Source organism: Oncorhynchus nerka, linkage group LG15 (assembly GCF_034236695.1).
Source record: "Oncorhynchus nerka isolate Pitt River linkage group LG15, Oner_Uvic_2.0, whole genome shotgun sequence".
Classification (NCBI taxonomy): Eukaryota; Metazoa; Chordata; class Actinopteri; order Salmoniformes; family Salmonidae; genus Oncorhynchus; species Oncorhynchus nerka.
This window is the reverse complement of record NC_088410.1, coordinates 4,224,627-4,296,715: the sequence shown is the minus strand read 5'-3', so window position 1 is coordinate 4,296,715 and position 72,089 is coordinate 4,224,627. Positions and strand designations below refer to the sequence as shown.

Below are 72,089 nucleotides of genomic sequence, written 5' to 3'. Positions count from 1 at the left end.
ACAATACATTCACAACAGATTTCACAACACAGGCCCCTAATCCACTACCACATATCTACAGTGCTAAATCCATGTGTACGTGTGTGTACAGTGCTTATGTTATTCTGTGTGTGTATGCATGTGTCTTGTGTTTGTGTTGCTTCACAGCCCCTGTTGTTCCATAATATGTATTGGTACCCCCTGGTACCCCCTGTATATAGCCTCCACATTGACTCTGTACTGGTACCCCATGTATATAGCCTCCACGTTGACTCTGTACCGGTACCCCCTGTATATAGCATCCACATTGACTCTGTACTGGTACCCCCTGTATATAGCCTCCACATTGACTCTGTACTGGTACCACACTCAGTTCACAAGATGGTGTTTTCCTTTTTTATCCCTTACTGAGGATCACCCCGCCCAGGGGGATGTCCCTTAACTTTAATACCATATAAGGTCATAATTAATAGTTGCTAATACAAAGATGTTTCTGCTTGGCGGAGTTCAGTTTATTGTTATTTGAGGTTAGTTTCCCAATCCTTCTTCCTCTTATTGCTGTCATGTGCTAGGCAGAAGTGAGACAGGAACATAGTTTAAACAGGAACTGAAAGTATAGTTCCAACACACAGACCCCTGACTTTTGTACAGTTGACCTCTTCATGCACTTACAAAGTGTCTACCACTGATTCTTCAAAGGAAGTGATTCCCAAACCTTCCATAACAAAGCCATCACCTACAGAGATATGAACCTAGAGAAGAGCCCCCTAAGCAAGCTGGTCCTGGGGCTCTGTTCACAAACACAAACAGACCCCACAGAGCACCAGGACAGCAACACAATTAGACCCAATCAAACCATGAGAAACAAAAAGATAATTACTTGAAATATTGGAAAGAATTAACAAAAAACTGAGAACTAGAATGCTATTTGGTCCTAAACAAAGAGTACACAGTGGCAGAATACGTGACCACTGTGACTGACACAAAATTAAGGAAAGCTTTGACTATGTACAGACTCAGTGAGCATAGCCTTGCTATTAAGAAAGGCCGCCGAAGGCAGACCTGGCTTTCAAGAGAAGACAGGCTATGTGCACACTGCCCAAAAAATGAGGTGGAAACTGAGCTGCAGCTCCTAACCTCGTGCCAAATGTATGACCATATTAGAGACACATATTTCCCTCAGATTACACAGACCCACAAAGAATTTGAAAAACAAATCCAATTTTGAAAAACTTGCATATCTATTGGGTGAAATACCAGTGTGCATCACAGCAGCAAGATGTGTGACCTGTTGCCACAAGGAAAGGACAACCAGTGAAGAACAAACACCATTGTAAATACAATCCATATCTATTGGGTGAAATACCAGTGTGCATCACAGCAGCAAGATGTGTGACCTGTTGCCAGGACAACCAGTGAAGAACAAACATCGTTGTAAATACCACCTGTTTATGTTTATTTATTTTCCCTTTTGCACTTTAACTATTTGCACATCATTACAACACTGAATATAGACATAATATGACATTTGAAATGTCTTTATTCTTTTGGGAGTGTAATTTGTTGATGTTCATTTGTTATTGTTTATTTCACTTTTGTTTATCTACTTCACTTGCTTTGGCAATATGTTTCTCATGCCAATAAAGCCCCTTAAATTTAAATTGAGATGGTCAAATAGAGAGGGAGAGAAAAGGTCAAAGAGAGAAGGAGAGAGAGGGAGAGAGAAATTAAAATTAAATAAAACCAATCGTTGAAATTGTTTTAACTTGCAGTCAGAAAATAAAATAAAACATTCCCTCAACTGCGTTTCCCACTCCAGTCAGCAGAGGGCGCTGTGAGTCTTTCAGGCCAGTCTGCCAGAATGTGACGTGGTCGTGAACTGGACTCTTCTTTAAACAACAACAGCTAGTCGGTCGTCACTAGTTACCACAGTCACAAAGTCATAATTGTGGCTAAACCTCGCCCAATTCTCAATTCTCCAACTTCTCTTATTAAATTCAGATTTTTAAACCTAACATAATGCCTAACCTTAAATGAAGACAAAAAAAATGTAATGTTTGTTTTCATATATTGTTTTTACGATAGCCTATGTCGATTTTGTGGCTGTAGTAACTAGTGACAAGCCAACTAGTCAGCCATGTTCTTTTATAGTTACATGATAATGGTCAGCCACCTCGGTAGCTTGCTAGCTGAAACATTGAAGCTCTTTAGACTCGTTCATGTATATTATCCACAGTGTTTTAAACTCACTTCTGTCGTCTAGCTAGTTATCCCATTTGATTTCATATTGACATTGTTGTTATTAGTCAGCTAGCTGGCTGGTTTAGTTCACTAGCCTAGATAGCTAACTGTTAGCTAACATCTCCGACCATGAGTTCACTGAGCTACTCTCCTCCTGATAAAGAAGAGGAGGTCTGCTGGACGGAGAAAGGGGGTCTGTGGCTGAACGTTGTTGTGAAAGAAGAAGAGGAAGAGGAGGATGTCACAGTAACAAAAGTAGAGGATGAGGATGTTGCAGTGAAAGAAGAAGAGGACGAGAAAGAGGAGGATTCCGATTTTGGAGAGGAGGGAGAGATAACTGGTATATTGGAAGAAGAGGAGGAGGAGGATCTGATTAACCCCAGTAAGTAATTTACTGTCTTAAAACAGAAGCAAAATGCAGTTGTTGAACTAAAGGGCAAAGTCACACGGTAAAGGAGTCCCACTATCAAATCGGCCATTTTTTCTTGTTGTTGTTGTTGTTATTACAATCAGGGCCAAGTCTTGGTCTTTGGTGTCAGAAGTGATCGGACCTCGCATCCACGACAGTGCGTGTGCTTGGTCAGTGAGCGCGTTCCTGTAAGACGTAGAGCCGCAAGCTAGCGCGAGGAGGACGACGCGCTCTTTCAAAGGAGGGAGTAGTGTAACGTTGCTGCCTTTCGAAGGGGGGGTCACAATTTGACAACTGAAAAAGGGGGAAGGGAGAAAATGTTGAATTGCACAGCCATCTAACCCTACACCATCACCCAAAACCCATCTAACCCTACACCATCACCCAAAATCCATCTAACCCTACACCATCCCCCAAAACCCATCTACACCATCCCCCAAAACCCATCACCCAATCCCAATAAATTAACCTTTTTATTTATGTATTATTTATTTAACCTTTATTTAACAAGTCAGTTAAGAACAAGTTATTATTTACAATGACTGCCACAATTGTGCGCCGCCCTATGGTACTCTCGATCACGGCTGGTTGTGATACAACCTGGAATCGACCCAGGGTCTGTAGGGACACCTCTAGCACTGAGATTCAGTGTCTTAGACCGCTGCACCACTTGGGAGCCAACCCATACCACTACTTTGGCCCTATAGGATCCTACACCAGGCCATCCCACTACTTTGGCCCTAAAGGATCCTACACCACCCCACTACTTTGGCCCTATAGGATCCTACACCAGGCCACTACCACTACTTTGGCCCTATAATATCCTACACCATCCCATCCCACTACTTTGGCCCTATAGGATCCTACACCATCCCACTACTTTGGCCCTATAGGATCCTACACCATCCCACTACTTTGGCCCTATAGGGTCCTACACCATCCCACTACCACTACTTTGGCCCTATAGGATCCTACACCAACCCATACCACTACTTTGGCCCTAAAGGATCCTACACCATCCCACTACTTTGGCCCTATAGGATCCTACACCAGCCCATCCCACTACTTTGGCCCTATAGGATCCTACACCAGCCCATCCCACTACTTTGGCCCTATAGGATCCTACACCATCCCACTACTTTGGCCCTATAGGATCCTACACCATCCCATCCCACTACTTTGGCCCTATAGGATCCTACACCAGCCCATCCCACTACTTTGGTCCTATAGGATCCTACACCATCCCACTACTTTAACCCTAAAGGATCCAACACCATCCCATCCCACTACTTTGGTCCTATAGGATCCTACACCATCCCACTACTTTAACCCTAAAGGATCCTACACCATCCCACTACTTTAACCCTAAAGGATCCTACACCATCCCACTACTTTAACCCTAAAGGATCCAACACCATCCCACTACTTTAACCCTATAGGATCCTACACCATCCCACTACTTTAACCCTAAAGGATCCTACACCATCCCACTACTTTAACCCTAAAGGATCCTACACCATCCCACTACTTTAACCCTAAAGGATCCAACACCATCCCATACCACTACTTTAACCCTAAAGGATCCTACACCAGCCCACTACTTTAACCCTAAAGGATCCAACACCATCCCATACCACTACTTTAACCCTAAAGGATCCTACACCAGCCCACTACTTTAACCCTAAAGGATCCTACACCATCCCACTACTTTAACCCTAAAGGATCCAACACCATCCCATACCACTACTTTAACCCAATAGGATCCTACAACATCCCATCCCACTACTTTAACCCTAAAGGATCCTACACCATCCCACTACTTTAACCTTATAGGGTCCTACACCATCCCACTACTTTAACCCTAAAGGATCCAACACCATCCCATCCCACTACTTTAACCCTAAAGGATCCTACACCATCCCACTACTTTAACCCTAAAGGATCCTACACCATCCCACTACTTTAACCCTAAAGGATCCTACACCATCCCACTACTTTAACCCTAAAGGATCCTACACCATCCCACTACTTTAACCCTAAAGGATCCTACACCATCCCACTACTTTAACCCTAAAGGATCCTACACCATCCCACTACTTTAACCCTAAAGGATCCTACACCATCCCACTACTTTAACCCTAAAGGATCCAACACCATCCCACTACTCTGGCCCTATAAAGGATCCTACACCATCCCACTACTTTAACCCTAAAGGATCCAACACCATCCCACTACTTTAACCCTAAAGGATCCTACACCATCCCACTACTTTAACCCTAAAGGATCCAACACCATCCCACTACTTTAACCCTAAATGATCCTACACCATCCCACTACTTTAACCCTAAAGGATCCTACACCATCCCATCCCACTACTTTAACCCTATAGGATCCTACACCAGCCCATACCACTACTTTAACCCCAAAGGATCCAACACCATCCCACTACTTTAACCCTGAAGGATCCTACACCATCCCACTACTTTAACCATAAAGGATCCTACACCATCCCACTACTTTAACCCTAAAGGATCCTACACCATCCCACTACTTTAACCCTAAAGGATCCAACACCACCCCACTACTTTAACCCTAAAGGATCCAACACCATCCCACTACTTTGGCCCTATAGGATCCTACACCATCCCACTACTTTAACCCTAAAGGATCCTACACCATCCCATCCCACTACTTTAACCCTATAGGATCCTACACCAGCCCATACCACTACTTTAACCCTAAAGGATCCAACACCATCCCACTACTTTAACCCTGAAGGATCCTACACCATCCCACTACTTTAACCATAAAGGATCCTACACCATCCCACTATTTTAACCCTAAAGGATCCAACACCATCCCACTACTTTAACCCTAAAGGATCCTACACCATACCACTACTTTAACCCTAAAGGATCCAACACCATCCCATACCACTACTTTAACCCTAAAGGATCCTACACCATCCCACTGCTTTAACCCTAAAGGTTCCAACACCATCCCACTACTTTAACCCTAAAGGATCCTACACCATCCCACTACTTTAACCCTAAAGGATCCAACACCATCCCACTACTTTAACCCTATAGGATCCTACACCATCCCACTACTTTAACCCTAAAGGATCCTACACCATCCCACTACTTTAACCCTAAAGGATCCTACACCATCCCACTACTTTAACCCTAAAGGATCCAACACCATCCCATACCACTACTTTAACCCTAAAGGATCCTACACCAGCCCACTACTTTAACCCTAAAGGATCCTACACCATCCCACTACTTTAACCCTAAAGGATCCTACACCATCCCACTACTTTAACCCTAAAGGATCCAACACCATCCCACTACTTTGGCCCTAAAGGATCCTACACCATCCCACTACTTTAACCCCATAGGATCCTACACCATCCCATCCCACTACTTTAACCCTATAGGATCCTACACCAGCCCATACCACTACTTTAACCCTAAAGGATCCTACACCATCCCACTACTTTAACCCTAAAGGATCCAACACCATCCCACTACTTTAACCCTAAAGGATCCAACACCATCCCACTACTTTAACCCTATAGGATCCTACACCATCTCACTACTTTAACCCTAAAGGATCCTACACCATCCCACTACTCTGGCCCTATAAAGGATCCTACACCATCCCACTACTTTAACCCTAAAGGATCCAACACCATCCCACTACTTTAACCCTATAGGATCCTACACCATCCCACTACTTTAACCCTAAAGGATCCTACACCATCCCACTACTTTAACCCTAAAGGATCCTACACCATCCCACTACTTTAACCCTAAAGGATCCAACACCATCCCATACCACTACTTTAACCCTAAAGGATCCTACACCAGCCCACTACTTTAACCCTAAAGGATCCAACACCATCCCATACCACTACTTTAACCCAATAGGATCCTACACCATCCCATCCCACTACTTTAACCCTAAAGGATCCTACACCATCCCACTACTTTAACCCTAAAGGATCCAACACCATCCCACTACTCTGGCCCTATAAAGGATCCTACACCATCCCACTACTTTAACCCTAAAGGATCCAACACCATCCCACTACTTTAACCCTAAAGGATCCTACACCATCCCACTACTTTAACCCTAAAGGATCCTACACCATCCCACTACTTTAACCCTAAAGTATCCTACACCATCCCACTACTTTAACCTTATAGGGTCCTACACCATCCCACTACTTTAACCCTAAAGGATCCAACACCATCCCATCCCACTACTTTAACCCTAAAGGATCCTACACCATCCCACTACTTTAACCCTAAAGGATCCTACACCATCCCACTACTTTAACCCTAAAGGATCCTACACCATCCCATCCCACTACTTTAACCCTAAAGGATCCAACACCATCCCACTACTTTAACCCTAAAGGATCCTACACCATCCCATCCCACTACTTTAACCCTAAAGGATCCTACACCATCCCATCCCACTACTTTAACCCTAAAGGATCCTACACCATCTCACTACTTTAACCCTAAAGGATCCTACACCATCCCACTACTTTAACCCTAAAGGATCCTACACCATCCCACTACTTTAACCCTAAAGGATCCTACACCATCCCACTACTTTAACCCTAAAGGATCCAACACCATCCCACTACTCTGGCCCTATAAAGGATCCTACACCATCCCACTACTTTAACCCTAAAGGATCCAACACCATCCCACTACTTTAACCTAAAGGATCCTACACCATCCCACTACTTTAACCCTAAAGGATCCAACACCATCCCACTACTTTAACCCTAAATGATCCTACACCATCCCACTACTTTAACCCTAAAGGATCCTACACCATCCCATCCCACTACTTTAACCCTATAGGATCCTACACCAGCCCATACCACTACTTTAACCCCAAAGGATCCAACACCATCCCACTACTTTAACCCTGAAGGATCCTACACCATCCCACTACTTTAACCATAAAGGATCCTACACCATCCCACTACTTTAACCCTAAAGGATCCTACACCATCCCACTACTTTAACCCTAAAGGATCCAACACCACCCCACTACTTTAACCCTAAAGGATCCAACACCATCCCACTACTTTGGCCCTATAGGATCCTACACCATCCCACTACTTTAACCCTAAAGGATCCTACACCATCCCATCCCACTACTTTAACCCTATAGGATCCTACACCAGCCCATACCACTACTTTAACCCTAAAGGATCCAACACCATCCCACTACTTTAACCCTGAAGGATCCTACACCATCCCACTACTTTAACCATAAAGGATCCTACACCATCCCACTATTTTAACCCTAAAGGATCCAACACCATCCCACTACTTTAACCCTAAAGGATCCTACACCATACCACTACTTTAACCCTAAAGGATCCAACACCATCCCATACCACTACTTTAACCCTAAAGGATCCTACACCATCCCACTGCTTTAACCCTAAAGGTTCCAACACCATCCCACTACTTTAACCCTAAAGGATCCTACACCATCCCACTACTTTAACCCTAAAGGATCCAACACCATCCCACTACTTTAACCCTATAGGATCCTACACCATCCCACTACTTTAACCCTAAAGGATCCTACACCATCCCACTACTTTAACCCTAAAGGATCCTACACCATCCCACTACTTTAACCCTAAAGGATCCAACACCATCCCATACCACTACTTTAACCCTAAAGGATCCTACACCAGCCCACTACTTTAACCCTAAAGGATCCTACACCATCCCACTACTTTAACCCTAAAGGATCCTACACCATCCCACTACTTTAACCCTAAAGGATCCTACACCATCCCACTACTTTGGCCCTAAAGGATCCTACACCATCCCACTACTTTATAGGATCCTACACCATCCCATCCCACTACTTTAACCCTAAAGGATCCTACACCAGCCCATACCACTACTTTAACCCTAAAGGATCCTACACCATCCCACTACTTTAACCCTAAAGGATCCAACACCATCCCACTACTTTAACCCTAAAGGATCCAACACCATCCCACTACTTTAACCTATAGGATCCTACACCATCTCACTACTTTAACCCTAAAGGATCTACACCACACTGGCCCTATAAAGGATCCTACACCATCCCACTACTTTAACCCTAAAGGATCCAACACCATCCCACTACTTTAACCCTATAGGATCCTACACCATCCCACTACTTTAACCCTAAAGGATCCTACACCATCCCACTACTTTAACCCTAAAGGATCCTACACCATCCCACTACTTTAACCCTAAAGGATCCAACACCATCCCATACCACTACTTTAACCCTAAAGGATCCTACACCAGCCCACTACTTTAACCCTAAAGGATCCAACACCATCCCATACCACTACTTTAACCCAATAGGATCCTACACCATCCCATCCCACTACTTTAACCCTAAAGGATCCTACACCATCCCACTACTTTAACCCTAAAGGATCCAACACCATCCCACTACTCTGGCCCTATAAAGGATCCTACACCATCCCACTACTTTAACCCTAAAGGATCCAACACCATCCCACTACTTTAACCCTAAAGGATCCTACACCATCCCACTACTTTAACCCTAAAGGATCCTACACCATCCCACTACTTTAACCCTAAAGTATCCTACACCATCCCACTACTTTAACCTTATAGGGTCCTACACCATCCCACTACTTTAACCCTAAAGGATCCAACACCATCCCATCCCACTACTTTAACCCTAAAGGATCCTACACCATCCCACTACTTTAACCCTAAAGGATCCTACACCATCCCACTACTTTAACCCTAAAGGATCCTACACCATCCCATCCCACTACTTTAACCCTAAAGGATCCAACACCATCCCACTACTTTAACCCTAAAGGATCCTACACCATCCCATCCCACTACTTTAACCCTAAAGGATCCTACACCATCCCATCCCACTACTTTAACCCTAAAGGATCCTACACCATCTCACTACCTAAAGGATCCAACACCATCCCACTACTTTAACCCTAAAGGATCCTACACCATCCCACTACTTTAACCTAAAGGATCCTACACCATCCCACTACTTTAACCCTAAAGGATCCAACACCATCCCCACTTTAACCCTACTTTAACCCTAAAGGATCCTACACACCATCTCACTACGTTAACCCTAAAGGATCCATCACCATCCCACTACTTTAACCCTAAAGGATCCTACACCATCCCACTACTTTAACCCTAAAGGATCCAACACCATCCCACTACTTTAACCCTAAAGGATCCTACACCATCCCACTACTTTAACCTAAAGGATCCTACACCATCCCACTACTTTAACCCTAAAGGATCCTACACCAACACCATCCCACTACTTTAACCCCATCCCACTACTTTAACCCTAAAGGATCCTACACCATCCCACTACTTTAACCCTAAAGGATCCTACACCACCCCACTACTTTAACCCTAAAGGATCCTACACCACCCCACTACTTTAACCCTAAAGGATCCTACACCATCCCACTACTTTAACCCTAAAGGATCCTACACCATCCCACTACTTTAACCTAAAGGATCCTACACCATCCCACTACTTTAACCCTAAAGGATCCTACACCATCCCATCCCACTACTTTAACCCTAAAGGATCCAACACCATCCCACTACTTTAACCCTAAAGGATCCTACACCATCCCATCCCACTACTTTAACCCTAAAGGATCCTACACCATCCCATCCCACTACTTTAACCCTAAAGGATCCTACACCATCTCACTACTTTAACCCTAAAGGATCCAACACCATCCCACTACTTTAACCCTAAAGGATCCTACACCATCCCACTACTTTAACCCTAAAGGATCCTACACCATCCCACTACTTTAACCCTAAAGGATCCAACACCATCCCACTACTTTAACCCTAAAGGATCCAACACCAACCCACTACTTTAACCCTATAGGATCCTACACCATCTCACTACGTTAACCCTAAAGGATCCATCACCATCCCACTACTTTAACCCTAAAGGATCCTACACCATCCCACTACTTTAACCCTGAAGGATCCTACACCATCCCACTACTTTAACCCTAAAGGATCCTACACCATCCCACTACTTTAACCCTAAAGGATCCAACACCAACCCACTACTTTAACCCTAAAGGATCCAACACCAACCCACTACTTTAACCCTAAAGGATCCTACACCAGCCCATCTACCTGGGAGGATGGAACCCCGTCTCTCCAAACAATAAATAAAGTTTAGGGAAAAGAGCATCTTTCAGCTGTCCTTTTGCATTTATTTATGGAAAGAAGAATGGATTGCCCGGACGTCAAGTGAATGTCTCAATCTGACTTGAGAGTACTGACTGACTTAAACACGGTGTTCTCAGGTATATTGCTACAATCAATTGAAATTGATGTGGTCCTACTCTTTCTAAGTCAAATGAAAACGCTACCAGTTCGCTAAATTACTCCTGCGTAAGTCCATTGTCATTATTACATTCACACTGTTTTCTATCACCAGGTTCTTAAATGTTGTGAAAACGGGTTCATCATATTGATCACAAATACCTCGGTTTACAGCCTGGTCTCACAGACTAGACGTAACATAGTAAAAATACATTCGGGACACTTATTAAATACTGAACAAAAATATAAAGGTAACTTGCAAGAATTTCACCGATTTTACTGACGGCCACACCCGGACGATGTTGGGCCAATTGTGCGTCGCCCTACAGTTCATATAAAAAAATCAGTCAATTGAAATAAATTCATTAGGCCATAATCTAGGGATTTCACTTGACTGGGCAGGCGTGCAGCCAATCAGAATACGTTTTCCCCCCACAAAATGTCTTTATTACAGACAGAAAAAGTTCAGTTTCATCGGGTGGCTGGTCTCAGACGAATGTGGAGGTCCTGGGCTGGTGTGATTACATGTGGTCTGTGGTTTCATCAGTTGTCTGGGTGGCTGGTCTCAGACGAATGTGGAGGTCCTGGGTCTGTGGTTGTGAAGCATGGTGGAAATTCTACCAAATTCGCTAAAATGACGTTGGAAGCGGCTTATGGTAGAGAAATTAACATTAGATTCTCTGGCAACAGCTCTGGTGGGCATACAGTATATATTTAACCAGTTATTCATATCAATGTATTTTGGTTTTATTCTTTTTTTGTCATTTAGCAGACGCTCTTATGCATTTACAGGAGCACCATCTGGGACCATTCAACAGTCTAGATTTACCAGGTTATTACTAAATAAACTGTTCACCATCTGGGACCATTCAACAGTCTAGATTTACCAGGTTATTACTTCTAAATAAACTGTTCACCATCTGGGACCATTCAACAGTCTAGATTTACCAGGTTATTACTTCTAAATAAACTGGTCACCATCTGGGACCATTCAACAGCCTAGATTTACCAGGTTTGTACTTCTAACCAAAAACACTATTTGGGGTTCTCAAAATGCTTACAATTGTTGTTTTGATTATTGCTTGAACAGTCTATAAGATAATTGTTAGCAAAATACCTGTTTTGGATGCAGCACTTGTTAGCTTGAATGCTAAATACTCACTATCAGGCTGATGGAAAAGCTAGCCACAGAGCATTTTACTGGTTAGTATTTTTTTTAAGTCTAAAGCGGTTTATTTGAGACGATGGCACAAACGTTATATTAAGCAGGTGATTCAAACAAGCCTTACAATTATAATCCAAAAGTAGTGTGAACTGCACTCATAAGCAACCTGTTAATGGAGGCTGTTTTTTCTGTCAACCTATGAGAACTGGGTGGAACGGTAGCATCCCAACCAGCCAATGGCAAGTGAAAGTACAGGGTGCCAAATTCAAAACAACAAGAATCTCATAATTAAAATTCCTCAAGCATTTTCCTCAAGTATTTACACCATTTTAAAGATAAAATTCTCGTTAATCCAGCCACAGTGTGTGATTTCAAAAAGGCTTTACAGCGAAAGCACCACCAAGTCACAGAAAAACACAGCCAAAGCAGAAATATAGATCAAATGAATCACTAACCTTTGATGATCTTCATCAGATGACACTCATAGGACTTCATGTTACACAATACATGTATGTTTTGCTCGATAAAGTACATATTTATATCCAAAAATCTTATTTTACATTGGCGTGTTATGTTCAGTATTTCCAAAACATGCGACGATTTTGCAGAGAGCCACATCAATTCACAGAAATACTCATTGCCAAGTCAAAAAAACACAGCCATTTTCCAGCCAAAGATACATGTATGTTTTGTTCGATAATGTGCATATTTATATCCAAACATCTCAGTTTACATTGGCGCGTTAAGTGCAGTAATGTTTTGATTCCAAAACATCCGGTGATTTTTGCAGAAATACTCATAATAAACATTGATAAAAGATACAACTGTTATACATGGAACTTTAGATAAACTTCTCCTTAATGGAACCACTGTGTCAGATTTTTTTTTACTTTACGGAAAAAGCATACCATGCAATAATCTGAGTACGGCGCTCAGAGACTAAAACAGCCAAGCAGATATCTGCCATGTTGTGCAGTCAACATTAGTCAGAAATAGCATTATAAATATTCACTTACGTTTGATGATCTTCATCAGAATGCACTCCCAGGAATCCCAGTTCCACAATAAATGTTTGGTTTGTTTGATAAAGTTCATAATTTATGTCCAAATACCCCCTTTTGTTAGGGCGTTTGGTAAACAAATCCAAACGCGTGTGCAAGTCCACCCGAAAGGTCGGACAAAAAGTTCAAAAAGTTCTGTTACAGTCCGTAGAAAGATGTCAAACGATGTATAGAATCAATCAATCTTTAGGATGTTTTTAACATCCATCTTCAATAATGTTCCAACCGGAGAATTCTTTTGTCTGTAGAAAAGCAATGGAACGCGAGGTAACTCTCACATGACCGCGCGTCATGAGCCCAAGGTACTCTGCCAGACACCTGACTCATTCCCCTCTCATTCAGCCCCCCTTCACAGTAGAAGCCTCAAACAAGGTTCTAAAGACTGTTGACATCTAGTGGAAGCCTTAGGAAGTGCAAGATGACCAATATCCCACTGTATCTTCAATAGGGGCTGAGTTGGAAAACCTACAAGCCTCAGATTTCCCACTTCCTGGTTGAATTTTTCTTAGGTTTTCGCCTGCCATATGAGTTCTGTTATACTCACAGACATCTTTCAAACGGTTTTAGTTACTTCAGAGTGTTTTCTAGCCCAAATATACAAATTATATGCATATTCTAGCTTTTATGTCTGAGTAGCAGGCAGTTTACTCTGGGCACCTTATTCTTCCAAGCTACTCAATACTGCCCCCCATGTCACCAAGAAGTTAAAGTGAGTTTCCTTGAGTAGCACACCCGATCTTGCTCTAAAAGTCTGTGGTAATATTCAGAATACATTGTGAAAAAACTACAATCTCGCCAATTTCTTTGCTATACGCAGATATACTACATCCATAACTAAAGGTTTCTGCATTCTCAGGGAGGAGTTTCTGCAACCAAATTGCGTGCGCATTGCACTCGTGCTGAAAGTTTAGCAAACACAGAAAGGGGCCAATATTGATGAAGTGGTCTGCTACACTGCTTTGAGTTTCTGTAATAATAATAATAATATTTTTTAGCCTAGAATCATGAATGTTACTTCTGAAGTGAGAGGAAAAATAAGACAGTATTACTGTTGTTGAACCGACTGTCATATATTTTTATATTATATATTTATATAATATAATATATTTATATTATATAATATATTTTCATTACAGATGTAAATTGTTGTACTTACAACAAGGGGCATCACCTTTCAGCTAAAATAAACAGTGGCCCTTTAATCATCTGTCTGACTTTGTTGTTCACACAGGAGAGAGACGTGACTATTGTGGATCCTCTGGGGAGCCTCAACAACAGCATGATGCTGACGAGGCAGAGGAGAGTCTCTCCACATCAGAACACCTCAAGAAACACCAGCGGAAACCCACAGGGAAGAAACTTCACCACTGCTCTGACTGTGGGAAGAGTTATTCCAGATCAGATTCACTAAAAGTACACCAGAGAATTCACACTGGAGAGACATCTCACTGCTGCTCTGACTGTGGGAAGAGGTTTACCTCTTCAGCAGACCTTAAAAGACATCAGAGAATCCATACAGGAGAGAAACCTTATAGCTGTGATCAATGTGGAAAGAGTTTTAATGTTCCAAGCAGCCTAAAAACACACCAGAGAACACACACAGGGGAGAAACCTTATAGCTGCGCTGACTGTGGGAAGAGTTTCTCAAAATTATATACATTACAATCACACCAGAGAATTCACACTGGAGAGAAACTTTATAGCTGCTCTGACTGTGGGAAGAGTTTTTCAAAATTATATACATTACAATTACACCAGAGAATTCACACTGAGAGAAACTTTTTAGCTGTGATCAATGTGGGAAAAGGTTTACTCACTCAAGCTGCCTGAAGGTACATCAGAGAACACACACAGGAGAGAAACCTTATAGCTGTGATCAGTGTGAGAAGAAATTTGTTACATCTAGCAGTCTGACTATACACCGGAGATCTCACACAGGAGAGAAACCTTATAGCTGTGATCAATGTGTGAAAAGTTTTACTTCATCTAGCCATCTGACTATTCACCAGCGGACACACAAGAGAGAAACCTCATAGCTGTAATCAAAGTGGGAAGAGTTTTATCCAAACATCCTGATATAACACCAGAGAACACACACAGGAGAGAATTCTTATAGCTGTGATCAATGTGGAAAGAGATATGCTGGTAAAGTTTTGAAAATACATACATGAAGTTGTTTCATGATATCAATAAAATGTCACAATGTTTTTAACATTGTAGTAGGAGTATTTTAATGATGTCACAATGTAAAATGTTATAACATTGTAGTAGGAGTATTTTAATGATGTCACAATGTAGAATGTTTTAACATTGTAGTAGGAGTATTTTAATGATGTCACAATGTAGAATCGTAAACGTTTGACCCCCTGTTCTATTGATTTCAGCGTGATATAGATATTAGCCTCGGGATGAATCCAGGCCTCATCAGGGGAAATAATGAGTACTATTTATTTGATTAACAAAAAAGTGATTAACAAGAAAAAAGAGTTGTTACACTTGGCGCCCCATTTGAATGAGAATGCAGCACTTCAAAATGTAGCTAGCTGTTTTCTGCAGGTTGTCCTCTAACCAGTGGAGGTAAAAGATATCTCCCATTTCCATGTGTTTTTTTTTTTTTAGTTGTGTTAGATTCAACAGCACATACAACCTGATTTTCCCCTAATAGATGTATTGCCAGTTGTCAAAACAACAGCGTAATTAATATACTTACTTACTGACTTTATTGTCCCCATGGGGAAATTTACACATTTAAAGTGGCGTTTAAATACAAAACAAGATTGACAATACAACTTTCATAACAGTTACGTACCTATAATAATAGTAAGAAATACAACTTTTTTTTTTAAGAAGAAGAAAAGACTAGCCTGCTGGCCTGACAGGGTCAATGGGAACATTCGCCCGAGCTATTTAGGAGGGATATCACACCTGGCATAAATTATTGTCTCGTTCTGTTTTTCCTGCTGAGGCCCTATACCTGCGCCCAGAGGGGAGTAATTCAAAGTCTTGGGGTGGCTTGGGTCTAAAATAAAATGATGATATGATTTTATGATTACTACTGTGGAACAGGTTTGTGTTTCTACATAGTTATTGATTTGACTTTTCAATATCACAAACTGATTTTACATATTGGTTATTGATTTGACTTTTCAATATCACAAACTGTTTCTACATATTGGTTATTGATTTGACTTTTCACTATCACAAACTGTTTCTACATATTGGTTATTGATTTGACTTTTCAATATCACAAACTGTTTCTACATATTGGTTATTGATTTGACTTTTCACTATCACAAAACATAGTTATTATTTGAACTGTTTTCATATTGGTTATTGATTTGACTTTTTCACAAAAAAATTATTTGAACAAGTTAGAACTGTTCTGATTTAAAAAATAGCACAAAAAAAAAATGTACATTTTTTTTTTTTAAATTAGGACTATGCCCGATGGACTATGCCCGATGGATATCTAATTATTATTATTTAATTTTTTTAAGTGACAGTTTAAAATACATTATTGTCAATACATTTTAAAAGGGGTTCGGTTTGATATTTCAAAATATTTACATTTAGTCATCAGAATTATTTGACAATTTTTCGGTACAATTATATTGTTTACTAACTTATATTTTGGGTTTGATATTACATCCTATTCTGACTATTTTAATCCATGGCTTTTCCTTAGAATGATCATTAGTCTTTCAGTTTTTTTTGTTATTCTTTAGTTTTTTTTATCATATGTTGTGTAGTAAATATTAATTTAATTTTTTTTTTTTTCCTGTGAAGCAAAATTTCTGAAATGTGAAATGTGTTTATATAAATAAAGCTTGATTTGATTTGAACTTATTGCAAAAAAACAAATGAACCCAATGACTGACCAATCAACACTCTTGCAAAAACCAACAAAAAAAATACGTGTTTGAGGCGTCACTACAGACACCCTGGTTCGAATCTAGGCTGTATCACAACAGGCCGTGATAGTGAGTCCCACAATGGGCCCAGCGTCGTCCAGGTTGTTGTTGGCAGTCTTTGTAAATAATCATTTGTTCTTAACTGACTTGCCTAGTTCAATAAAGGTTCAATTGAAAAAATGAAATGTTTTTAAAAAAAATGAAAAATAGTATCAATTCAGTATATCTTACACTATGTCAAAATAGTGCATACTGTGTAAATTGTATCACTTTTCAACCAATCCAGTACATTTTTGTTGAAAATTTAGAAATTGTAGTGTAATATACACTGCTCAAAAAAATAAAGGGAACACTTAAACAACACAAAGACCTCCCTCTGCCCCCAGCTGTGCCCTCGGTACTACACTGCTCAAAAAAATAAAGGGAACACTTAAACAACACAAAGACCTCCCTCTGCCCCCAGCTGTGCCCTCGGTACTACACTGCTCAAAAAAATAAAGGGAACACTTAAACAACACAATGTAACTCCAAGTCAATCACACTTCTGTGAAATCCAACTGTCCACTTAGGAAGCAACACTGATTGACAATACATTTCACATGCTGTTGTGCAAATGGAATAGACAACAGGTGGAAATTATAGGCAATTAGCAAGACACCCCCAATAAAGGAGTGGTTCTGCAGGTGGTGACCACAGACCACTTCTCGGTTCCTATGCTTCCTGGCTGATGTTTTGGTCACTTTTGAATGCTGGCGGTGCTTTCACTCTAGTGGTAGCATGAAACGGAGTCTACAACCCACACAAGTGGCTCAGGTAGTGCAGCTCATCCAGGATGGCACATTAATGCGAGCTGTGGCAAGAAGGTTTGCTGTGTCTGTCTGCTGTGTCTGTCAGTCAGCTCCAGAGCATGGAGGCGCTACCAGGAGACGGGCCAGTACATCAGGAGACGTGGAGGCCGTAGGAGGGCAACAACCCAGCAGCAGGACCGCTACCTCCGCCTTTGTGCAAGGAGGAGCAAGAGGAGCACTGCCAGAGCCCTGCAAAATGACCTCCAGCAGGCCACAAATGTGCATGTGTCTGCTCAAACGGTCAGAAACAGACTCTCTAAGGGTGGTATGAGGGCCTGACGTCCACAGGTGGGGGTTGTGCTTACAGAGAACACCAAGATTGGCAAATTCGCCACTGGCGCCCTGTGCTGGGTTCCTCCTAATGCAAGACAATGCTAGACCTCATGTGGCTGGAGTGTGTCAGAAGTTCCTGCAAGAGGAAGGCATTGATGCTATGGACTGGCCCGCCCGTTCCCCAGACCTGAATTCAATTGAGCACATCTGGGACATCATGTCTCGCTCCATCCACCAACGCCACGTTGCACCACAGACTGTCCAGGAGTTGGCGGATGCTTTAGTCCAGGTCTGGGAAGAGATCCCTCAGGAGACCATCCGCCACCTCATCAGGAGCATGCCCAGGCGTTGTAGGGAGGTCATACAGGCACGTGGAGGCCACACACACTACTGAGCCTCATTTTGACTTGTTTTAAGGACATTACATCAAAGTTGGATCAGCCTGTAGTGTGGGTTTCCACTTTAATTTTGAGTGTGACTCCAAATCCAGACCTCCGTGGGTTGATACATTTGATTTCCATTGATACATTTTGTGTGATTTTGTTGTCAGCACATTCAACTATGTAAAGAAAAAAGTATTTAATAAGAATATTTCATTCATTCAGTTCTAGGATGTGTTATTTTTAGTGTTCCCTTTATTTCTTTTTCAAATCCCCATCGACTTTGAGTCATCTATGATCCACCATGTGGAAATGATCCAACCATTTTAGTGAAATGATCCAACCTTTATGGAAATGATCCAACCATTTGAGCAGGTTGTGGAAATGATCCAACCATTATGTAGGTTGGGAAATGATCCAACCATTATGATGGAAATGATCCAACCATTATTAGTTTGGAAATGATCCAACCATTATGTAGGTTGGTGGAAATGATCCAACCATTATGTAGGTTGGTGGAAATGATCCAACCATTATGTAGGTTGGTGAAATGATCCAACCAGGTGTAGGTTGGAAATGATCCAACCATTATGTAGGTTGGTGGAAATGATCCAACCATTATGTAGGTTTGGAAATGATCCAACCATTATGTAGGTTGGGAAATGATCCAACCATTATGTAGGTTGGTGGAAATGATCCAACCATTATGTAGGTTGGTGGAAATGATCCAACCATTATAGGTTAGAAATGATCCAACCATTATGTAGGTTGGGAAATGATCCAACATTATGTAGGTTGGTAGAAATGATTATGTAGAAAGGTAGGGAAATGATCCAACCATTTTGTAGGGTAGAAATGATGATGTTGTAGAAATGAAATCTGATCCAACCATGTAACGCTAGGGCCCGTAATAGAATCCAGTGGGTATAGCCAAGGTTGTGAGCCTATCATCACCACTCAGAATACTATAAGATGCAAGTGTCTAGGTTTACCATTATGCAACTATTATTAAGGCTGAGGAACAAGGAGCTAATATTGATGTCTTAGCATTAAATGATTGAGTTAACCTTAGCTCAGAGATGCACAGTTAGAGACTGAGAATACGTTCTAATATTTTTTTATTTTTTAAACATTATTTAACTAGGCAAGTCAGTTAAGAACAAATTCTTATTTTCAATGACGGCCTAGGAACAGTGGGTTAACTGCCTGTTCAGGGGCAGAACGACAGATTTGTACCTTGTCAGCTCAGGGATTTTGAACTTGCAACCTCCTTCCAGTTACTAGTCCAACGCTCTAACCACTAGGCTACCCTGCCGCCCCAAATATGCTAATATTTTAACATTGATGGCTTAGCATTAAATGATTGAGTTAACCTCAATCTCAAGCTCACCGTTAGAGAAAACGTTCTAATATGTGCTACTTTTCTTTGGACAGTGCCTTCTGAAAGTATTCAGACCCCTTGACTTTTTTCCACTTTTTTGTTTTGTTATTGTTTTTGTTTTTGTTTTGTTATTGTTTTTGTTTTGTTATTGTATTAAAACATTTTTTTTTTTTCAATGTTTTGTTATTGATTGTTTTGTTTTTGTTTTGTTATTGTATTAAAACATTCCAGGGTTTTTTTTTTACTATCCTAATAATAATACTAATCAATCTACACGAAAAAAAGTGTTAAACAAACACCCCATAATGACAAAGCAAAAACAGATTTGTAGATTGTTTTGCAAATTTATATTTCAAAAAAAACATGTTTTAAACTTTATCACATTTACATTCAGTACCAGTCAAATGTTTGGACACGCCTACTCATTCCAGGGTTTTTCTTCATTTAGACTATTTTCTACATTGTAGAATAATAATAATACTAATGAAGACATCCAAACTAATGAAATAACACATGGAATCATGTAGTAACGCTTTACAAAAAAAGTGTTAAACAAATCAACATATGACTCAAAAAATGTCATTCATTGACTGAGAGCGAGCTAATGCAACACACATTGATATTTACAGTAGCTGGCTAACATTGGCTATTCAAACTGTAACATTGGCTAGCTTTACAATACATTTACAGTAGCTGGCTAGGCTATTCAAAGTGTAACATTGGCTAGCTTTACAATACATTTACAGTAGCTGGCTAGGCTATTCAAACTGTAACATTGGCTAGCTTTACAATACATTTACAGTAGCTGGCTAGGCTATTCAAACTGTAACATTGGCTAGCTTTACAATACATTTACAGTAGCTGGCTAGGCTATTCAAACTGTAACATTGGCTAGCTTTACAATACATTGGATAAATTACAGTTACATCTTCATACTATCAAGATAATTCTTATTGCAGCTGAATATTTGAAGTGCGCTCTAAAAAATATTATTATCTCATTTCAGTCTTTGGGAGCTAGACACGTCTGTTTCTCTTCATCAGACAGCAGCTCATGTTTTCACAAGAGGCTGTAGTTGCATCGTAGATAAAAGCAGGCCATTGGCTGCCTACATCACCAGGGGTCTGTACGGGACTTCTGATTGGTTCCAGGTTTAGGAGTTCGGCAAATTTGCCTGAGCAGATAGACAGACAGTGTTAAAAAAAAAAAAAATGTATGAGAAGATGTGCAAAAAATTGCAGGTGCCAACAAATGTTATAGTCATCATAACAATATTTTACTGTCCTATACAAAAAAAATCAGGATCCTCTCTCGACTGGGACCGATTAACTTCACTATTAACTTCACTATTAACTTCACTAGCTTCCGCCCACCACCTAATAATACAGCCACTACAGAACAATGAGCCAGATGTTTCACCTGACGTATAAATGTGAGGCATCCGGTTGACGGTTTTCACTCACAACTATATATGGTGATGAGAGGAAGCCCAGTGGTAGAAGATAGAGCAAGATGGATTCTGGCCGACATTCTGCTGATTTTCCCATCGATCAAACGTTTGATCTCAATACAGTTTTCTGTTTCCATAACTAGAATCTGTAACAAACAGAGTGGACTACGTTTTGAAGACATGACGTTTTGCCAAAGTTTCAAAGTAATTGCATTGTTACATTTTACATTTACATTTAAGTCATTTAGCAGACGCTCTTATCCAGAGCGACTTACAAATTGGTGCTTTCACCTTATGACATCCAGTGGAAATTGTTTAGAAGGAGTGCAAGGGAGTATTGAAATAAACATTAGAATGCGCCAATAGGATCTCTCTTGCTCGTCCTTGGCTCCGCCCACTATGATTAATTTGCTCCCATTGGAAACGACAGGTTCTGGTCCATCTTGGGTTAGTTATAAAGTTTAATCTTTGGCCACACAGTCGGTGAAGAGCATGATGTGTTGCTGACGTTAGCCACCGAGCTAGTATAAGACCTACATATTATATTATATTATTTTATATAGTATAGGTAACCAGATCGTGACTACAACTAAGTTACTAAGTCTTTAACCACAATGTATTGTTACACTGGTGAGTAAAAACTCATGATTCCTACACTTTAACTTGTTATCTGAAAATAAAATAGATACATTTTACTCATCTGCGTTCCCCCCTCCAGTCAGCAGATGGCGGTCTTAAGGTTATGCTACTGGTGTGACGTATAATCTAGTGGACGGAACGCTTCTTTCAACAGCAGCAACAGTTAGTCAGACACCTCGGTAGCTTGCTAGACAAAATAGACGAACCAATAAAGCTCTTTAGACGCTTTAAGTGTATATTTGACACTGTGTTTTAAACACACTTCTGTCGTCGACTAAGTTATCCGATTTAATTTAATATTTACGGTGGTGTTATTGGTCATCTAGTTAAGTTAAGTTTTATTAAGTTAGCATTAGCCTAGCTAGCTAACATCTTCGACCATGAGTTCACTAAGCTACTCTCCTGCTGTTAAAGAAGAGGAGGTCTGCTGAAGAACGGAGGAAGAGGACGAGAAAGATGTTACAATAGAAAAACAAGTAGAGGTCGAGGCTGTTTCAGTGAAAGAAGAAGAGAAAGACGTTTCAGTGAAAGAAGAGGAAGACTCGTTCAGAGTGAAAAAGGAGGATGAAGAGGGGGATGTTACAATACAAAAGCAAGTAGAGGGTGAGTCTGTTACAGTGAAAGAAGAAGAGAAAGACGTTTCAGTGAAAGAAGAGGAAGACTCGTTCAGAGTGAAAAAGGAGGATGAAGAGGGGGATGTTACAATACAAAAGCAAGTAGAGGGTGAGTCTGTTACAGTGAAAGAAGAAGAGAAAGACGTTTCAGTGAAAGAAGAGGAAGATACGTTCAGAGTGAAAGAGGAAGAGGATGTTACAGTAAAAGAAGAGGAGGCAGAGAAAGAGGAGGATGCAGTTTTTGGAGTGAAAGAGGGGGAGGGGGAGATGACTGTTACATCGAAAAAAGAGGAGGAGGAGGAAGAGAAGGAAACTGGATATCTGGGCCCGGTTTCCCAAAGTCATCTTAAGGCGTCCAATGGTTCTAACGATGAACTTAACCGTGAAATGGTTTTGAGAAACCGTTCCCTGATTAACACTAGTAAGTACTGTCTTAAATACAGAGGCACAAACTCTGCAGTTGTTGAACTGATGTGTGGTGTTAATGTTTGGTTTTGATTGGGACACATGCTAAGATTGCTGGCTGGCTAGACATTATTAAATGATAGTTAGATAGCTAGACATTATTAAATGATAGCTAGATAGCTCGCTACTGGGTTATAGATTGAGGTAGTTTATTTGCATGTTCAACTAGCTGGCTAGCTAGATTAATATATTTTACATCTATCTACAGTTTGAAAGGTCTGAAGCCTGGTGTTGTTGTGAACCAGGTTACAGTTTGAAAGGTCAGGAGCCTGGTGTTGTTGTGAACCAGGTTACAGTTTGAATGGTCTGGAGCCTGGTGTTGTTGTGAACCAGGTTACAGTTTGAATGGTTTAGAGCCTGGTGTTGTTGTGAACCAGGTTACAGTTTGAATGGTCTGGAGCCTGGTGTTGTTGTGGCCAAGGAGCTTTCACTCAGATGGAACCAGGTTAGTTTGAATTGTCTGGAGCCTGGTGTTGTTGTGAACCAGGTTACAGTTTGAATGGTCTGGAGCCTGGTGGTGTTGTGAACCAGGTTACAGTTTGAATGGTCTGGAGCCTGGTGGTGTTGTGAACCAGGTTACAGTTTGAATGGTCTGGAGCCTGGTGGTGTTGTGACCAAGGAGCTTTGTGACCTCAGATGGAACCAGGTTTCAGCTGCTGTTCGATGTTGACGTCCTTCGTCCCAGAGATGTGAAAGCATCCCCCGGGACTGGACACGACCTGGCAAACATATTCTTTGGGAGAAGATCATGACTTTAGCAATGAAAATCCATGGACATTACATGTCCTGGTCCAAAGGGCAGGACAGAAATATGCTCTCAGGCTAGATGAATTTGTTCATTTAATAACCTGAACCAGAGTTACTCAAAGGATCTGATGATAAAGGCCTCGGTCTAGATATTGGTTTGACCTTCGTTTTTCAGATTTTTCTACTACCTTTTGTACTTGAAGTGAATAAAGTATTTTCTTGTTGACATCTTTGTTTTTTTAAGCCTCACTGCTTTATCACATGGCCACATTCTCATGTTCCAATGTGAATTCTTTAAGAGATGGGCGGGTCTAAGGCTCTAGAGGGAGTGAAGGATGATAAATGGGCGTGAACAAAGAGCAGCACTGAAGATATACAGCAATAGACAATGTAGTAATGATAATGGTTTGCCTAATGGGGGAACCTGGTGAGATAAATACTGTTAATGGTTTGCCTAATGGGGGAACCTGGTGAGATAAATACTGTTAATGGTTTGCCTAATGGGGGAACCTGGTGAGATAAATACTGTTATTGGTTTGCCTAATGGGGGAACTAGGTGATATAAATACTGTTAATGGTTTGCCTAATGGGGAAACCTGGTGAGATAATGTTCAGAGAATCCATTTAGACAATTTGGTTAAAGTATTCCTTTTCTAAATAATAAAAGACGAAAAGTAATCTGACACACTGCTTTGGGTTTCAGCAACTGTAATAATGTATTTATAGTCTAGAATCATCCACTATACTACTGTGGAAACAATAATACAAAATAAGTCTGTTGTTGCTCATTTGACTGTCTTTTAAAGATAATTGTCAAATAAGTTTCTAAAAGCATTTAAACATTCATTAAGGATGTAAATTGTTGTACGACATCATGGGGGATCACCTTTTTAGCTAAAATAAACAGTGGATTTCTGCTGTTGTGGGCCTTTAACCATCTGTCTGATTTTGTTGTTCACACAGGAGAAAGACATGACAATCGTGGATCCTCTGGGGAGCCTCAACAACATCATGAAGCTGACGAGGCAGAGGAGAGTCTCTCCACATCAGAACAACCCAAGAAACACCAGCGGAAACCCACAGGGAAGAAGTCTCACCGCTGCTCTGTCTGTGGGAAGAGTTACTCAAGATCAGATTCACTGAAGGCACACCAGAGAATTCACACAGGGAAGAAGTCTCACCACTGCTCTGACTGTGGGAAGACTTACTCAAGATCAGATTCACTAAAAGTACACCAGAAAAAACACATTGGAGAGAAACCTCACAGCTGCTCTAATTGTGGGAAGAGTTGGACCTCTTTAGCAACCCTAAAAATACATCAGAGAATCCATAGAAGAGAAAAACCTTATAGTTGCTCTGATTGTGGGAAGTGTTTTGTTTTGTCAGGACATTTAAAATCACACCAGAGAACACACACAGGACAGAAACCTTATAGTTGTCAGCTATGTGGGGGGAGTTTTAGGCACTTAAGCAGCCTGATAGTACACCAGAGAATACACACAGGAGAGAAACCTTACCAATGCTCTGACTGCGGGAAGAGTTTTGTTTCGTCAGGACTTTTAAAATCACACCAGAGAACACATACAGGAGAGAAACCTCATAGCTGTGATCAATGTGACAAGAGATACTCTGATAAAAGATCTCTGGTTAAACATCAGACAATTCATACATGAAGGAGTTGTTCAATGTGAGAAGAGTTTTACTGAATCTAGGGAGCTGACTTTGCACCAGAGAAAACACAGAAGGAAATAAACTTTACCACTGACTGTGCTCAATGTGACAAGAGATACGTTTATATCAATGAAAAAAAAAAATGTCACAATGCAATGGGAGTAGGATAATGATGTCATAATGAAGAACCCCTAAATGTTTGCCCTGTTCTATTGATTTCAGCTGTGGATTGAAATGAAAGATTAACTATTTATGTGCTATTAACCAAAAAAGTGACTGAAAAAAAGTGTTGCGTTATGAAAAGAAAACTACAAAAAAATTTTTTAGTTTTCTACGTTGTAGTTGAAAATATTTAGTTTTTTTTAATGACTCGAAAACATCTTAATTTCAACATACTTGCAGCCTATACACATGAAAGCAGTATAATAAATTGGTCTATAATCAATTTGATTAACAATCCTACATCACTCCAGTATTTCTTGACGACATTCAAATGCTAATTGTCTTTATTCCACTACTGACGACTCATGACTCAAATCACCTCATATTTCAAACATTCGGCCTGACAAAAGATACATGATTTATTATTCCATGCCTCACCATTAAGTGAAGTATTGCCAATACATATTAACAAAGGGGTGTACATTTGGTTTTTATATTTCATAATATTAGCATTTTTGTAACACTTAATTGCGTAAATAATTATGATTAATAACTGCATTTTTATTGGTACAATTATATTGTTTACAAACAATGTAGTAAAACTAGCTTATATTTCTGGTTGGATATTACATCATATTCTTACTATTTTAATCAATGTCTTTTCCTTAGAATGATCATTAGTCTCAGTTTCATTGTTATTCCTTTTCAGCTTTTATTGTTTTTCTTTAGTATGTATCCTTATGACTGTAGTAAATATTACAGTTATTGTTCATTAGTCTTTTCAGCTTTTATTGTCATTTTTTTTGTTTGTTGTGTTGGAAATATTTATCTTTTTATTGTCATCGTTTTTATTCATTTTTTTCCTCTGAAGCCCCGTTGTGTTGTATTCCATGTCTGAAATGTGCTGTATAAATAAAGCTTGATTTGATTTGAATATATTACAAAACAAATTAACCCAATTTCCGACTTTAACCAATCCAGTGCATTTTTTGTTGAATATGAAAAAATGTTGAAATCAACAATATTTCAAAGGATTCAACTACTGAAACAGACAAATGGATCAAACAGATCAATCCCACTTTTCCAGCCTGCTGAAGGCGTGGTGGAGTGGTGAACACCACCCCCGGCTCTACCAGGGGCTTGAGGTGGTCTCCCACAGCTCTGCTTATGTCATGTTCTGTGGCCTTGCCGTTCCATTTCTTGACTGCCCCTGCAACACAGAAACACATTTAATAATATTATATAAGACACTCAAAGTAATGGATATGGAGCGTCTATGGCCTCAGTTACACCTGGCACCTAAATGTGACTTCTGTCATCTGATCATTCCAAGCTGCATTAGGTCTGGATGCACAAAAATCACGATGTGCTGCATTAGGTTTAGATCTGCCAGGACGGGCATTGTGTTCGGAATTGCCAGAGTATCTGTGACCAACAGATGCATATCTGTATTCCCAAGGGGACATAAATATTTACCATCTAAACCGTGTGTGACCTCTCACCTCTCTGGCTGTAGAAGTGTTCTTCCTAACCAGTCCCTCAACAGCTCTCTGACTGAGCTCCACCCTCACTGGGTCTTCAGAGGAGAGGAAGGCTGAGGAGGGATGGAAGGATGAATGGATCAATCAGTCAACAAGTCAGTAATATAAAGAGAGTGTTGATCATCTTAAATGTCCATCTCCCACCCATGGAGAGACCTTTATACTGTATCCAGGGTTGGGTAGGTTACTTTCTAAATGTAATCTGTTAGTTACTAGTTACCTGTCTAACAGTGTCATCAGTAACATAACTGTTGGATTCCCCAAGCTCACTAATGTAATCTGATTACTTTTAGATTCCTTTCTCCTCAAGAGGTTCAACTTAGTACCACAGTCATAAAATCTATAACCTTAACCACACTGCTAACCCTAATGGCTAACTGCTAACCCTAATGCCTACCTTGTCCCGGACTTTACCTTAAATAACCCTAACCTTTACCACACTGCTAACCCTAATGGCTAACCAACCCTTACCTTAAATAACCTTAACCTTAACCATACTGCTAACCCTAATGGCTAACTAACCCTTACCTTAAATAACCTTAACCTTAACCATGGTTCGCGCCCGGGTATGTGCGAGGGGACGGTCTAAAGTTATACTGTTACACTGGTATCGAGCATGGTGGCAACACAGTAAAGAGGTTGACATGTGACCCGGTACCAATTACTTATAAATGTTTCAACTGTATTACCCCCATCACAAAAAAACATTCTGCACTTGTCTCTCTACATCGGTCAGCTACATTGGTGAGCATAGTTAGTAGAATAATGAATGGTTTGGTAAGATTTTGGCACGTCAACTTTTAGAAGGTGAGTAGGAAAGTGAATTATGTAAACCACCTAACATTCACTGAACATTTAGTATTTGACTCAGAAGAAGAAGCCTGAAGTAGGATAACTAGAAACAAACTCGGTTTACCGTTTTATCTGTGGATTAAGTGTCAGAGTAGAGGACATTGTGAATTTCAGGTAAAATAACAGCTCCATGTTTATATCCCAGGACAATTGAGCTAGCAACAGCAAGCTATCTAAAATGCTATGAATGTTTGTTTTTCGAACAGTCCCACAATTAATATAGTTGGTTCATTTTGATATTTCAAACTGCTCATCGAGTCTGGATGGACAAAATTAACATGCTCGTGACAAACGCGTCAGGTTTGTCAGCATGTAAAAAGTTAGCATACAGAGTAAATCAATGTTACTGTTTATATATAGTAGATCAATATGACGTTGAGAAATAGTGCCTTGTAGGTAGTTTAGAAGATATCGGAAGTTAATAAATATGTAGTGTAATGAAACAACAGGACGCAGGTCTCGAATCCTCAACTTTCTAGCCCGAGCGCGCTATCGACTGTGCCGCAAACGCAAGCGGCAGAATCGATATCCACGCTTATAAATCCAGGGTCGTTACAGTAATAACGAGAAAACATAACAGTTTGCAAATATAGGTAACCAGATTGTGACTGAAACTACGTTACTAAGTGTTTAATCACACTGTGTTGTTACACTGGTGGGTAATGTTGATAATGGGATATGTAGATAGGGCGAGTCGGTCAAGGATCGATTCGGACAAGGTGGTCAATTATATGACAAGCGACAGGTTTATTCAGAGTAAAGATATCTGGTACAGCGTATATACGGGCCCCTCTGCTAGCTCATCAGAGACTAGCAGAAGGAACCCTGCTAACAGTGAGTACAAGCTTCATATACAGAACAGAAAGTAGGTTGATTTCTAGGAGATCGGATCTTCGGATTGGATCAGGCTGGGGTGTAGTCATCCGGCATTGGCTCAGTTGTCTGTCCGTCATCGTAGAATCCTGCCATGCCTGTTCTTGGTCGTCACACCATGGTCAGCTGAAAAGGAGATTTGGTGTGTGCGCTATCTTCAGTCACACAATGTTCGGCTGGGAGGGAGATTATGTGTGTGTGCTAGTTTGTCTCCAAGTCTAGGCTTTCTGCCAATCTGTGGGTGTCTTATCTGGGTGTCCTCGGCAGCTATGTGTGTACTGTATGTGCGTCGTCCCTGTCTTCTGGGGTCAGTGTGTAAGAGCGTATGCGTCCCTGTCCTGTCCTCAAGAGTCCGTGTGTAATGTGTGTGCGTCCCTATCTTCAGGGGAGTTGTGGCCGAACTGACGGCTAGCACCTGTGGCTAGGAGTATCCTGTTGTGACAGTGTTGTGGATGATTTAAGTGAGTGTGTGTGTGAGAGATATCCTATATGGGGCCTAACATGTTTTACTATGAAAATACGTTGTCTCAGCTATAGCAATGTAATGTCACCTACATAAGAATTAGCAGTCCTCTACAAATCCCTCTCTTCACGTCTCCCCAGAGACGTGACACAACCTAACTAGATTTTGATACAAAAGAAAACTTTTCCCAAAGGGGCTATGAAAAAGGCACAGCATTAAAAAGAAATGGATGTATATGTATTACCACCAAGTTCACCACTCAATTCCACTATGTACTAAGTTGGCTACCAGCCACCTAGGAACTTACAACCCTCATTTAACAGAGCGGAGAACAACAGCTCAAAATGAAAGTAAAAATGATATTCTACATAAGCCAACTTTTTCCAGCCGGAAAAAGTTGTGATACCCTCTCTTCACATCTCCAAAGAGATGTGACACGCTCTAATGGGTATTCTCCACCTCATCCTCAAACTCTGGCAGGTCATTAGCAAGCAGAGGATACATCTGGGAAGGGGAAGCAGGGTCAATAGCTTTAGAGATAACTCTAGTAGTAAGGGACCGGATACATGGAATGCAACAGCATCCACAGAGAACTAAAATGGCAGCAAACACCGAAATGGAGACCAAAATGGAGGAAACTAGGGTTTTATATTTACCAAACGCACTCATCCAGGAGTCCCACATCGAGGAATCTATCCCAGAATGAGATTTCATTTTACCATTAAGCGTCCGCAGACCCTCCAAAGCGACCGACAAGCTACCATCCGAGGCTGTGTTATTGGGGATGAAAGTACAACACTGGTCACCAAACATAGAGCAAACTCCGCCCTTCTCAGAGAGTAACATATCAATGGCAATACGATTTTGGAAAGCCATCAGGCTGGTTGCAGCCAGTTGACCATGTACAGCTTCAAAACCCTGCTGAGTCCAATTGCCTAGCCTTTGGATGTTGTAATGTATGTAATTAATACGATCAACATTTTTGTTTACTGTACACCACCAACAGAGGGATGATTCAAATCCTGCAGCTACCTGATCTACTAACTTATACTCATCAGGCACTCCCCTGGGGACTCCAATAGCGTCTATGTAGGTGGGGTCTCCACTAGATGGGGTGGTGGCTCGCCTGGCACGTCCCCAATATCCGGGGTTTACTCCCTGGATCCGCAGGACGAGGTCCTCGGCTCCTATAGGGTAGATAGAAACAGGCAACAAGAGAGTAACAAGTGCACAGCGTCCAGTACTGTTGGAAGGTAACTTATCAAACAGGACAGTACTACCACACCACCACCACACATCTGCTCTGGATTTTGGTGTAAAGCTACCCTTAATATTAACTGTATCCAGACACCAATCTGCAGGAACCCATCCCACTTTAGTTCTTCCTCCCAAGTAAAATTTGCCTTTGCTACCTGGTTGGAAAACACTGGTTTCCTATCGGTGAATTTAGTGACTGGATAGACACCATCCCAGGCAGTACAATTATCTCTGGGGTTATCAGTTGTCATAAGTGGGATTAGACATGCTCGAGTCACCACTGCTGGGACAATTCGAAGCAATGGACGAGCTCCCATGCACACCACACAACTCTGTCTGGTGGTATTTGCAGCTTCCTCTGTCAACAATAGCCAATTATTGGAAAAACCTGAGACTCCTGTGGCTGTTAAAATTACATCATCCGGACTTTTAACCCGGGATATTATCTCCACCGGGCCAAACAGTGGGAACAGAGGGGACCCTTTTACGGGTGCGTTCATGTCATTCCTTACTGTAATCGAAGTCGGGTTAGGGTTATTAGTCACGCAAATTCGCCACAGCCAATATTTGGTCCCGGAATTCCATGGGGCCAGTATGAAATCATAACACTTTAAGGGCTGGTCCCCTGGTCTAACGATAAGTTTCAGTCCCGTTTTTGTCTTAGTTAAAGTCAGTCGCTTCCGTCATTTCACTGCTCTATTGTTTGTCGTCCAGTCCTCCCACCCATAAACTGTTTCCCCCACTAAATTCTTCCAAGACCAATCGCCAACCTTTCCTAATGTCATATACCAGTGATGTCCGGCAGACCAGAGTGCACCGGTTCCTATCCCGTCCCTAGAGCCCCCTAAAGTCCCCCAAGGGATGTCAATGATAGTAGTTGCATTGAAGGGCACACAAACAGTCGTACTGCGCACGTCGTTGGCCCTGCAATCAGTGTTAGGGGTGGTGGAGCGTCTCTTGTGCAAATGATTGGTCAGTTCAATATGTGTCATGGATGTGGTCAGGTTGGATGACCCATTAGAGGGTCCTATATCTACTTGTAATGTAGGTGTATGATGCTCTAATACCCACAGGAGAATCCCCATGGAAACTCCTGTGACCATTATAAAAATAACAAACACGGGGCCCGATATTCCCAATCTCTTCCAGGGATAGCCCCTATCTCTGGAAGACCGGTTAGTTGGTGAGCTGGGGAGTTGCTCCCACATCCTTACCAACTAAGGGTTCTGTGGTTGGAATCAAATTTAGGTCGCTCAAGTCGACCCTGACTTCAGTCAAAGTTCTGGAAGGAGTCGGTGCTGGTGTACATTGAGTCAAGTGGTGCCAAGGTGCGCCCGATTTACCTTTGACCTGGACTGAGTGTGAAGTAACCTCCTTCACTTCGTACGGTCCAGTCCACCTGGGATCCGCCCACTTTCTTTTGTGGACCTTGATCCTTACCCAATCGCCGACCTTTACCCTTGGCTGCTCTGGATCTCCCGTCAGCTCCCCCTCATGGACTCTGTTTTTCTGTTTGGAGAGAGCTGCAGACAGTTCTGTCAATTTTCTTACATAGTCAGTCATACCTATCTGGTGTACATCAAGAGGGGGCATATGACCTCCCTCTCTTGGTGGACCTGGCATGACTCTTCCAGTCATTATCTCATAAGGAGAGCAACTTCGACCCAGCACATATTTTAGCTATTTTGAATCTTAGCTTTTGACCTGCGCGTTTCCATGAGACCTTGGGATTGTGGCCTATAAACAGGCCCAAATTTAATGACTGATTTCGCATCCTCTCCCACCGTTGGAATTGCCTCTACCCATTTGGAAAACCCATCCACCATCACTACTAGGTATCGGTTCCCATTAACCACATTATCCGCCCCCATGTCTGTGTAATCTATGCTAATGTCCTGAAAACATGCATCTTTGGGTTGTGGTCACCACAAATGTGGCATTCGTCACAAAATAAATCATCGTCATAAAATAAGTCAGTCATATTTTTATGTGAGGGTGCCACCAGATGCAAGACCTTTTGAAGGGTCTTTAGTTTGCCTTCGTGTGTGTGGCTATGTGCTTCTCGTAAAAGTTCTGGGTCCATCAGTGTGGACTGCTCCATGGGCATAGGCTGAGTCTGTATAGATATTCACAGTCTTTCCTTTTCCTCTGATGAGGGCCTGCGTCAATCCAATGATTTCCGCTAATTGAGCAGGTGCTGGTTGAGGGATGATGGCTGATTCAGGGGTAACATCACGAGGTGAGCTGTTTTTTTTTCAATATCTTTTGCTACTGCAGTAACGTATCTGGAGCATGTTGTCTGTCCTATCTCAATGTGGTCAAGTTTGGAATAGTAGTACATCAAGACCCTTCTCTCCCCCTCTTGTTTCTGGAATAGGACGGATGAGGTGAATCCTTCCTTTTCAGGAACATCCAAATGGAACTTGTTCTTGTAGTCAGGTGCAGTCAGAGCTGCTGCCGCTGATAGATCTGTTTTCAGGAGTGTTATGGCTGTTAATGCTTCAGCTGTCCAGGCCAGGGGTGCATGGAAGTTCCTTGATCGTAGGATGACCGGTGCTGCCACCCCCTCTGGGCCACACCCAAAGGTACAACACCTGATAGGTGGGGTCAGGTGCATCATGTCTTCGTCCGAGTCTTCAGTGTAGAGGCAGTCATCTGTGCGAGCCCCCATTATGTGGCCACTGGCCAGCATCCAGGCCCGCGGAGTAGGGAGGTGGAATTTCCTTTGGTAGTGCTGGGTAGATGGATGCGTAGTGTGCTGAGGGGCGCGGCTGGTGGTTTTTCTCTGTTGAGTCAGGTGGGGTTAGAGTCTGAGTTGGAGCAGCGACTGGAGTTACCACTCCCATCACATCGAGATTTTCTTTCTTCTGCAGTTGCACCCGTTTAGTTTCTTCGATGGCCCACGTCCCTATTTTAAATTCGTCCTCAGTCCTTTCTCTGTCTTTTGTACCGTCGTTTTTGAAAAAATGTTCCCTATTCCTGTCTACCTCCCCCGCCTTCGCTTCTGCCACTGCGTCTTTTAATCCTTTCTGCATAATAGACAGATCTCCTCGGAAGGGAGATCTCCACTAAAATAACCTGCCTGTATCCATTTTAGTTTTATACGCTCCCAAACCTTCCTTATTTTGTTATATTGCTCTTTACTTCCTGACCTGTCCCTGATTTTTTGTCCAAATATTCAGTAAATTTGAGTTTGACCGAACTCTCAGCCATCGCGAATCGGTTGTAAGATACACGTTAAATTAGTCCATTCGTTAAAAAATATATAAAAAATAATTTAAAAAAATCATTGTATACTTAGCCCGTCCTGGACCTTACATCGAGGATGTATTCTTGGCGCAAACAGTAGTCTTAACTCTAGTGTTTCACCCTCGTATACAAAGTTAGAGCGCAATGGTGGATAGGCATCACTGGCAGAGAAAAACAACAAAAAAACAACTTGGAATTTCGTCTAAATAGGCCTCAGGAACGATCGCAGGTCAAACGTATCCAAAACCCAAAACAGGGCACGCGGCAGTAATACAAAACTGGTTACCTATTAATGTTTACACACGGGACACACAGCTCCTCCGTGGAATAAAATGATTTAATTTACCTCCTTGACCGTACACAACGCGTCAACAGGACACACGGGGCACACAGCTCTTCCGTGGAATAAAATGATTTAATTTACAGCAGGACACACGGGGCACACAGCTCTTCCGTGGAATAAAATGATTTAATTTACAACAGGACACACGGGGCACACAGCTCTTCCGTGGAATAAAATGATTTAATTTACCTCCTTGACCGTACACAACGCGTCAACAGGACACACGGGGCACACAGCTCTTCCGTGGAATAAAATGATTTAATTTACAACAGGACACACGGGGCACACAGCTCTTCCGTGGAATAAAATGATTTAATTTACAACAGGACACACGGGGCACACAGCTCTTCCGTGGAATAAAACGATTTAATTTACAACAGGACACACGGGGCACACAGCTCTTCCGTGGAATAAAACAAATTAAATCCATCCCCTACTGTATTATAGACAGACCGGCCGCTACCGGGTTTAATGGATAGATGTACACAATAGAAATACAAATTAAATCCATCCCCTACTGTATTATAGACAGACCGGCCGCTACCGGGTTTAATGGATAGATGTACACAATAGAAATACAAATTAAATCTATCCCCTACTGTATTATAGACAGACCGGCCGCTACCATGCTTCCTACCGATTAACTTTTTGTCTGAATATAAAATCTACATTTTACTCAACTGCGTTATCCACTCCCGTCAGCATATGGCGGTCTGAGAGTTTAAGGCGATGCTGTTGGTGTGACGTATAATGTAGTGGACGGAACGCTTCTTTCAACAGCAGCAACAGTTAGTCAGACACCTCGGTAGCTTGCTAGACAAATTAGACGAAACAATAAAACTCTTTAGACGCTTTAGTGTATATCAGCCACTGTGTTTTAAACCCACTTCTGTCGTCTAGTTAGTTATCCGATTTACTTTAATATTTACGATGATATTGGTCAGCTCATGGCAATTTAGATTGCTGCTCATTCATTAGCCTAGCTAGCTAACATCCACGACCATGAGTTCACTAAGCTACTCTCCTACTGCTGAAGAAGAGGAGGTCTGCTGGACGGAGAAAGAGGGTCTGTGGCTGAACGTTGTCGTTAAAGAGGAGAAAGAAGAGGAGGCTGTTACAATACAAAAACAAGTGGAGGGTGAGGCTGTTACCGTGAAAGAAGAAGAGAAAGACGTTTCAGTTAAAGAAGAGGAAGACACGTTCAGAGTGAAAGAGGAGGAGGATGTTACAGTAAAAGAAGAGGAGAAAGAGGATGCAGTTTTTGGAGTGAAAGAGGAGGAGGGGGAGATGACTGTCACATCCAAAAAGGCGGAGGAAGAAGATGAGGAAACTGGATATCTGGGCCCGGTTTCCCAAACGCATCTTAAGGCATCCAATGGTAACGATGAATTTAGCCATACAATGGTTTTGGGAAACCGGGTCCTAATTAACACTAGTAAGTACTGTCTTAAATACAGAGGCACAAACTCTGCAGTTGTTGAACTGATGTGTGGTGTTAATTGAGTAAATCTACAATTGCCTCATCCATATCTGGACGTTTAAATGATTCAGACCCATTGGCTTTTCCCTTATTATGTTATGTTACAGCCTTATTTTAAAAGGGTTTATATATATATTTTCCAACATCAATCTACACACAATGACAAAACAAAAACAGATTTTTAGAATTTTTTTTATGGCAGCAATTACAGCCTTGAGGCTTCTTGGGTATGACACTACAAGCTTGGCACACTTTGGGGACTGTCTCCCATTGTTCTCTGCATAGAAAAAAGCATTCAGAGTCTTGTCCCGGAGCCACTCCTGCGTTGTCTTGGCTGTGTGCTTAGAGTCTTTGTCCTGTTGGAAGGTGAACCTTCACCCCAGTCTGAGGTTCTGAGCGCTCTGGAGCAGATTTTCATCAAGGATCTCTCTGTACTTGCTCTGTTCATCTTACCCTCAATGCTGACTAGTTCTCTCAAGCCTGACTAGTCCTCCAGTCCCTGCCACCATAGGGATGGTGCCGGGTTGGTGCCAGACGTGATGCTTGTCATTCAGGCCAAAGAGTTTAATCTAGGTTTCAACAGACCAGAGAATCTTGTTTCTCATGGTCTGAGAGTCAGGAAACAGGATGCACCTGATCTCAATTTAGGGTCTAAATACTTATGTAAATAAGGTATTCATGTTTTTTTATTTTAATAAATGTGCAAACATTTCTTTTTATGTTATCATTATAGTGTAGTGTGTGTAGATTAATGAGGAAAACATTTAATTTAATCCATTTTAGAATAAGGATGTAATGTAACAAAATGTGGAGAAAGTGAAGGGGTCTGAATACTTTCCTGTATGTAATTACAACATCCATATTTTGACTTTTAAATTATTTATTTATAGCCATTGATTCTTGGAAAATATAATATATAATTTATAGCCATTGATTCTTTAATGGTTCTTTAATTCTTTAACACATGCCTCATGAGCTTAGTTCAACTGTTTACCCCATCAGAACCCCAAATAAGCTTTTTTTACTCCAATGTTTAGAAACAATGTAAATCAACACTGTATAGCCTCAACATGGTTAAAACTATACTGTTGATATCATGGATGCTCAGTCCTTGCATCCATAGGTCTGTCTATGAATTTGAGTAGTTACATTTCTCCAGTCCCATCCATCATCTTATTACCAAAACAGTGGTGGAATGACAGCTTTGTTATTGTTTAAACTGCAGATTGGTAGAGTTTTTTTTTTAAAGGGACAACCTAGTTTTTCTGGGCCAGACCAAGTTAATACATAGTTGATACAATGTTTCCAGTTCCTAGCAGACAGGCCATGTGTAGCCAATGTTTCCAGTTCCTAGCAGACAGGCCATGTGTAGCCAATGTGATTTATAGGAGATTTTATCAGGATATTTTCTAACTGCAGGCTGCAATGTTTTTATTTGTTGGCTTTATGTAGGTTATTTTTACATAGTTGGCAATGGCAATAAAAGTTACTTTAAAATTGGTAGAATTTTCATTTAGATAGAATATAGATTAACCACAGACACTGATGTTAAGATACAAGGACTAAAATAAATATTTGTATGAACATAACAATATTCAACAACTGAGAGATAAACTGAACAAGTTCCACAGACATGTGACTAACAGAAATGCAATAATGTGTCCCTGAACAAAGGGGGGGGTCAAAATCAAAAGTAACAGTCAGTATCTGGTGTGGCCACCAGCTGCATTAAGTACTGCAGTGCATCTCCTCCTCATGGACTGCACCAGATCTGCCAGTTCTTGCTGTGAGATGTTACCGCACTCTTCCACCAAGTCACCTGCAAGTTCCCGGACATTTCTGTGGGGGAATGGCCCTAGCCCTCACCCTCCGATCCAACAGGTCCCAGACATTTCTGGGGGGAATGGCCCTAGCCCTCACCCTCCGATCCAACAGGTCCCAGACATGCTCAATGGGATTGAGAACTGGGATCTTCGCTTGCCATGGCAGAACACTAACATTCCTGTCTTGCAGGAAATCACGCACAGTACGAGCAGTATGGCTGGTGGCATTGTCATGCTGGAGGGTCATGTCAGGATGAGCCTGCAGGAAGGGTACCACATGAGGGAGGAGGATGTCTTCTCTGTAATGCACAGCGTTGATATTGCCTGCAATGACAACAAGCTCAGTCCGATGACGCTGTGACACATCGCCCCAGACCATGACGGACCCTCCACCTCCAAATCGATCCTGCTCCAGAGTACAGGCCTCGGTGTAACGCCCATTCCTTCGATGATAAACGCAAATCCGACCATCACCCCTAGTGAGACAAAACCGCGACTCGTCAGTGGAGAGCACTTTTTGCCAGTCGTGCCTGGTCCAGCGACGGTGGGTTTCTTCCCATAGGCGACGTTGTTGCCGGTGATGTCTTGTGAGGACCTGCCTTACAACATGCGTACAAGCCCTCAGTCCAGCCTCTCTCAGCCTATTGCGGACAGTCTGAGCACTGATGGAGGGATTGTGCATTCCTGGTGTAACTCGGGCAGTTGTTGTTGCCATCTTGTACCTGTCCTGCAGGTGTGATGTTCGGATGTACTGATCCTGTGCAGGTGTTGTCACATGTGGTCTGCCACTGCGAGGACGATCAGCTGTCTGTCCTGTCTCCTTGTAGCGCTGTCTTAGGCGTCTCACAGTACGGACATTGCGATTTATTGCCCTGGCCACATCTGCAGTCCTCATGCCTCCTTGCAGCATGGGCATCTTTATTTTAGTGTTTTTCATAGTCAGTATAAGGGCCTCTTTAGTGTCCTAAGTTTTCATAACTGTGACCTTAATTGTCTACCGTCTGTAAGCTGTTAGTGTCTTAACGACCGTTCCACAGGTGCATGTTCATTAATTGTTTACGGTTCATTGGACAAGCATGGGAAACTGTGTTTAAACCCTTTACAATGAAGATCTCTGAAGTTATTTGGATTTTTATCTTTAAAAATATTTAAAAACGAATTATCTTTGAAAGACAGGGTCCTGAAAAGGGGACGTTTTTTTTTTTGCTGAGTTTATTATAAATGTTGGTTACCAATGTAATTAGAGCAGTCTGATATACCACGGCTGTCAGCCAATCAGCATTCAGGGCTCGAACCACCCAGTTTATAATGTAGATTAACCACAGAAAATGATGTTGAGATACAACATTTGTTAGCTTGAATGCTAATGCTCCTTGACAGACTGGTAGCAAAGCTAACCAAAGAGCATTTTACTGGTGTTTTTAAGTATAAAGCAGTTGATTTGCGATGATGACACAAACAATTATATTAACCAGGACATTCAAACGAACCTTACAATTATAATCCAAAAGTAGTGTGAAATGCACTCATATTCAACCTGGAAATGGAGGCTATTTTTGCTGTCAGTCTTTTAGAACTCCCCTGAGTTTTCCCCCACGGTGGTGAATTAGTGAATAGACACAGAGCTTAATGTGAGTTTCCTTCAGTAGCATCCTGATCTGCGATGATAGTGAGCTGTAATATTCAGAATACATTATGAAAAACTAAAATCTTGGCTCACCATTTTTGCTTCAGGCAGATATACTACATCCATAACTAGTGGTTTCCTCATTACCAGATATACTACATCCATAACTAGTGGTTTCCTCATTACCAGATATACTACATCCATAACTAGTGGTTTCCTCATTACCAGATATACTACATCCATAACTAGTGGTTTCCTCATTACCAGATATACTACATCCATAACTAGTGGTTTCCTCATTACCAGATATACTCATCCATAACTAGTGGTTTCCTCATTACCAGATATACTACATCCATAACTAGTGGTTTCCTCATTACCAGATATACTACATCCATAACTAGTGGTTTCCTCATTACCAGATATACTACATCCATAACTAGTGGTTTCCTCATTACCAGATATACTACATCCATAACTAGTGGTTTCCTCATTACCAGATATACTACATCCATAACTAGTGGTTTCCTCATTACCAGATATACTACATCCATAACTAGTGGTTTCCTCATTACCAGATATACTACATCCATAACTAGTGGTTTCCTCATTACCAGATATACTACATCCATAACTAGTGGTTTCCTCATTACCAGATATACTACATCCATAACTAGTGGTTTCCTCATTACCAGATATACTACATCCATAACTAGTGGTTTCCTCATTACCAGATATACTACATCCATAACTAGTGGTTTCCTCATTACCAGATATACTACATCCATAACTAGTGGTTTCCTCATTACCAGATATACTACATCCATAACTAGTGGTTTCCTCATTACCAGATATACTACATCCATAACTAGTGGTTTCCTCATTAGCAGATATACTACATCCAAAACTAGTGGTTTCCTCATGACCAGATATACTACATCCATAACTAGTGGTTTCCTCATTACCAGATATACTACATCCATAACTAGTGGTTTCCTCATTACCAGATATACTACATCCAAAACTAGTGGTTTCCTCATGACCAGATATACTACATCCATAACTAGTGGTTTCCTCATGACCAGATATACTACATCCATAACTAGTGGTTTCCTCATTAGCAGGGAAGAGTTTCTGCAACCAAATTGTGTGTGCATCTGCCCTTGTGGCGAAATTTTAGCAAACACAGAATGGGGCCTATATTGGTGATCAAAGTTGTCTGGCACACTGCTTAGGATTTCAGCAACTTTAAAAACGTATTTCTAGCCTACAATCATCCACTTTACTACTAAAGGTGATTTTTTTTTTTTTTTTACTGACTTTGTTTTTGTTGTTCACACAGGAGAGCGACATGATGATCGTGGATCCTCTGGGGAGCCTCAACAACATCATGATGCTGAAGAGGCAGAGGAGAGTTTTTCCGCATCAGAACATCTCAAGAAACAGAAGCGGAAACACACAGGGAAGAAACCTCACCACTGCTCTGACTGTGGGAAGAGATTCACCTCTTCAGCAGACCTCAAAAGACATCAGAGAATCCATACAGGAGAGAAACCTTATAGCTGTGATCAATGTGGGAAGAGATTTACTGATCTAAGCAGCCTGAAAAGACACCAGAGAATTCACACTGGAGAGAAACCTTATAGCTGCACTGACTGTGGGAAGAGTTTTAATGTTCCAAGCAGCCTGAAAACGCACCAAAGAATTCACACGGGAGAGAAACCTTATAGCTGTGATCAATGTGGGAAGAGTTTTGTTTCATCTAGCCAGCTGACTGTACACCAGAGAACACACACAGGAGAGAAATGTTATAGCTGTGATCAATGTGGGAAGAGTTTTGTTTCATCTAGCCAGCTTACTGCACACCAGAGAACACACACAGGAGAGAAATCGTATAGCTGTGATCAATGTGGGAAGAGATACTCTGGTAAAAGATCTCTGATTAGACATCAGAAAATACATGAAGGAGTTGTTCCATGATATCAATAAAATGTCACAATGTAGAACCCTAAACGTTTGTCCCCTGATCTATTGATTTCAGCATGATATGGATATTAGCCTCATCAGGGGAAAAATCCAGGTTCTGAAATGAAAGAGTAGTATTTATTATTATTTATGTGATTAACAAAAAGTGTTGCGTTACACTTATCTCGTCGGTGATCCACTTGAATCAAAATGCAACTCTTCAAAATGTAGCGAGCTGTTTACCACAAGTTGTCCTCTAACCAGTGATGTACACATTAAACCCAGATTCCATGTGGTTTTAGAGCTGTTCGTTTGATCAGGATGTGTAACCTCATCTCTCTCGCGCCGGTGATCCACTTGAATCTCGTTCAATTGATTTCAACGTGATTTCGATATGAGTGATGACAAATAAGTGTTGCATTTCTCTTCGTTCTGGGGACCTCTACATTTAAATGCATCACTCCGAAATGTAGCTGACTCTCTTCTGCAGATTATCTAACCAGTGAGATAAAATATTTTAAAATTCCAAAAGATATCTCCCATTTCCATGTGGTATTTTAGTTGTTAGTTTCAACAGCAGTTTCAACCTGATTTCCCCCCAATAGATTTATTGCCAGTTGTCAAAACAGCGTTTTTAGTGCTTATAAGGAGCTCGTTAAAAAAAAAAAAGATTTGTTGAATGAGTAGTGAGTGTGTCCAACTTTTGACTGGTACTGTATGTCTGAACTATCAAATCTAATTGTATTATGTTTATTTATCACATGCGCCGAATACAACAGTGAAATGTTTATATTTCGATGCACTCACAACATTCAGACATTTGTGTTACTATCGTCAATAGAAAGTCCTCACAAACAGGCGTCTTCTCCCTTCGGACAACGACAACACTCTGACCTGAGTGGGCGGGTGTAGTGTCCAGATGCGCATTTCGAAGCGCTCTGATTGGTTGGGAATTGCGGGGCTATGATGGGTGAGGGATAATTTAGGTAGGCTGAGCAGCCAATCTAACGGGACTGTGAGGGGACGTTAGGGGAAATTGAAGGGACTGTGAGGGGACGTTAGGTAGAGAGGAGAGGAGCAGGATGTTCTTTTTACTCACTACCAAATATGGCGATGAAGCCCAGTGAAAGATGAGTGGGAGATGATAGAGTGAAATGGATTTTGTCCAATATTCTGCACATTTTCTCATCGATGAAACGTTTCATCTCAATTTCCTGTTTCCATAACTAGAATCTGTAACAAACAGAGTGTACTACGTTTTGCGTTAAAATGGCGTTAAAAGGAGTGCAAGGGCGAATTGAGTTATTGCACGACCACACTTCACGCAGTGGGAGAATATATGAGATGGATTCTGGCCATATGAACTCGGTAGCACAGAGTATATCAATTTGACATTGCAAAAAGTGTGCATTGTGGGTAGTTTAGAAGATATCCGGAAATAAATTAATAAATATGTAATAACGCAAAAACATAACTGTTTGTACTTAATAGGTAACCAGATCGTGACTACAACTAAGTTACTAACTCTAACCACACTGTGTTGTTTCATTTGTGTGTAAAAAAAACTCATGCTTCCTACCATTCAACTTGTCTGAAAATAAAATAGATACATTTTACTCATAAAATATAGTTTTTATGAGAAAATGTGCAATAATTATTTAAGGTGACAACAAATGTTATAGTCATCATGCAATATTTTACTGTGATATCTTGCCCACTCCAGTCAGCAGATGGCGGTCTGAGACTTTAAGGCGATGCTGCTGGTGTGACGTATAATCTAGTGGACGGAACGCGTCTTTCAACAGCAGCAACAGTTCGTCAGACACCTCGGTAGCTTGATAGACAAAATAGACGAACCAATAAAGCTCTTTAGACGCTTTAGTGTTTATTAGCCACTGTGTTTTAAACCCACTTATATCGTCTTGTTAGTTATCCCATTCAATTTCATATTGACGGTGTTGTTATTAGTCAGCTAGCGGGCTGGTTCAGTTAGCAATTTAGATTGCTGCTCATTCATTAGCCCAGCTAGCTAACATCCCCGACCATGAGTTCACTAAGCTACTCTCCTCCTGTTAAAGAAGAGGAGGTCTGCTGGACGGAGAAAGATGCTCTCGTGAAAGAGGAGGAGGAAGAGGAGGCTGTTACAATACAAAAACAAGTAGAGGGTGAGGCTGTTACCGCGAAAGAAGAAGAGAAAGACGTTTCCGTTAAAGAAGAGGAAGACGCGTTCAGAGTGAAAGAGGAAGTTACAGTAAAAGAAGAGGAGGAAGAGAAAGAGGAGGATGCCGTGTTTGGAGTGAAGGAAGGAGAGATGACTGTCACACTGAAAAAGGAAGAAGAGGGATATCCAGTTTCCTAACGCATCTTATTAAGGTGTCCGATGGTTCTAATGATGAACTTAGCCGTAAAATGGTTTTGAGAAACCGTTCCCTGATTTACACTAGTAAGTACTGTCTTAAAAACAGAGGTACAAACTTTGCAGTTGTTGAACTGATGAGTGGTGTTAAAGGGGAAATATGCAATTGCTACATCTATATTTTCACTTTTAAATTATTGATGTATAGTCATTGGTCAGTCCTTGCATCCATAGGTTCAAACATCTTGGCATAACAGGTATAAGGTGTTGGCTTGACAGTTACTGGACCCAGGTTTGAGTTCAGCTCAGGGCCTCCCCCTGAATTCACTACACTATGAATACAAGGACTGGCCATCCATGAGGTCATAATGATAATTTAAACAGGTTTCTAGGATGTATAGTATATTCTAGAACCTGAAACCCCACCTCTTTCAGGAATACCTAGGATAGGATAAAGTAATCCTTCTCACCCCCTTAAAAGATTTAGATTCTGAATTCACTACACTATGAATACAAGGACTGGCCATCCATGAGGTCATAATGATAATTTAAACAGGTTTCTAGGATGTATAGTATATTCTAGAATTCATCCATGATGTCATAATGATAGTTTAACCAGGTTTCTAGGATATATAGTATATTCTAGAATTCATCCATGATGTCATAATGATAGTTTAACCAGGTTTCTAGGATATATATAGTACATTCTAGAATTCATCCATGATGTCATAATGAGGCTATACAGTGTTAGTTTACAAACAATGGAGTTTAACAATCTTATGTTTTGGTTTCTGATGGGGGTAATACAGTTGAAACATTTGAGGCATTTCTAAGTTCTATTCTTCAGTAGTCAATGGCTATTATGATGTCATAATGATATAATGTCTGACCCCATTTAGTCGACTGGTCGATTGTTTGGTCGACAGGCTGTTGGTCGACCAAGATTGTTTTTGTCCCAACAGTCTCAAATATGTCCAGTATGTCCAGTATGTCCATTATGTCCAGTACGTCCAGTACGTCCAGTACGTCCAGTATGTCCAGTACGTCCAGTATGTCCAGTACATCCAGTATGTCCAGTACATCCAGTATGTCCAGTATGTCCAGTATGTCCAGTACATCCAGTACGTCCAGTATGTCCAGTACATCCAGTATGTCCAGTACGTCCAGTATGTCCAGTACGTCCAGTATGTCCAGTACGTCCAGGACGTCCAGTACGGTCACTGTTACGACGTCGTCGATGCCCTTATTAATGAAGCCGTTGACTGATGTGGTAAACTCCTAAAGGCCACCGGATGAATCGCTGAACATATTCCATTCTGTGCTAGTGAAGCAGTCCTGTCGCTTAGCAACCGCTTCATCGGACCACTTCCTTATTGAACCTGTACTTCCTGTTTCAGTTTTGACTTATAATCAGGCGGAGTTATGTTGATATTTACCTGAGGGAGGGGCTTTGACTTATAATCAGGAGGAGTTATGTTGATATTTACCTGAGGGAGGGGCTTTGACTTATAATCAGGAGGAGTTATGTTGATATTTACCAGAGGGAGGGGCTTTGACTTATAATCAGGAGGAGTTATGTTGATATTTACCAGAGGGAGGGGCTTTGACTTATAATCAGGCGGAGTTATGTTGATATTTACCTGAGGGAGGGGCTTTGACTTATAATCAGGCGGAGTTATGTTGATATTTACCTGAGGGAGGGGCTTTGACTTATAATCAGGCGGAGTTATGTTGATATTTACCTGAGGGAGGGGCTTTGACTTATAATCAGGAGGAGTTATGTTGATATTTACCAGATGGAGGCTGAGGGAGGGGCTTTGTATGTGTCTCTGTGTGTGGAGTAAAGGTCGATCTAGAGGTCCCCCCTAGTTGCACAGGTAGAAATAACATGAAATCACCGGAGTGGCCCCTGGATGAGTGTTTTCTTGTTTGCTTATGGCCCTATACAACACGTGTGGTGTTAGTGCCGGCATTAGTTTGTGGTGGTAAATAGACAGCTAAGAAAAATACAGATTTAAACTCTCTTGGTAAATAGTCTGGTCTACACATACAATGATGTATTCAACTCAGGTGAGCAGAACCTCAAGAGGTTATAATAATAGTGGAGATGGTACACCATACAAATACAACTCAGAATAATAAATACACAACACTTAAAAAATTTTATTTTTTTATTTGACTAGGCAAGATGTTTACCTTGTCAGCTCGGGGATTCGATCTAGCAACCTTTCGGTTGCATATTTTTTCTGCCCTTTGGACCAGGACATGTAATGTCCATGGTCTCTTCATAGCGAAAGTCCTGATCTTAAAAATTGGGGCGTCAGGGTAGCCTAGTGGTTAGAACGTTGGACTAGTAACCAGAAGGTTGCAAATTCAAATCCCCCATCCTGACAAGGTTCAAATCAGTCGTTCTGCCCCTGAACAGGCAGTTAACCCATTGTTCATAGGCCATCATTGAAAATACAAATTTGTAACTGACTTGCCTAGTTAAATAAAGGTGAAATAAAGAATATATACGCCTAGGTCTAGATATTGTTTTGACCTTCTTGTGTTCTAGGTTTTTCCTAATTGTAATCTACTTGAAGTTAATAAAGTATTTTCTTGTTGACATCTTTGTTTTTTTAAGCCTCACTGCTTTATCACATGGCCACGTTCTCATGTTCCAATGTGAATTCTTTAAGAGATGGGCGGGTCTAAGGCTCTAGAGGGAGTGAAAGATGATAAATGGGCGTGAACAAAGAGCAGCACTTTTCTAAATATATGTTTCCTAAGGATTCATGTAGAGAAAGTGTGAAAACCACAGAAACATTTGGAATGCCCTTTTGTCCTGAATGGGATTCTAAATGTAATTTAAAAAAAATCTACATTACTTCCTCATGTTTCCTCCAATCACAGTATTATACCATGTAGAAGCTCTGAGTCATTACTTCCTCATGTTTCCTCCAATCACAGTGTATGATACCATGTAGAAGGTCTGAGTCATTACTTCCTCATGTTTCCTCCAATCACAGTGTATGATACCATGTAGAAGCTCTGAGTCATTACTTCCTCATGTTCTCCTCCAATCACAGTGTATGATACCATTTAGAAGCTCTGAGTCATTACTTCCTCATGTTTCCTCCAATCACAGTGTATGATACCATGTAGAAGCTCTGAGTCATTACTTCCTCATGTTCTCCTCCAATCACAGTGTATGATACCATGTAGAAGCTCTGAGTCATTACTTCCTCATGTTTCCTCCAATCACAGTGTATGATACCATTTAGAAGCTCAGACTGTACTTTTATCCAATGTAAAAAAATAAACACCATTTAAAAGGTTGCTACATAAGACTGAATAGAGACGGCGGGTCACATATTTGGTTGTGATAGTTGCAAAATACCTATTTTGGATGCATAAGTTGTTAGCTTGAATGCTAACGCTCATTGACAGGCTGGTAGCAAAGCCAAAGAGCATTTTACTGGTTGAAGTGTTTTTTTAAAGTATAAAGCAGTTGATTTGCAACAATGACACAAACATTATTAAATATATATTATCTATATACCTTAACATTACCTTAGCTCAAATAAACAATGGATTTCTGCTGTTGTGGGCCTTTAACCATCTGTCTGATTTTGTTGTTCACACAGGAGAAGGATGTGACTATCGTGGATCCTCTGGGGAGCCTCAACTACCTCATGATGCTGTCGAGGCAGAGAAGAGTCTCTCCACTTCAGAACATCTCAAATTCCAGCAGAGACCCACAGGAATGAAACCTCACCACTGCTTTGTCTGTGGGAAGAGTTACTCAAGATCAGATTCACTAAAAGCACACCAGAGAATTCACACTGGAGAGAAACCTTATAGCTGTTCTCAATGTGGGAAGAGTTTTACTACATCTAGCTGTCTGACTATACACCAGAGAACACACACAGGAGATAAATCTTTCCACTGCTCAGACTGTGGGAAGAGTTACTCAAGATCAGAGTCACTAAACACACACCAAAGAATTCACACTGGAGAGAAACCTTATAGCTGTTATCAATGTGGGAAGGGTTTTACTACATCTAGCAAGCTGACTATACACCAGAGAACACACACAGGAGAGAAATCTTTCCACTGCGCAGACTGTGGGAAGAGTTTTCTGATATCAGGACATTTAAAATCACACCAGAGAATACACACAGGAGAGAAGCCTTATAGCTGTGATCAATGTGGGAAGAATTTTAGTCACTTAAGCAGCCTGATAGTTCACCAGAGAACACACACAGGAGAGAAACCTTATAGCTGTGATCAATGTGGGAAGAGTTTTACTCAGTCTAGTCAGCTGACTAGGCACCAGAGAACACACACAGGAGATAAATATTTTAGCTGTGATCAATGTGGGAAGACTTTTACTGAGCCTGGTAACTTGACTAAGCACCAGAGAACACACACAGGAGAGAAACCATATAGCTGTGATCAATGTGGGAAGAGTTTTACTGAGTCTGGTAACTTGACTAAGCACCAGAGAAGACACTCAGGAGAGAAGTCACATAGTTGTGATCAATGTGACAAGAGATACTCTGATAATCGATCTCTTATTAAACATCAGAAAATACATGAAGGAGTTGTTTCATGATATCAATGAAATGATGTCACAATGTAGAATGTTTTAACATTGTAGTAGGAGTATTTTAATGATGTCACAATGTAGAATGTTGTAACATTGTAGTAGGAGTATTTTAATGATGTCACAATGTAGAATGTTGTAACATTGTAGTAGGAGTAGTTTAATGATGTCACAATGTAGAATGTTGTAACATTGTAGTAGGAGTATTCTAGTGATGTCACAATGTAGAACCCTTAAACGTTTGTCTCCTGTTCTATTGATTTCAGCATGATATGAATATTAGCCTCATCAGGGGGAAACTCCAGGTTCTGAATTGAAAGAGTCCTGTTTATTTGATTAACAAAAGGAGTTGTTACCACATTGGCACTATTTTTTATTTTTTTTATCCTCTTATGTTTTGTTGTGTAGTAAATATTTCCGTTTTTATTTTCATTGTTTTTATTCGTCCATGTGTGAAATGTGCTATATAAATAAATCTTGATATATATTTTCAAATTGCAAAACAAATTAACCCTATGACCGACTTCAACGAATCCAGTGCATTTTTGTTGAAAAGGAAAAATGTTCAAATCAACAATATGTCAAAGGACTCAACTACTGAAAACTGAAACAAACAAATCAATCCCACTTTTCCAGCCTGCTGAAGGCGTGGTGGAGTGGTGAACACCACCCCCGGCTCTACCAGGGGCTTGAGATGGTCTCCCACAGCTCTGCTTATGTCATGTTCTGTGGCCTTGCTGTTCCATTTCTTGACTGCCCCTGGAACACAGAAAGAAACACATTTAATAATATTATATAAGACACTCAAAGTAATGGATATGGAGCATCTACGGCCTCAGTTACACCTGGCACCTAAATGTGACTTCTGTCATCCGATCACTGCAAGCTGCATTAGGTTCAGATCTACCAGGATGGGCGTTGTGTTCAGACTATGACAGGCCACCATGTCAGCATAACCAACGTAAAGAGGTGGGGTGAATGAGTTGGGGAAAGTACATTCTACACGAATGACCTTGATAATAACAAAGAACAAATGAATGTGCCTGAGGGGAAATTAACTTTCATACAGCCAGAAGGGGTGAGAAATTACACCATTATCAGTGGACAATTTGGACTCATGTAAATAAACATGGATGATGGAATATATTCCCTTTTGCTGACGTGATGAACCGCCAAGGGGACATAAATAATTACCATCTAAACCATTTACATTTTACATTTAAGTCATTTAGCAGACGCTCTTATCCACCGTGTGTGACCTCTCACATCTCTGGCTGTAGAAGTGTTCTTCCTAACCAGTCCCTCAGCAGCTCTCTGACTGAGCTCCACCCTCACTGGGTCTTCAGAGGAGAGGAAGGCTGAGGAGGGATGGAAGGATGAATGGATCAATCAGTCAACAAGTCAGTAATATAAAGAGAGTGTTGATCATCTCCCACCCATGGAGAGACCTTTATACTGTATCCAGGGTTGGGTAGGTTACTTTCTAAATGTAATCTGTTAGTTACTAGTTACCTGTCTAACAGTGAGAGAGACCTTTATACTGTATTAGGTTACTTTCTAAATGTAATCTGTTAGTTACTAGTTACCTGTCTAACAGTGAGAGAGACCTTTATACTGTATCCAGGGTTGGGTAGGTTACTTTCTAAATGTAATCTGTTAGTTACTAGTTACCTGTCTAACAGTGAGAGAGACCTTTATACTGTATCCAGGGTTGGGTAGGTTACTTTCTAAATGTAATCTGTTAGTTACTAGTTACCTGTCTAACAGTGAGAGAGACCTTTATACTGTATCCAGGGTTTGGTTACTTTCTAAATGTAATCTGTTAGTTACTAGTTACCTTCTAAAGTGAGACCTTTATACTGTATCCAGGGTTGGGTAGGTTACTTTCTAAATGTAATCTGTTACTAGTTACCTAATCTAACAGTGAGAGAGACCTTTATACTGTATCCAGGGTTGGGTAGGTTACTTTCTAAATGTAATCTGTTAGTTACTAGTTACCTGTCTAACAGTGAGAGAGACCTTTATACTGTATCCAGGGTTGGGTAGGTTACTTTCTAAATGTAATCTGTTAGTTACTAGTTACCTGTCTAACAGTGAGAGAGACCTTTATACTGTATCCAGGGTTGGGTAGGTTACTTTCTAAATGTAATCTGTTAGTTACTAGTTAGTTACCTGTCTAACAGTGTCTAACAGTGAGAGAGACCTTTATACTGTATCCATGGTTGGGTAGGTTACTTTCTAAATGTAATCTGTTAGTTACTAGTTACCTGTCTAACAGTGAGAGAGACCTTTATACTGTATCCAGGGTTGGGTAGGTTACTTTCTAAATGTAATCTGTTAGTTACTAGTTACCTATCTAACAGTGAGAGAGACCTTTATACTGTATCCAGGGTTGGGTAGGTTACTTTCTAACAGTGAGAGAGACCTTTATACTGTATCCAGGGTTGGGTAGGTTACTTTCTAAATGTAATCTGTTAGTTACTAGTTACCTGTCTAACAGTGAGTGTAATCAGTGTAATCAACACTGCTAGCTAGCTAGCCAGCTAGCCCCTGAATCAACAACGCAGCCAGCTATTTGTCGTCCTTAACGTAGGAGACACTGCTAGCTAGCTAACAGCTAGCCAACGTCTACCGATTAGAACTCAACAACCCGGTCGCATTCCGCCTCGCTCCACAGGTAGTATCACATTTTCATTTCATTTCATTACAGTACAACGGTTTGATTTGTTTGATCGTAGCTAGCTACATAGCTAGCTACATAGCCGTCTCTGTATCAAAGATAATTGTGTAGTCTAGAGCGATTTTCTAGGTTACCTAGCCAGCTATTGTCGTTCTTTTAACGCAACGTAACGTAATCAACAACGCAGCCACTGCCAGCTAGCCTACAAAGTCAACAACGCAGCCACTGCCAGCTAGCCTACTTCAGCAGTACTGTATCATTTTTAATTATTTTAGTCAATAAGATTCTTGCTACGTAAGCTCAACTTTCTGAACATTCGAGACGTGTAGTCCACTTGTCATTCCAATCTCCTTTGCATTAGCGTAGCCTCTTCTGTAGCCTGTCAACTATGTGTCTGTCTATCCCTGTTCTCTCCTCTCTGCACAGACCATACAAACGCTCCACACCGCGTGGCCGCGGCCACCCTAATCTGGTGGTCCCAGCGCGCACGACCCACGTGGAGTTCCAGGTCTCCGGTAGCCTCTGGAACTGCCGATCTGCGGCCAACAAGGCAGAGTTCATCTCAGCCTATGCCTCCCTCCAGTCCCTCGACTTCTTGGCACTGACGGAAACATGGATCACCACAGATAACACTGCTACTCCTACTGCTCTCTCTTCGTCCGCCCACGTGTTCTCGCACACCCCGAGAGCTTCTGGTCAGCGGGGTGGTGGCACCGGGATCCTCATCTCTCCCAAGTGGTCATTCTCTCTTTCTCCCCTTACCCATCTGTCTATCGCCTCCTTTGAATTCCATGCTGTCACAGTTACCAGCCCTTTCAAGCTTAACATCCTTATCATTTATCGCCCTCCAGGTTCCTCGGAGAGTTCATCAATGAGCTTGATGCCTTGATAAGCTCCTTTCCTGAGGACGGCTCACCTCTCACAGTTCTGGGCGACTTTAACCTCCCCACGTCTACCTTTGACTCATTCCTCTCTGCCTCCTTCTTTCTACTCCTCTCCTCTTTTGACCTCTCCCTCTCACCTTCCCCCCTACTCACAAGGCAGGCAATACGCTCGACCTCATCTTTACTAGATGCTGTTCTTCCACTAACCTCATTGCAACTCCCCTCCAAGTCTCCGACCACTACCTTGTATCCTTTTCCCTCTCGCTCTCATCCAACACTTCCCACACTGCCTCTACTCGGATGGTATCGCGCCGTCCCAACCTTCGCTCTCTCTCCCCGCTACTCTCTCCTCTTCCATCCTATCATCTCTTCCTCTGCTCAAACCTTCTCCAACCTATCTCCTGATTCTGCCTCCTCAACCCTCCTCTCCTCCCTTTCTGCATCCTTTGACTCTCTATGTCCCCTATCCTCCAGGCCGGCTCGGTCCTCCCCTCCCGCTCCGTGGCTCGACGACTCATTGCGAGCTCACAGAACAGGGCTCCGGGCAGCCGAGCGGAAATGGAGGAAAACTCGCCTCCCTGCGGACCTGGCATCCTTTCACTCCCTCCTCTCTACATTTTCCTCTTCTGTCGCTGCTGCTAAAGCCACTTTCTACCACTCTAAATTCCAAGCATCTGCCTCTAACCCTAGGAAGCTCTTTGCCACCTTCTCCTCCCTCCTGAATCCCCCCCCTCCTCCCTCTCTGCAGATGACTTCGTCAACCATTTTGAAAAGAAGGTCGACGACATCCGATCCTCGTTTGCTAAGTCAAACGACACCGCTGGTTCTGCTCACACTGCCCTACCCTGTGCTCTGACCTCTTTCTCCCTCTCTCTCCAGATGAAATCTTGCGTCTTGTGACGGCCGGCCGCCCAACAACCTGCCCGCTTGACCCTATCCCCTCCTCTCTTCTCCAGACCATTTCCGGAGACCTTCTCCCTTACCTCACCTCGCTCATCAACTCATCCCTGACCGCTGGCTACGTCCCTTCCGTCTTCAAGAGAGCGAGAGTTGCACCCCTTCTGAAAAAACCTACACTCGATCCCTCCGATGTCAACAACTACAGACCAGTATCCCTTCTTTCTTTTCTCTCCAAAACCCTTGAACGTGCCGTCCTTGGCCAGCTCTCCCGCTATCTCTCTCAGAATGACCTTCTTGATCCAAATCAGTCAGGTTTCAAGACTAGTCATTCAACTGAGACTGCTCTTCTCTGTATCACGGAGGCGCTCCGCACTGCTAAAGCTAACTCTCTCTCCTCTGCTCTCATCCTTCTAGACCTATCGGCTGCCTTCGATACTGTGAACCATCAGATCCTCCTCTCCACCCTCTCCGAGTTGGGCATCTCCGGCGCGGCCCACGCTTGGATTGCGTCCTACCTGACAGGTCGGTCCTACCAGGTGGCGTGGCGAGAATCCGTCTCCTCACCACGTGCTCTCACCACTGGTGTCCCCCAGGGCTCTGTTCTAGGCCCTCTCCTATTCTCACTATACACCAAGTCACTTGGCTCTGTCATAACCTCACATGGTCTCTCCTATCATTGCTATGCAGACGACACACAATTAATCTTCTCCTTTCCCCCTTCTGATGACCAGGTGGCGAATCGCATCTCTGCATGTCTGGCAGACATATCAGTGTGGATGACGGATCACCACCTCAAGCTGAACCTCGGCAAGACGGAGCTGCTCTTCCTCCCGGGGAAGGACTGCCCGTTCCATGATCTCGCCATCACGGTTGACAACTCCACTGTGTCTTCCTCCCAGAGCGCTAAGAACCTTGGCGTGATCCTGGACAACACCCTGTCGTTCTCAACTAACATCAAGGCGGTGGCCCGTTCCTGGATAAGAGCGTCTGCTAAATGACTTAAATGTAATGTAATGTACTGTATATCTGAAAGCTATCAAATCAAAATTTTACTTACTTACTTATATTGAAATGCCATTTGATTAGGTGTTCATGAGTCTTATGGCTTGGGGGTAGAAGCTGTTTAGAAGCCTCTTGGACCTAGACTTGGTGCTCCGATACCGCTCGCCGTGTTGTAGCAGAGAGAACAGTCTATGACTAGGGTGGCTGGAGTCTTCGACGATTGTTAGGGCCTTCCTCTGATACCGCCTGGTATAGAGGTCCTGGATGGCAGGAAGCTAGGCCCCAGTGATGTACTGGGCCATTCGCACTACCCTCTGTAGTGCATTGCAGTCAGAGGCCGAGCAGTTACCATACCAGGCAGTGATGCAACCAGTCAGGATGCTCTCGATGGTGCAGCTGTAGAACCTTTTGAGGATCTGAGGATCCATGCCAATTGTTTTCAGGTTTTGTTGTGCCCTCTTCACGACTGTCTTAATGTGCTTGGACCATGTTAGTTTGTTGGTGATGTGGACAATAAGGAACTTGAAGCTTTCAACCTGCTCCACTAAATCCCTGTCGATGTGAATGGGGGCGTGCTCGGTCCTGTAGTCCACAATCATCTCTTTTGTCTTATCACCTTGAGGGAGAGGTTGTTGTCCAGGCACCACATGGCCAGGTCTCTGACCTCCTCCCTATAGGCTGTCTCGTCGTTGTCTGCGATCAGGCCAACCACTGTTGTGTCATCGGAAAACTTAATGCTGGTGTTGGAGTCGTGTCTGGCCGTGCAGTCATGAGTGAACATGGAGTACAGGAGGGGACTGAACACGCATCCCTGAGGGGCCCCTGTGTTGAGGATCAGTGTGGCGGATATGCTGTTACTGTTAAGGGAATTTTTATCAATGATGACTAATTATGTATACATTTCAATCAGGACTGACTAGTCCAAATGCTATTATGTACTGTACATATATGAATTTTCTCTCTTGCTCCCATTCCCAATTGTATATAATATAGTCAGGAGTTTAGAACAGTGCCTTGGTACAAATGAATGAACTATCTCCAGACTGTCTAGAATGCTATCTACACTGACTGACCTTGGCTTTAGGCGAGGAGGGAAGGCTCGAGAACTATAGGGCCTCTCTACCAGTGTCATGAAGAGATAGAACATTTAGAAAACGCTGACGTCATTTTCAGTTTATAACCTGTGGAAAAATGTGTATGTACAGGCAGTACTCTCTTGAATTAAACGCTGTTACCTGACTTTTAAGACCGGGGCTCTGTCCATTCTTATAAAAATATAGGGTCTTACAAACCCTTCGAATGCATTGACAGAGTATTTAATTCTGATTCAAATCAAATCAAATCAAATCAAATTTTATTTGTCACATACACATGGTTAGCAGATGTTAATGCGAGTGTAGCGAAATGCTTGTGCTTCTAGTTCCGACAATGCAGTGATAACCAACAAGTAATCTAACTAACAATTCTAAAACTAATGTCTTATACACAGTGTTAGGGGATAAAGAATATGTACATAAGGATATATGAGTGAGTGATGGTACAGAGCAGCATACAGTAGATGGTATCGAGTACAGTATATACATATGAGATGAGTATGTAGACAAAGTAAACAAAGTGGCATAGTTAAAGTGGCTAGTGATACATGTATTACATAAGGATGCAGTCGATGATGTAGAGTACAGTATATACGTATGCATATGAGATGAATAATGTAGGGTAAGTAACATTATATAAGGTAGCATTGTTTAAAGTGGCTAGTGATATATTTACATCATTTCCCATCAATTCCCATTATTAAAGTGGCTGGAGTTGGGTCAGTGTCAATGACAGTGTGTTGGCAGCAGCCACTCAATGGTGGCTGTTTAACAGTCTGATAGCCTTGAGATAGAAGCTGTTTTTCAGTCTCTCAGTCCCAGCTTTGATGCACCTGTACTGACCTCGCCTTCTGGATGATAGCGGGGTGAACAGGCAGTGGTTGGTGGTTGATGTCCTTGATGATCTTTATGGCCTTCCTGTAACATCGGGTGGTGTAGGTGTCCTGGAGGGCAGGTAGTTTGCCCCCGGTGATGCGTTGTGCAGACCTCACTACCCTCTGGAGAGCCTTACGGTTGAGGGCGGAGCAGTTGCCGTACCAGGCGGTGATACAGCCCGCCAGGATGCTCTCGATTGTGCATCTGTAGAAGTTCGTGAGTGCTTTTGGTGACAAGCCGAATTTCTTCAGCCTCCTGAGGTTGAAGAGGCGCTGCTGCGCCTTCTTCACGGCTGTCAGTGTGAGTGGACCAATTCAGTTTGTCTGTGATGTGTATGCCGAGGAACTTAAAACTTGCTACCCTCTCCACTACTGTTCCATCGATGTGGATAGGGGGTGTTCCCTCTGCTGTTTCCTGAAGTCCACAATCATCTCCTTAGTTTTGTTGACGTTGAGTGTGAGGTTATTTTCCTGACACCACACTCCGAGGGCCCTCACCTCCTCCCTGTAGGCCGTCTCGTCGTTGTTGGTAATCAAGCCTACCACTGTTGTGTCGTCCGCAAACTTGATGATTGAGTTGGAGGCGTGCGTGGCCACGTAGTCGTGGGTGAACAGGGAGTACAGAGAGAGGGCTCAGAACGCACCCTTGTGGGGCCCCGTGTTGAGGATCAGCGGGGAGGAGATGTTGTTGCCTACCCTCACCACCTGGGGGCGGCCCGTCAAGAAGTCCAGTACCCAGTTGCACAGGGCGGGGTCGAGACCCAGGGTCTCGAGCTTGATGACGAGCTTGGAGGGTACTATGGTGTTGAATGCCGAGCTGTAGTCGATGAACAGCATTCTCACATAGGTATTCCTCTTGTCCAGGTGGGTTAGGGCAGTGTGCAGTGTGGTTGAGATTGCATCGTCTGTGGACCTATTTGGGCGGTAAGCAAATTGGAGTGGGTCTAGGGTGTCAGGTAGGGTGGAGGTGATATGGTCCTTGACTAGTCTCTCAAAGCACTTCATGATGACGGAAGTGAGTGCTACGGGCGGTAGTCGTTTAGCTCAGTTACCTTAGCTTTCTTGGGAACAGGAACAATGGTGGCCCTCTTGAAGCATGTGGGAACAGCAGACTGGTATAGGGATTGATTGAATATGTCCGTAAACACACCGGCCAGCTGGTCTGCGCATGCTCTGAGGGCGCGGCTGGGGATGCCGTCTGGGCCTGCAGCCTTGCGAGGGTTAACACGTTTAAATGTCTTACTCACCTCGGCTGCAGTGAAGGAGAGACCGCATGTTTTCGTTGCAGGCCGTGTCAGTGGCACTGTATTGTCCTCAAAGCGGGCAAAAAAGTTATTTAGTCTGCCTGGGAGCAAGACATCCTGGTCCGTGACTGGGCTGGGTTTCTTCTTGTAGTCCGTGATTGACTGTAGACCCTGCCACATGCCTCTTGTGTCTGAGCCATTGAATTGAGATTCCACTTTGTCCCTGTACTGACGCTTAGCTTGTTTAATAGCCTTGGAGGGAATAGCTGCATTGTTTATATTCGGACATGTTACCAGACACCTTGCCCTGATTAAAAGCAGTGGTTCGCGCTTTCAGTTTCACGCGAATGCTGCCATCAATCCACGGTTTCTGGTTTGGGAATGTTTTTATCGTTGCTATGGGAACGACATCTTCGACGCACGTTTTAATGAACTCGCACACCGAATCAGCGTATTCGTCAATATTTTCATCTGACGCAATACGAAACATGTCCCAGTCCACGTGATGGAAGCAGTCTTGGAGTGTGGAGTCAGCTTGGTCTGACCAGCGTTGGACAGACCTCAGCGTGGGAGCCTCTTGTTTAAGTTTCTGCCTGTAGGCAGGGATCAACAAAATGGAGTCGTGGTCAGCTTTTCCGAAAGGGGGGCGGGGCAGGGCCTTATATGCGTCGCGGAAGTTAGAGTAACAATGATCCAAGGTTTTACCACCCCTGGTTGCGCAATCGATATGCTGATAAGATTGGGAAACAATACAGAGGAATTTAGAATTCCTTCAACAGTTACCCACCCTCACCACCTGGGAACGGCCGGGTCAGGAAGTCCAGGATCCAGTTGCAGAGGGAGGTGTTTAGTCCCAGGTTCCTTAGCTTATTGATGAGCTTTGAGGGCACTATGGTTTTGAACGTTGAGCTGTAGTCAATGAATAGCATTCTCACATAGGTGTTCCTTTTGTCCAGGTGGGAAAGGGCAGTGCGGAGTGCAATAGAGATTGCAACATCTGTAGATCTGTTGGGGTGGTATGCAAATTGGAGTGGGTCTAGGGTTTCTGGGATAATGGTGTTGATGTGAGCCATGGCCAGCCTTTCAAAGCACTTTATGGCTACAGACGTGAGTGCTACGGGTCGGTAGTCATTTAGGCAGGTTACCTTAGTGTTCTTGGGCACAGGCATTATGGTGGTCAGCTTAAAACTTGTTGGTATTACAGACGTAGACAGGGATAAGTTAAAAATGTCAGTGAAGACACTTGCCAGTTGGTCAGCGCATGTTCGCAGTACATCTCCTGCTGATCCGTCTGGCCCTGGGAATAAACTATGTAATTTATGTAACACACAAATGCCATGTTATCTCCATGGTGCTTGAGCTTTGTTTTCTGAAAATATTTTGGATGTTCAACACGTATAGACCCAGATGACATATTCATGAAAACAGAGTGACCCAAGTCTCCTGTGTGTGTGTGTGTGTGTGTGCGTGTGTGTGTGTGTGTGTGTGTGTGTGTGAGAGAGAGAGAGAGAGATAGATCTGCAGTTCCCGAGGTAGAGACACTGACTACTCATAGTATGTTAAACAATTCTAGTGTAGTAACCCTTATGGACCTCACATTGAATTCTAGTGTAGTAACCCTTATGGACCTCACGTTGAATTCTAGTGTAGTAACCCTTATGGACCTCACTATCTGGCACATTGAATTCTAGTGTAGTAACCCTTATGGACCTCACTATCTGGCACATTGAATTCTAGTGTAGTAACCCTTATGGACCTCACATTGAATTCTAGTGTAGTAACCCTTATGGAACTCACTATCTGGCACATTGAATTCTAGTGTAGTAACCCTTATGGACCTCACATTGAATTCTAGTGTAGTAACCCTTATGGACCTCACTATCTGGCACATTGAATTCTAGTGTAGTAACCCTTATGGACCTCACTATCTGGCACATTGAATTCTAGTGTAGTAACCATATGGACCTCACTATCTGGCACATTGAATTCTAGTGTAGTAACCCTTATGGACCTCACTATCTGGCACATTGAATTCTAGTGTAGTAACCCTTATGGACCTCACTATCTGGCACATTGAATTCTAGTGTAGTAACCCTTATGGACCTCACTATCTGGCACATTGAATTCTAGTGTAGTAACCCTTATGGACCTCACTATCTGGCACATTGAATTCTAGTGTAGGAACCCTTATGGACCTCACTATCTGTCACATTGAATTCTAGTGAAGTAACCCTTATGGACCTCACTATCTGGCACATTGAATTCTAGTGTAGTAACCCTTATGGACCTCACTATCTGGCACATTGAATTCTAGTGTAGTAACCCTTATGGACCTCACTATCTGGCACATTGAATTCTAGTGTAGTAACCCTTATGGACCTCACTATCTGCACATTGAATTCACATTGGAATTGGCACATTAGTGTAGGAACCCTTATGGACCTCACTATCTGTCACATTGAAATCTAGTGAAGTAACCCTCATGGACCTCACTATCTGGCACATTGAATTCTAGTGTAGTAACCCTTATGGACCTCACTATCTGGCACATTGAATTCTAGTGTAGTAACCCTTATGGACCTCACTATCTGGCACATTGAATTCTAGTGTAGTAACCCTTATGGACCTCACTATCTGGCACATTGAATTCTAGTGTAGTAACCCTTATGGACCTCACTATCTGGCACATTGAATTCTAGTGTAGTAACCCTTATGGACCTCACTATCTGGCACATTGAATTCTAGTGTAGTAACCCTTATGGACCTCACTATCTGGCACATTGAATTCTAGTGTAGTAACCCTTATGGATCACTATCTGGCACATTGAATTCTAGTGTAGTAACCCTTATGGACCTCACTATCTGGCACATTGAATTCTAGTGTAGTAACCCTTATGGACCTCACTATCTGGCACATTGAATTCTAGTGTAGTAACCCTTATGGACCTCACTATCTGGCACATTGAATTCTAGTGTAGGAACCCTTATGGACCTCACTATCTGTCACATTGAATTCTAGTGAAGTAACCCTTATGGACCTCACTATCTGGCACATTGAATTCTAGTGTAGTAACCCTTATGGACCTCACTATCTGGCACATTGAATTCTAGTGTAGTAACCCTTATGGACCTCACTATCTGGCACATTGAATTCTAGTGTAGTAACCCTTATGGACCTCACTATCTGTCACATTGAATTCTAGTGAAGTAACCCTTATGGACCTCACTATCTGGCACATTGAATTCTAGTGTAGTAACCCTTATGGACCTCACTATCTGGCACATTGAATTCTAGTGTAGTAACCCTTATGGACCTCACTATCTGGCACATTGAATTCTAGTGTAGTAACCCTTATGGACCTCACTATCTGGCACATTGAATTCTAGTGTAGTAACCCTTATGGACCTCACTATCTGGCACATTGAATTCTAGTGTAGTAACCCTTATGGACCTCACTATCTGGCACATTGAATTCTAGTGTAGTAACCCTTATGGACCTCACTATCTGGCACATTGAATTCTAGTGTAGTAACCCTTATGGACCTCACTATCTGGCACATTGAATTCTAGTGTAGTAACCCTTATGGACCTCACTATCTGGCACATTGAATTCTAGTGTAGTAACCCTTATGGACCTCACTATCTGGCACATTGAATTCTAGTGTAGTAACCCTTATGGACCTCACTATCTGGCACATTGAATTCTAGTGTAGGAACCCTTATGGACCTCACTATCTGTCACATTGAATTCTAGTGAAGTAACCCTTATGGACCTCACTATCTGGCACATTGAATTCTAGTGTAGTAACCCTTATGGACCTCACTATCTGGCACATTGAATTCTAGTGTAGTAACCCTTATGGACCTCACTATCTGTCACATTGAATTCTAGTGTAGGAACCCTTATGGACCTCACTATCTGGCACATTGAAGAACTCCGGGTTCAGTGAATTATCACTTCTGCCTCTAATCAACAATCATAGGATTCATTCACGCTCCTTAGATCCCAGGTTACGGTTACTTACTAATGTTCTGTCATGGTCTATGGACCCCCTGAAGCAGCGTTGGCCACCCCCCTGGCCACACCACGTATAAAACCCCCCTGACCACACCATGTATAAACCCCCCTGGCCACACCATGTATAAAACCCCCTGGCCACACCATGTATAAACCCCCCTGGCCACACCATGTATAAACCCCCCTGGCCACACCATGTATAAACCCCCCTGGCCACACCATGTATAAACCCCCTGGCCACACCATGTATAAAACCCCTGGCCACACCATGTATAAACCCCCTGGCCACACCATGTATAAACCCCCTGGCCACATCATGTATAAACCCCCTGGCCACACCATGTATAAACCCCCTGGCCACACCATGTATAAACCCCTTGGCCACACCATGTATAAACCCCCTGGCCACACCATGTATAAACCCCCTGGCCACACCATGTATAACCCCCCTGGCCACACCATGTATAAACCCCCTGGCCACACCATGTATAAACCCCCTGGCCACACCATGTATAAACCCCCCTGGCTACACCATGTATAAACCCCCTGGCCACACCATGTATAAAACCCCCTGGCCACACCATGTATAACCCCCTGGCCACACCATGTATAAACCCCCTGGCCACATCATGTATAAACCCCTGGCCACATCATGTATAAACCCCCTGGCCACACCATGTATAAACCCCCTGGCCACACCATGTATAAAACCCCTGGCCACATCATGTATAAACCCCCTGGCCACACCATGTATAAACCCCCTGGCCACACCATGTATAAACCCCCTGGCCACATCATGTATAAACCCCCTGGCCACATCATGTATAAACCCCCTGGCCACACCATGTATAAACCCCCTGGCCACATCATGTATAAACCCCCTGGCCACATCATGTATAAACCCCCTGGCCACATCATGTATAAACCCCCTGGCCACACCATGTATAAACCCCCTGGCCACACCATGTATAAAACCCCCTGGCCACACCATGTATAAAACCCCCTGGCCACACCATGTATAAAAACCCCTGGCCACACCATGTATAAACCCCCTGGCCACACCATGTATAAACCCCCTGGCTACACCATGTATAAACCCCCTGGCCACACCATGTATAAACCCCCTGGCTACACCATGTATAAAACCCCCCTGGCCACACCATGTATAAACCCCCCTGGCCACACCATGTATAAAACCCCCCTGGCCACACCATGTATAAAACTCTAGCTGGGGCGAATTGAGTTGTTGCACACGCGCATTTCACACAGTAGGCGTTCCCTAACGAAAATATGCAAATGACTGCTGGAACGCACCAATAGGATCTCTCTTGCTCCTGCTTGGCTCTGCCCACCTCCTTGCTTGTTCTGTCCACTATGATTCATTTGCTCCCATTGGAAACGACAGGCTCTGGTCCATCTTGGGTTAGTTGTCACACAGTCTTGAAGAGCATGAGGTGTGGCCAGTGGTGGATAAAGTACTTGAGTAAAAGTAAAGATACCTTAGTAGAAAATGTAAAGTGAAATTCACCCAGTAAAATACTACTACTTGAGGAAAAGTCTAAAAGTACTTGGTGTTAAATATACTTAAGCATCAAAAGTAAAAGTCAAAATAATTTCAAATTCCTTAAACCAGACGGCACGGTTTTCTTGTTTTTATTTATTTACGGATAGCCAGGGGCACACTCCAATACTCAGACATCATTTACAAACAAAGCATTTGTGTTTAGTGAGTCTGCCAGATAAGAGGCAGTAGGGATGACCAGGGATGTTCTCTGTTTAGTGAGTCTGCCAGATAAGAGGCAGTAGGGATGACCAGGGATGTTCTCTTGACGTGGACCATTTTTCTATCCTGTTAAGCAAGCAAAATGTAACGAGTACCTTTGGGTGTCAGGGAACATTTATGGAGTAAAAAGTACATAATTTTCCTTAGAAATGTAGTGCCTTAAAAGTAAAAGTTGTCAAAAATATAAATAGTAAAGTAAAGTAAAACGACTTAAGTAGTACTTTAAAGTATTTTTAATTAAGTACTTTACACCTCTGGGTGTGGCTGACGCTGCCACACGACCTCGGTAGCACAGAGTAAATCAATATGAAGTTGAGAAATAGTGCATTGTGGGCGGTTTAGAAGATATCCGGAAATAAGTTAATAAATATGTAATAACACAAAAAAACATAACTGTTTGTTCTTATAGGTAACCAGATCGTGACTACAACTAAGTTACTAAGTATTTAACCACATTGTGTTGTTTCATCGGTGGTTAAAAAAAACTCTTGATTCCTACCCTTTAACTTTTGGTCTGAAAATTAAATATTCATTTTACTCAACTGCGTTTCCCACTCCAGTCAGCAGATGGCGGTCTGAGACTTTAAGGCAATGCAGCTGGTGTGACGTATAATGTAGTGGACGGAAGGCTTCTTTCAACAGCAGCAACAGTTAGTCAGACACCTCGGTAGCTTGATAGACAAAATAGACGAACCACTAAACCGCTTTAGATGCTTCCGTAGAGCCACTGTGTTTTAAACCCACTTCTGTCGTCTAGTTAGTTATCCGATTTAATGTCATATTTACGTTGTTGTTCTTGGTCAGCTAGCGGGCTGGTTAAGTTAGCATTAGCCTAAGCTAGCTAACATCCCCGACCATGAGATCACTAAGCTACTCTCCTGCTAAAGAAGAGGAGGTCTGCTGGACGGAGAAAGAAGCTCTCGTGAAAGAGGAGGAAGAAGAGGAGGCTGACACAATAAAACAAGAAGTAGAGGGTGAGGCAGTGAAAGAAGAAGAGAAAGACGCGTTCAGAGTGAAAGAGGAGGAGGATGTTACAGTAAAAGAAGAGGAGGAAGAGAAAGACCAGGATGCAGTTTTTGGAGTGAAAGAGGAGGAGGAGGAAATGACTGTCACGTCGAAAAAGGAGGAGGAGGAAACTGGATATCTGGGCCCGGTTTCCCAAATTCATCTTAAGGCATCCAATGGTTCTAACAATGAACTGAACCATAAGATGGTTTTGAGAAATCGTTCCCTGATTAACACTAGTAAGTACTGTCTTAAATACAGAGGCACAAACTCTGCACAAACTCTGATGTTTGGTGTTAAAGGGACAATCTGCAATGCTACATCCGTATTGGGACTTTTAAATTATTTATTTATAGCCATTGATTCTTGAAGAATATAACACATGCCTCATGAGCTTAGTTCAACTGTTGCACCCCATTAGAACCCCAAATAAGCTTTTTTTTACTCCAATGATTAGAAACAAAGTAAACCAACACTGTATAGCCTCAACATGGTTAAAACTATAATGTTGATATCATGGATGGTCAGTCCTTGCATCCATAGGTCTGTCTATGAATTTGAGAGTAGTTACATTTCTCCAGCCCCATCCAACATCTTATTAACAAAACAGTGGTGGAATTACAGCTTTGTTATTGTTTCAACTGCAGATTGATTGATGGGGCTTTTTTAAAGGGAGCTAGCTAGGTTTTAAGCAGCAACAAAATGGCAGCCCAGAGACTTGGTTAACAGCTGAGGGATGGGGGAAGGAGAAGTGTAACCACTCTCAAATTCATAGAGAACGATATTGTAGAAACCTTAACCCAACACCTAGCGACCTCGTCAAGAAGTTCAGACATCTTGGCATAACAGGTATAAGGTGTTGGCTTGACAGTCGCTGGACCCAGGTTTGAGTTCAGCTCAGGGCCTCTCCCTGAATTCCCTACACTATGAATACAAGGACTGGCCATCCATACGGTCAAAATGATAGTTTTAACCAGATTTTGAGGCTATATAGTATATTTTAGAATTCATCCATGATGTCATAATGATAGTTTAACCAGGTTTCTATGATATATAGTATATTCTAGAATTCATCCATGATGTCATGATGATAGTTTAACCAGGTTTCTAGGCTATATAGTATATTCTAGAATTCATCCATGATGTCATGATGATAGTTTAACCAGGTTTCTAGGCTATATAGTATATTCTAGAATTCATCCATGATGTCATGATGATAGTTTAACCAGGTTTCTAGGCTATATAGTATATTCTAGAATTCATCCATGATGTCATAATGATAGTTTTAACCAGATTGAGTCTATACAGTGTTAATCTACCTACAGTGACGTTATAGGAGCTCATGTTTTGGTTTCTGATGGGGAAATAGAGTTGAAACATTTGAGGCATTTCTAAGTTCTATTCTTCAGGATGGCTATAAGGGCTGAGCCCGAGTGGTAGGTCAATAGGCTGTTGTAGAAGTCTTCACCCAAATCAAGGTTAGTGAAAACTGTTCTGATGTCTAAAAGCTCTCTTTGGTCATATGAAATGATGGTGGAAACATTATGTACCAAAAAAAGGTTATGATCAGTGTACATTTTTTAAAATTTTATACACAAAATACCACAATTGGTCAGGAGTCCTTAAAACGTCTGCTTTCCAATGCAGCACCATTCTAGATAACATTCTAGATAACATTCTAGATAACATTCTAGATAACATTCTAAATAACTAAATAACATTCTAAATAACTCTAAATAACATTCTAAATAACATTCTAAATAACATTCTAAATAACTCTAAATAACATTCTAAATAACATTCTAGATAACATTCTAGATAACATTCTAGGTAACATTCTAGGTAACATTCTAGGTAACATTCTAGATAACATTCTAAATAACATTCTAGATAACATTCTAAATAACTAAATAACATTCTAAATAACATTCTAAATAACATTCTAAATAACATTCTAAATAACTCTAAATAACATTCTAAATAACATTCTAAATAACATTCTAAATAACATTCTAAATAACATTCTAGATAACATTCTAAATAACTAAATAACATTCTAAATAACATTCTAGATAACATTCTAGATAACATTCTAGGTAACATTCTAGGTAACATTCTAGGTAACATTCTAGATAACATTCTAAATAACATTCTAGATAACATTCTAAATAACTCTAAATAACATTCTAAATAACATTCTAAATAACTCTAAATAACATTCTAAATAACATTCTAAATAACATTCTAAATAACATTCTAAATAACTCTAAATAACATTCTAGATAACATTCTAAATAACTCTAAATAACATTCTAGATAACATTCTAAATAACTAAATAACATTCTAAATAACTCTAAATAACATTCTAGATAACATTCTAAATAACTAAATAACATTCTAAATAACATTCTAGATAACATTCTAGATAACATTCTAAATAACATTCTAAATAACATTCTAAATAACTCTAAATAACATTCTAGATAACATTCTAAATAACTAAATAACATTCTAAATAACTCTAAATAACATTCTAAATAACATTCTAAATAACTCTAAATAACATTCTAGATAACATTCTAAATAACATTCTAAATAACATTCTAAATAACTCTAAATAACATTCTAAATAACATTCTAGATAACATTCTAAATAACATTCTAAATAACATTAGCATTAATTAGCCTACGTGAACAAGAAGCACAACATATTTTCAGAGATGTGTGATAATTAACTCCTCTGTAATATAGTAAAGCTTTGAAATCGTGACATTATGTACTTTCAAGGAAAATAGGCAGATTTTTCTTGACTGGTTTTTAGAAGGGATTTCGTGACTATTAGCTTAGCAACCACGTGACGCAGCATGACAAGGTGAACTCGATTGGTCAACAGTCTGTAAGACGGGTGTTAGTCGTTTGGAAAGCTTTGAAACTTCCTGGAAAAGTTTTTCCTTTTAAAACATTTTTTGTTTACTAGCCTGTTTAATTTGGATCCCGTGATGCGATTAGCCTCAGTCCTGTACTTGTGGATATTTAAATCCCTTCTGTTTGTTGCGGTTTCCATCGGCTTTACGAGCTGTGCCTGCTGGAATAGTGTGGTGTACCAGCGTTAGTCTACGTTGCATCCATCATGCCGCCCAAAGTTAAAGAAGGGTTGGAGTAATGTAGAGGACGGTGTTTAACTATGACAGGTACGTGATCTTTTACACCAACAAAAATATGTCTACAAGCATTTGTTACAGCAACAGGAATATAGCTTCAAGAGCCTTTGTCCAAATACTGGTGGATTCAACTAACAAAAGAGGGGACGATCTGACCAGAGAGGTCCAAGACGTTAAGAACAGTTTGCAGTTCTCCCAGGGAGAGGTGGATGTCCTGAAAGAGACTTGCAGCAAGATGCCAACAAAATGTAAGTCCCCGTAAGATGACATCATCACTGCCTGTGAATGATTATTATAGATGACATCATCACTGTCTGTGAAGTATTAGTACAGATGACTGGGGAAACAGACTATCTAGATCACGTCCCCGTGAGATGACATCATCACTGCCTGTGAATGATTATTACAGATGACTGGGGAAACAGACTATCTAGATCACGTCCCCGTGAGATGACATCATCACTGTCTGTGAATGATTATTACAGATGACTGGGGAAACAAACTATCTAGATCACGTCCCCGTGAGATGACATCATCACTGTCTGTGAATTATTATTACAGATGACTGGGGAAACAGACTATCTAGATCACGTCCCCGTGAGATGACATCATCACTGCCTGTGAATTATTATTATTATTACAGATGACTGGGGAAACAGACTATCTAGAGCGCGTGTCAAACACGAGGCCCAATCCGGCCCGTGACACATTTCTATCCGACCCGCGCAGTTATTTGGGTTGTCAATTCAGTTTGGCCTGCTTACATACCGCCCGCGATGCGCTGCACTACAAGTCCCAGCAAGCACTGCCAACGTGCTGCACGCCAAACATCAGTGGATTGCCACAGACACACCCCTCTTCCCAGATCCACACACGAACCAGCCAGTGTGCTGTATCATATATACAGTTGAAGTCGGAAGTTTACACACACTTAGGTTGGAATCATTAAAACTCGTTTTTCAACCACTCCACAAATTTCTTGTTAACAAACTATAGTTTTGGCAAGTCTACTTCTACTTTGTGCATGACACACTACATTTTTCCGATTCTTTATAGACAGATTAGTTCACTTATAATTCACTGTATCACAATTCCAGTGGGTCAGAAGTTTACATACACTAAGTTGACTGTGCCTTTAAACAGCTTGGAAAATTCCAGAAAATGATGTCATGCTTTAGAAGCTTCTGATAGGCTAATTGACATCATTAAGACCTCAGAAAAAAATGGTGGACCTCCACAAGTCTGGTTCATCCTTGGGAGCAATTTCCAAACGCCTGAAGGTACCACGTTCATCTGTACAAATAGTACGCAAGTATAAACACCGTGGGACCATGCAACCGTCATACCGCTACGGAAAGAGAAGCGTTCTGTCTCCTAGAGATGAACGTACTTTGGTGCGAAAAGTTAAAATCAATCCCAGAACAACAGCAAAGGACCTTGTGAAGATGCTGGAGGAAACCGGTACAAAAGTATCTATATCCACAGTAAAACGAGTCCTATATAAGCTAAAAGGCCACTCAGCAAGGAAGAAGCCACTGCTCCAAAACCGCCATAAAAAAAGCCAGACTACGGTTTGCAACTGCACATGGGGACAAAGATTGTACTTTTTAGAGAAATGTCCTCTGGTCTGATGAAAACGAAATAGAACGGACCATCGTTATGCTTGGAGGAGAAAGGGGAGGCTTGCAAGCCGAAGAACACCATCCCAACCGTGAAGCATGGAGGTGGCAGCATTATGTTTGGATGAGAAAGGGGAGGCTTGCAAGCCGAAGAACACCATCCCACCCGTGAAGCACGGGGGTGGCAGCATTATGTTGTGGGGGTGCTTTACTGCAGGAGGGACTGGTGCACTTCACAAAATAGATGGCATCATGAGGAAAGAAGATTATGTGGATATATTGAAGCAACATCTCAAGACATCAGTCAGGAATTTAAAGCTTGGTCATAAATGGGTCTTCCAAATGGACAATGACCCCAAGCATACTTCCAAAGTTGTGGCAAAATGGCTTAAGGACAACAAAGTCAAGGTATTGGAGTGGCCATCGCAAAGCCCTGACCTCAATTCCATAGAAAATATGTGGGCAGAACTGACAAAGCGTGAGCGAGCAAGGAGGCCTACAAACCCGACTCAGTTACACCAGCTCTGTCAGGAGGAATGGGCCAAAATTCACCCAACCTATTGTGGAAGGCTACACGAAATGTTTGACCCAAGTTAAACAATTTAAAGGCAATGCTACCAAATACGAAATGAGTGTATGTACACTTCTGGCCCACTGGGAATGTGATGCAAGAAATAAACCCTGAAATAAATCATTCTCTCTACTATTATTCTGACATTTCACATTCTTAAAATAAAGTGGTGATCCTAACTGACCTAAAACAGGGAAATAAATGTCAGGAATTGTGAAAAACTGAGTTTAAATGTATTTGGCTAAGGTGTATGTTAACTTTCGACTTCAACTGAATATATATATACACCATACGACTAATGTCTACCAGACCGAAAGTTTAAACATTTTGTAGGCTTAACAATGAATAACCAAAAAACCAAACTATTTTATTGATTTAACACATATTAAACCTGTTTTTTAGGCACCAAACAACTTCTAAATACTGTAGACTAACATTCATTAACAACTTCTATATACTGTAGACTTCCATTCATTAACAACTTCTAAATACTGTAGACTTCTATTAATTTATTAGACTGGTCCGAACTACCTTCAGACCAGTCTTGTCTGGTCTTCTGGGCGTCCAGAGCAATCGACATATACCAGTCAAAAGGTTGGACACACCTACTCAGTGCAGGGTTTATTGCTTGTATTTTTTTAACTATTTTCTCCATGTAGAGTAATAGTGAAGACATCAAAACTATGAAATAACACAAATGGAATCATGTAGTAACCAAAAAAAGTGTTAAACAAATCTAAATATATCTGAGATTCTTCAAAGTTGCCACCCTTTGCCTTGATGACAGCTTTGCGCACTCTTGGCATTCTCTCAACCAGCTTCATGAGGTAGTCACCTGGAATGCATGTCAATTAACAGGTGTGCCTTGTTAAAAGCTCATTTGTGGAATTTATTTCCTTCTTAATGTGTTTGAGCCAATCAGTTGGATGTCATAAGGTGAACGCACCAATTTGTAAGTCGCTCTGGATAAGAGCGTCTGCTAAATGACTTAAATGTAATGTAATGTAAATGTGTTGTGACATGGTAGGGGTGGTATACAGAAGATAGCCCTATTTAGTGAAAGGCCAAGTCAATATGGCAAGAACAGCTCAAATAAGCAAAGAGAAACAACATTCCATCATGATCTATGATGAAACTGGCTCTCACGAGATCCGCCACAGGAAAGGAAGGCCAGAGTTACCTCTGCTGCAGAGGATAAGTTCATTAGAGTTACCAGTCTCAGAAATTGCAGCACAAATTAATGCTTAAGAGTTCAAATAACAGACACATCTCAACATCAACTGTTCAGAGGAGACTGTGTGAATCAGGCCTTCATGGTCGAGTTGCTGCAAAGAAACCACTACTAAAGGACACCAATAAGAAGACGAGACCAGGAGGTCTAAGAGACACGAGCAATGGACATTAGACCGGTGAAAATCTATCTTTTGGTCTGATGAGTCCAAATGTGCGATTTTTGGTTCCAATCGCTGTGTCTTTGTGAGACACAGAGTAGGTGAATGGATGATCTTCTCATGTGTAGTTACCACCGTGAAGCATGGAGGAGGAGGTGTGATGGTGTGGGGGTGCTTTGCTGGTGACACTATCTGTGATTTATTTAGAATTCAAGGCACACTTTACCAGCATGGCTACCACAGCATTCTGAAGGGATATGCCATCCCATCTGGTTTGCGCAACAGAACAATGACCCAACACACCTCTTGGCTGTGTAAGGGCTATTTGACCAAGAAGGAGAGTGATGGTGTGCTGCATCAGATGACCTGGCCTCCACAATCACCCCAATTGAGATGGTTTGGGATGAGCTGGACTGCAGAGTGAAGGAAAAGCAGCCAACAAGTGCTCAGCATATGTGGGAACTCTTTCAAGACCGTTGGAAGAGCATTCCAGGTGAAGCTGGTTGGGAGAATACCAAGAGTGTGCAAAGCTGTCCTGAAAGGCAAAGGGCGGCTAACACTTTGATTTACTACATGTTTCCACATGTGTTATTTCATAGTTTTGATGTCTTCACTATTATTATATTATTATTATTATTATATATCTACAATGTAGAAAATAGTTTTTTTTTTTTTTTAATAAATTAAAAAGCCCTTAAATGAGTAGGTGTGTCCAAACGTTTTACTGGTACTATATATATATTATTATATACATGGCTTAATGCATCATTACATTAGCCAAACTCAACTAGTCTCTCACTGTTTAACTAGAATAACACGAGTTGTGTCCTTCAAACCGTTAGACTGTTAATCCATAATCAACTGATAAGTGGTACTTTTTTGGTGCTGTACGTGTTGGTGAGAGGGATAATATTAGAGGGTTCAGGTATGGAGATTGGGCCATGAGAGGGTCTTGAGCTGGTGGTCCTCCATCCACACCTTGATTGACCTGGCTGTGTGACGTGGAGCATTATTGTCCTGCTGGAAAAAAACAATCCTCAAGAGTTTTGGTGAACATTGTCAGATCAGAAGGAAGCAAGTTTTCTTCCAGGACGACCTTGTACGTGGCTTGATTCATGCGTCCTTCACAAAAGACAAATCTGCCCCGATTCCAGCCTTGCTGAAGTACCACCACAGATCATCACAGATCCTCCACCAAATTTCACAGTGAGTGCGAGACCTGGAGAGGCCTACAAGCCACAGTGTCTCGCACCCACTGAAACTTTGTGGAAGATTGGTGATGATCTGGGGGTGCTTCAGAAAGGCTGGAATCGGGGCAGATTTGTCCTAAGACAATTGTCAAATAAGTTTATCACAGCATTTAAATGTCATTACAGACTTAAATTGTTGCACAACATCACGGGCATCACCTTTTAGCTCAAATAAACAGTGGATTTCTGCTGTTGTGGGCCTTTAACCATCTGTCTGACTTTGTCGTTCACACAGGAGAGAGACGTGACTATCGTGGATCCTCTGGGGAGCCTCAACAACATCATGAAGCTGATGAGGCAAAGAAGAGTCTCTCCACATCAGAAACCCTCACAAAACACCAGCAGAGATCCACAGAGAAGAAATCTCA

The 72,089-nt window shown here is 41.8% G+C and overlaps 2 protein-coding genes and 1 long non-coding RNA gene across 4 annotated transcripts in view; all 3 read left to right on the top strand.

Moving 5' to 3' along the window:
• Window positions 1-22,606: 22,606 nt before the first annotated feature.
• LOC135560378 (uncharacterized) lies at window positions 22,607-26,756 on the top strand. Its single transcript, XR_010458888.1, has 2 exons — window positions 22,607-23,198; window positions 24,953-26,756. It is a non-coding gene; the product is annotated as an uncharacterized LOC135560378 (long non-coding RNA).
• An 8,413-nt stretch (window positions 26,757-35,169) lies between these two features.
• On the top strand, window positions 35,170-41,590 carry LOC135560356 (gastrula zinc finger protein XlCGF52.1-like). The gene is made up of 2 exons (XM_065002247.1): window positions 35,170-35,835; window positions 40,673-41,590. The coding sequence occupies exons 1-2, from the start codon at window positions 35,403-35,405 to the stop codon at window positions 41,308-41,310; spliced, it is 1,071 nt and encodes a 356-aa protein (XP_064858319.1). The 5' UTR covers window positions 35,170-35,402; the 3' UTR covers window positions 41,311-41,590.
• Window positions 41,591-63,377: 21,787 nt separating this feature from the next.
• The window catches only part of LOC135560345 (zinc finger protein 184-like), a 10,929-nt gene continuing 2,217 nt past the window's right edge, over window positions 63,378-72,089 (top strand). Inside the window, exons 1-2 of one of the 2 annotated variants that reach the window (XM_065002232.1) lie at window positions 63,378-63,967; window positions 71,957-72,089. The exon at window positions 71,957-72,089 is cut by the window's right edge and continues 2,217 nt beyond it. In XM_065002232.1, the coding sequence (XP_064858304.1) occupies window positions 63,580-63,967; window positions 71,957-72,089 (521 nt within the window). In that variant the 5' untranslated portion in view covers window positions 63,378-63,579. Of the gene's footprint in view, window positions 63,968-66,132; window positions 67,139-71,956 lie in introns of those variants that run through there. The other variant, XR_010458874.1, reaches the window with a different exon arrangement.

Bases quoted from the DNA above. Each gene is read 5' to 3' on its own strand.
- LOC135560356 (XM_065002247.1), top strand. From the start codon at position 35,403: ATGAGTTCACTAAGCTACTCTCCTACTGCTGAAGAAGAGGAGGTCTGC. The intron at 35,836-40,672 runs GTAAGTACTGTC...TTGTTCACACAG, and splicing joins CCGGGTCCTAATTAACACTA to GAGAGCGACATGATGATCGT.